Below are 72,089 nucleotides of genomic sequence, written 5' to 3'. Positions count from 1 at the left end.
AATTGTACTCGATACGCGCCCTACCCAGTCTCCGATTTCCAGGGATTCTTACTTGAGTCTTCCACTGATCCGGTGCCTTCGGTAGTACGGGCCCAATACTACCGACCACACCGTATCAGTATTCGTCCCAAATCTTCCTCCCCAAATCCCGAATAATGAGTACTCTACCTCTAGTATGCACTATCTACTTGCACGCTACCAAATATCTCATATAAGCAATCTCCCTAGACTAAGGCATCACAAAACAGGCAATTCTAGTCCTATCATGTATACCTAGTCTTCTAGCATGCATAACAATTCATAATTCAGTGCATAACATAACATCGTAAGGTATTCTGGGGATCTTCACCGTTCGGACGCTGGCTGCTCGTACACACTGTTCCATCCTTGTTTTACCGCCTTACCATTTATAAAATGTTGTGTCCTTATTATTTAAAAAGGTTTTTCCTCAAATCCCCGGTCTGAGTTCAGTTGCACCCAAAAGTACACCCGAATCCCTCAAACCAAGGCTCTGATACCAATTGTAACAGCTCAAATTTTCAAATAAAGTTTTCATTTAAAACAAAACATCATTATTCGACAAAAGAGTTTATTCCAAGTTTATTGCAAAAGTATAAATAATAAATCTCCAAGATCTTCAACAATAGCAGTGTGTACGTGTCACGCCGGCGCCTTCCCACGGTCATCACTAGTACCTGAAAAACATAAACACAACTAGTAAGCATAAATGCTTAGTGAGTTCCCCAGTATACGACTTACCCACATACGCCTTCCGGCCCGGACCTTTCGGTCCACATAACATTGCCTTCCGGCCCGTAACATAATCGCCTTCCGGCCCATAACATATCGCCTTCCGGCCCGTATTAAATTGCCTTCCGGCCCATAGTATTTTGCCTTCCGGCCCATAATAGTATAAAACATAACACATGTAACATAACGCACATAACACATAAGTCATACATCATACCGTTCTTTCCATCACATAAAGTCTCGCCTTCCGGCCCGTATAAGCATACATCACATATAAGCATACATCACATATAAGGCATCTACCTCTCTAGACATAGCATAAATATAACACATACGACCTTCCGGTCTCACAGTCAAACCCTTCCGGGTGAAGTATAGTGAGAAGACTCACCTCGTAGTATGCAAGCTATAAACCCTTCGAGCTACTCGTACTCGATCCGCTAATCCGCAGGTTCCCTATAATACCACATACCTTTATTAATGATCTTATCAAACAAGACAACTGACCCTACTAAGTTACATACAGGTCAACGGTCAATCTTGACCGGACTCGTCGAGTGTAAAGGGCAACTCGGCGAGTATAGACACCCTGACTCCACTCGCTGAGTCTGAAGAATGACTCGGCGAGTCCTAGTAGATCTTCAAGCTACTCGCCGAGTCTGAAGAACAACTCGGCGAGTTCTAGTAAATCTTTAAGCTACTCGCCGAGTCTGAAGAACAACTCGGCGAGTCCTAGTGAATCTTCAAGCTACTCGCCGAGTCTGATCATTGGACTCGGCGAGTCCTCGCCATGCAGTCAATCCGCTGCCTCCTGTATTTCGCATGATTTCGAAGTATATAGATATGGGGCTTCCTGGACTTTCACATATACTATTACAGGGGTTTTTAAACACTTATAACAACACTATAATCTAACAATTCCTTAAATGGGTTTCCTAAACCCTAAATTCGCATACAACGTAAAAGCTACAGATTGTGATCCGAAGATTACCTGGAAACATTTTCCCTGCGTCCCCAACCTCCAGTACTCGACTCCTTGGACTTCCTTCGATCACCACCTTGCCCCTCCTTGTCTAACAATCTCTTCAAGCTTCCTCTAGCCCTCACTCTTGCTCCAGATGCCCACAAACTCCCAAGGTATCTTCAATCGGCCAAAAGACGCGACATGACGGCCATAAGATCATTATATACGATTCAGAATCGAAACGGCTAGGGTTCAGCTGAACAGCGTTGACTCGCCGAGTCCCTATTTGGACTCGCCGAGTCCAGTCGTGTATCTGCGACCAAGACCTTGGCCCTACTCGGCGAGTCATGCACCAACTCGCCGAGTCCCCTCCTAAATGTGCCCCAAAAATAATTTAAAGAAATACCTGAAATTCCGGGCTGTTACACTAAGTGTTCTAAGATGTGACTAACCCCCTACCCCACACTTATTTTATGCAATGCCCTCATTGCATATTATAACAACTAAAAAAAATGCAAATAGAGAGAAAGTTGGAACAAACTCCCCGGGGGTAGCAGTCGCTAGGTTGACACTCTCTTCTTCAACTCCTTCTTCTAGTGACTTTAACCATGGGAACAGCTCATCCATGGCACGGGTGTCATACGTCTCGTGTGGTTGATAGCTCGAAAACTCCAAGGAAAAAGGGTTGTTGCACAATCCTCAGTAGTAATTCATAAAGAATGTATGAATGGTGCAGAAAAAAAATAGGCAGAACAAATCAGAAACTCCTCCTGCAGCAGGCTACTCGGCGAGTAAGCGATCAAACTCGGCGAGTAGAACTCGTTGGCAAAGTAGTTCGTGCAGAAGCAGATGTACTCGCCGATTAGTATTAGTGCACTCGGCGAGTAGAGCGTATAGTTCCAGAATTTTTTTTGAACCGCTGTCTCTCTTTACTCTAGTGTTGACATGTAAATATAAATGTACTCTCCAGTAAACTTCCTAAGCAGTAACACTTCAATAAACTCTCGATTCGTACGGACTCGATCCTAGGAACAAGACTCCATAAGCACTCATAAAGATTCTCATTCCTCTCTTGACCATTCCTAAATAGCATGCTTCCTAGCTTCAATACCTGAAAAGAAAACTAAAAGTAACACTAATATTCCAACCACATAGCCAAATTCAACATGTCCACAATGGTCTTAAAACAAACATCATAATCAAACAAAACAAAAGCAAATAAAATCTTCATTCTTCCTCTTCCATCCCGACTCCTCCAGCTCCACTACCTCCTTCTCCACCCCTTCTTCGCATCCTTTCGTCCCAATCCATAATGTAAGGATAGCCGGGTCCCGGTCGCGGGGCAATATGCATTTGTTGGAAAAGATAGTCGAAGGATTGATTGGTGTAATTAACCCCTCGCCCTATATCATCCAAGTAGCATCGATATTCCACTTGGTTCCATCCCTCGTTATCCTCCACCGGAATAACCGGTGGGTCTTCTCGTACCCGCTCGTTTCTCGGCCTAACCCGCCTTCTCGGCTCCTCGGGGACCGCCGGCTCATCCTCATTCGGGATAGTAAAAGAATCACCAAATTTTTCCACTATCCGAGCCCTCCTATAAAGTGCAGTGTTGAACGGAGGAGGGTGGATAATCGTTAGCATTTGAGCTTGCGGCAATTCCAAGATCCCAAATGATCTCGCAAGCCGAGTAATGAACATGCCCCCATTGATCTTCGAGTTTACTTTCTCCTTAACCGCTCCCTCCGCAAGAAATTTAGCAATGCAATATGGAAGGTTGCAGAAGACATCGGGAGTGATAATACTCCACAAGTAAAAGATATCAAGGGTGGGCACTTTATCCCCATCCTTCCGCATGTTGATCGTGCTTGCAACGAATCGGTGAATGAGTCGATGGATTGGAGAACGGATATGACCTTCTTGAGCAGTAGAAGGTATGTAGACCCGGTTAGCAATTGTACTCCACCATGTCGACGCCACCACCCCCTCGGGAAGTTCTTTGTGGGTATTCTCCAAAAAGGCTTCAAAGTATTCCGTCATCGACATGTCTTGATCGTAGATGCCAACCGCCAAGAGAACTCAACCATGCTGCATTGTCGCAGCTCTCCTCCCAAAGAAAACGAGATCGTGTTTGGATTGTAATACTCACTACCACCTCGGAATGAAATGGTAGCAAAGAATTCCCAACACAACTCCGCGTAGACTGGCTCTTGGATTTTAAACAATTGCAACCAACCATCACAAGTGATGTTGGCATAACCCAAGTTACAATCTTTCACCAAATATGGAGTAAGTTCCTCTTCCAAGCCGATATTGCCCATCCATCCCCAATCCACTGTAGTGGGCAGGTGGATTTCTTTCTGTCGCAGCGCTTCCAACCTGTTTAGGGCTCGAGTTTTGGAGGATTTGGAGGTGATTTGTTGAAAGGCTAACCATGGCATATCACCATGGCCTCCTCCACGTGATGACTGTCCTCTCCTTGCCATGCTATCTGCATAAACATACCAAAAACACAGCAGCAAACAACACCCCATAATTAAAAACAGGAAAAATTTTCATCTTTTTGGAACCTACTCGCCGAGTACACGAACATACTCGCCGAGTAGTATGAACATTCTGACAGATCGAGATCGGATCTGTGTAATCTATGTAATAGTCCAATTTGTTCATAGGGTTTTGTTGTAATTGTGTATCTAACCATAGATCTTGAAGAAATTACTCCAAATAACCTCTAATTCATGAGTAAATCAAAACCCTAAAAATTGGGAAAAACTCCCCAAATCCGAAATCATACCAAATATGGGGAGATATGTGATAAAGATTGGACCTTTCATAAAATTAAAGGGTAAAAATGTTACCTTGTTGCTTGAATGAAGAGAAAGAAGAAGAAAATTGAAGATATCTTGAAGAACCCTTGAGATGCGGCTGAGAGGATATGCTCGGCGGGTGTGGAGATGAAATGATGAATAATAATAATTTTTACAGGTTTTAATTTACTGGGTTTGAACCGGCTACTTGCCGAGTAGAATGGATCTACTCGCCGAGTAGACACGCGTGTTATCGACTTTTGGATATAAGTGAACATTTACTCGCCGAGTATAGCCGATATACTCGCCGAGTAGATGTCTCAGGTTGAAAAAAATTTTAAATTTGCCAATTTTACTATATGAATTCCTTTGTTTAGCCTTTCCACCCCACACTCACAGTATAGCTTGTCCTCAAGCACTTAGAGAAGTAGAATAAATGAAGAAGAATGAAAAAAAAACAATATGCAAAATAGAGAAAAGGAAAGAAAATGCAAACGTGAAACTCGGGTTGCCTCCCGAGAAGCGCTTCTTTTGATGGAGTCATTAGCTGGACTCCACCCCGTCTACGTGTTTGCGATTCCGCACAGTAGCAGCTCCTCCAATCCTTCATTGCGGGGGACTCCTTCTTCATATTTCTTCACTCTATGACCATTGACTTTAAATGGTGTGCCATCTCTTGAGATCAATTCTATAGCCCCGTGAGGAAACACCGTCTTGACCAAAAAGGGACCATCCCACCTTGATTTGAGTTTGCCCGAGAAAAGTTTTAATCGGGAATTGAAAAGTAGTACTTTTTGGCCTTCATGGATGTCTTTGCTTTTGATTCTTTTGTCATGCCATCTCTTGGTCTTTTCTTTATAGAGCCGCGAACTAGAATAAGCCTCATTTCGGAGTTCTTCAAGGGCATTCATTTGCATTAGACGGTTGGTCTTCAATTCTTCCATGTCAAAGTTGCACCTCTTTAACGCCCAATATGCCTTATGCTCGATTTCAACTGGTAAATGGAATTGCTTTCCATAAACTAACCTATATGGTGTAGTACCAATAGGTGTTTTGAAGGCGGTACGAAATGCCCATAACGCGTCATCCAATTTATCCGACCATTCCTTGCGGTTTCTTCCCACCGACTTCTCTAGAATACGCTTCAAGGCTCGATTGGTCACTTCCGTTTGTCCACTCGTTTGCGGGTGGTATGATGTGGAGAACTTATGGGTTACCCCATATTTCTTGAGCACCTTTTCCAATTGATCATTGGCAAAGTGTGTGCCCCGGTCACTAATTAGGGCCTTCAGAACACCAAACCGGGAGAATAGTTTTTTTAAGAATCGTACCACTACCCGGCCGTCATTTGTAGGTAAAGCCTGCGCCTCCGCCCATTTCGAAACATAATCTACCGCCACTAGGATGTACTTGTTTCCTTTGGATGTGGGAAATGGTCCCATAAAGTCAATGCCCCACACGTCGAACACCTCACACACTTGAATGCTATGTTGTGGCATTTCATTACGAGATGAAATGTTTCCCACCCTTTGACAAGCATCGCATTCTTTGACATATTGGACTGCATCTTTGAAGATTGTAGGCCAATAGAACCCAATGTCAAAGATCTTCTTTGCGGTATAGTGTGCTCCATGATGTCCTCCCGTGGGCCCGCTATGGCAATGTTCTAGTATTCTTCGACTCTCCTTCCCGAACACACATCTTCTTATAATTCCATCCGCACAGCTTCGAAAGAGGTATGGATCGTCCCAAAAGTAATATTTGATCTCCGCAAAGAATTTCTTCTTTTGCTGACTACTATAATCCTTCGGGACGTAATTAGTAGCTAAATAGTTAGCTATGTCTGCGAACCATGGCTCCTCTCCCACAGACACCATAATGTATTCATCCGGAAAGTCGTCTCCATCCTTATCTTCTTGCAATTTCAGGTTCTCGAGCCTAGATAAATGATCGGCCGCTACGTTCTCCATTCCTTTCTTATCTCGTATCTCTATGTCGAATTCTTGAAGAAGCAGCACCCATCGTATTAGTCTTGGCTTGGCATCCTGTTTGGAAAACAAATACTTGATAGCCGAGTGGTCAGTAAAAACAGTGGTTTTAGATAAAACCAAGTAAGGGCGAAACTTGTCAAAAGTGTAAACTACGGCTAACAGTTCTTTTTCAGTAGTAGTATAATTCTCTTGGGCAGGATTTAAGGTCTTGCTTGCATAATAGATGGGTTGAAAGTGCTTATCAACCCGTTATCCAAGGACCGCTCCTAGTGCATAGTCACTAGCATCACACATGATCTCGAAGGGTAGGTTCCAATTTGGTGCTATAATGATCGGGGCATTATTTATTTTTCCTTTAGAAAGTCAAATGCCTCTAAACACTCTTTAGTAAAATTAAAGGGTGCATCTTTTAGTAATAATTGTGTTAGAGGTTTCGTGATTTTGGAAAAATCTTTTATAAAACGCCGGTAAAAACCTGCGTGTCCCAAAAAACTTCTAATGCCCTTCACATTAGTTGGTAGGGGTAATTTAGCAATGGTGTCTATCTTTGCCCGATCCACCTCAATTCCCTTTTTAGAGACCTTATGTCCTAAAACTATACCCTCCTTAACCATGAAGTGACACTTTTCCCAATTGAGGACCAAGTCGGTTTTCTCACATCTAGCAAGCATTAAGTCAAGATTTGTGAGGCAGTCATTGAAAGAAGATCCGAATACAGAAAAGTCATCCATAAAGACCTCCATGAATTTTTCCACCATATCATGGAATATGGCGGTCATGCACCTTTGAAATGTCGCAGGTGCATTGCATAGTCCAAATGGCATGCGTCTATAGGCGAAAGTCCCACTGGGGCATGTAAAGGTGGTCTTTTCTTGGTCCATTGGGTCTATGGGTATTTGGAAATACCCTGAAAACCCATCTAAAAAGCAATAGTAGCTATGGCCCGATAGTCTCTCTAACATTTGATCTATGAAAGGAAGGGGAAAATGGTCTTTGCGAGTGGCATTGTTTAGCTTTCGATAATCGATGCACACTCGCCAACCGGTTACCGTTCGCGTTGGAATTAACTCGTTCTTTTCATTGGTAATGACCGTCATTCCTCCCTTCTTGGGCACCACTTGGACCGGACTCACCCATGGACTATCGGAGATGGAGTAGATGATTCCTGCATCCAAAAGCTTGACCACCTCCTTCTTGACGACTTCTTGCATGTTCGGGTTTAATCGTCTCTGATGTTGCACCACCGGCCTTGCTCCTTCTTCTAAATTGATTTTGTGAGAGCAGTAGGATGGGCTTATTCCCTTGACGTCAGAGATGCTCCATGTGATGGCTCTTTTCCTTTTCTTCAACACGCGCACAAGTTCCTCCTTTTCCGTCTTGGATAGGTCCGAGGCTATGATCACCGGCTTCTGATTTCCTTCTTCCAGAAAGGCATACTCCAGATGGTCAGGTAGTGTTTTGAGCTCCAATTTGTTGTGCATAGTGACGGACTCGCCGAGTGCAGGTTTGGTACTCGGCGAGTTGGTGGCGGCATTCACGACTTTTGGCTTTTCTTCAGATGTACTCGGCGAGTAGATCGGGTCTACTCGGCGAGTAGGGCTTTCAGCTTGGTTCTTTATTTCTTCATACTCCGCTTCTTCCAACAGTCTTTCAATCTCTAATAAGTCCTTTTCTGGATCAAATACTTCTTCCAAAGCTGCAAACTTGCTGGAATCTTCAGGTATGTCTTCTTCCAATAATTCGTCAAGCATGTCGATTGAGAAAGCCGTCGTCACTACTCCTTGAGTACTTCATGGCTTGGTCTACCCCGAATGTCACTGAATCGTCCCCAACTCACAATGTGAGCTTAGAATCTCTCATGTCTACAATAGCGCTAGCGGTGTTGAGGAAGGGCCTTCCAAGGATGATTGGCACTTGCGGATCCGTTTCCATGTCGAGAATGATGAAATCAGCCGGGAAGACAAATTTGTCTACTTTCACTAGCAAATCTTCACAAATGCCTCTTGGGAAAGTAACAGTCTTGTTTTCCAAATGAATTGCCATCCGAATTGGCCTTGGCTCCGGGAGGTCTAGCTTCTTAAAGAACGAGTATGGCATAAGGTTCACACTTGCTCCAGAATCAGCTAAGGCATGAATTGCAGCTAAGTTGCCAAATTGGCAAGGCAAAGTTAACCTCCCCGGATCACCCTTCTTCTTTGGTAATTTGTTTAGCATTGCGGCGGAGCAATTCTCATTAAGTACTACCTTCTGCACTTCCTCCATCTTTCTTCTATTAGTGAGGAGTTCCTTAAGGAACTTTGCATACTTGGGCATTTGCATGACGGCTTCAATGAAAGGAATATTGATTTGAAGAGTTTTAATATGATCTAGAAACTTCTGATATTCCTCTTCCTGCTTCTCTTTCTTGGCTCGGGCTGGGTATGACATTGGAGGCTGGTATGGTTTCAAGGGTGGCTGTTCATTTGTTTTAGCAGAGGTACTCGCCGAGTCCATCGGTCCTACTCGGCAAGTAGGACTCTCAGATTGTGAGTGTTGGTTTTCGACTTGCTCTTCCGTTCCTTCCTTCTGTGAGTCCTTGGTTGCTTCAGTTCGAATGGGGGCCATGGGAGTAATAATCTTCGCACTTCTTGTGGTAACAATATTTACTTGTGCGCCTCGTGGGTTGTTCTCGGTTTTGCTAGGAAGCTCACCCGGTGACCTTTGGTTTAGTTGTTGAGCAAGTTGCCCAAGCTGCATTTCTATGTTGTGGATGGATGCTTGCTGGTTCCTGAGCATTGTTCTTGTTTCTTGGATAGCAGCATCGTGGTCACTATGTCTTTTCTCGGAAGCGGCCACAAATTTAGTTAGCATATCTTCCAAGCTTGGCTTCTTCTCTTGCACCGGCTCCTCCTTTTGGTAAAAGCCTCTCCCTTTTTGTCTGTACTTCTCCTCCTTGGCCTTCTTGTACTCTTCGTAAGGCAGCCACTCCTTCTTTTGTTTGCGCCAGTCCTCATCATACCGGTCACGGCTCGAATAACATACTTGTGCCTTTTTGTTTCCGTTCTCATCCAAATCGCAATCTCTAGTGAGGTGAGGTCCATTGCAATTTTCGCAACCCACACGTATGGCATGGATAGTTTGATCCATTTTGTCCATTCTCCTATCCATGGTTTTTAACATGTCCATGACCGCCGATAGATCTTCAGTAGCAGCGTATGCGGCTCCCCTCGTGACATCATTCCTAGGGTTGTGGTATTCTCTAGAGTGTTTAGAGAATTCTTCAATCAATTCTTTAATCACCGGGGGTGGCTTCTTTGTAAGTGGGCCTTGTGAGTCTAGCAACTGCCGGGTCGTGACATTGACTCCATCATAAAAGATGGAAACTTCTTGCTGGCTGTTTAGATCATGGTGTGGGCAATTTCGTAGCAGACTTTTGTACCTCTCCCATGCTTCATATAATGACTCTCCAGCTTGTTGTTCAAAGTTTGCAATGGCCTTCTTGAGTTTGGCTATCTTGGATGGTGGGCAAAAGTGATCAATAAATTCTTCCTTCATTCTGGCCCAAGTAGTGACTGACCCGGGAGGAAGTGATTTGAGCCAGTCTTTAGCAGCACCCTTGAAGGTTACCGGAAGCATCCGAAGTAATTGAGTTTCGCGGGTTACATTTGGAATGTTGAAGTAATCAGCAACATCATTTACTTCATCCAAATGTGTGTAGGCATCTTCATGATCCTTCCCATAGAAAGGTATTTCCTTGAGTGAAGCTAGGATATGACCTTTTAGCTCGAAGGTGGTAGTTGCGGGAATTGCGGGTTGCACAAGTCCTGGGCCATGGTCGTCGCGCATCCTCTTCTTCCATTCTCCCATGGGAATTTCATCAATGTTAGCCATAGTGAATGCTAACTCTTCCTCCGATTCGGTTTCTTGTTCGTACGTTGCCTCCTCTTCTTCCTCGGTTTCGTATCCAATATCTTCTTGAATTTACGGCGCCAAAAACTTGATGTGTGTAAATTCAACTAGTTTTATCCCTACGTTTTATTAATAATTTGAGCACACAAAGGCAGTGAACCTGTCTTTAAGTGGTATAGATTGATAAGTAAGGTATCGAACTCAGGGAACGACAATTAAACTAATAGCTAATTTTAACTAAAACAAATAATAAAAGTAAAGGATTTTTCTCTAGTTTTGCAAGACTAGAAACTTAAACAAACTAAATTAACTAATTAACTAAAGCAACAACTATTCACCAAATTTGATAAAGATGTTTCTATTTAGGTTCAACCAATTCACTCCTATGGTTATTTAAGTTAAGGTGGATTAATAGCTATTGGTTACCAATGATAGTAGTTAGGTTCATATTCATTACTCCTAACCCTTAGACAATTAACTAATTTAAGCGTTGATCAAGTGTTTAAACTAATTAATTCCCTAGATTAATTATTTGGATTAAATAAGATTTGTAATGGTTAATTAAGTTATTAATTCAATTAACCTCTTGTTGATGGTTTCTCAAACAAGCTCACACATTAATCTTCCTATTTTCTTATTAATCTTAGTTTCATACTCATAACTTCCAAGCATACGTTTTAGCATTCACATAGACATATGAGGTTAACAATTAAGTGATGTTCATGCAACCTAATTGCCTCCCAATTAACAGAAAATAGTAGTGATTAATACATAAGGTTCTTTAACAAAACTTGATTTAATAAATCACCAATAGACAATTAAGCAAGAATTAAGAATTAAACCATAGGAGTTCTTCGGTATTCCCCAAACAGAAACAAAAACGAGTTTAGCTCATAGTTGCAGTAGAAACTAACACAAAAACAAAGTTTATGAAAGCAAACATGTTTAATTCCTAAGTCTAAGTGGTAGAATTAACCTAATTGCTTGAATTCTTCCAACTCTTGAAGCTTAGGGTTCCTTAGCGCCTTCTGAACCTTTTAGTCGCAGCTAATCCTTCAAAAATCGCCAGGCATCATGTCCCATAGGATAAAGATTCATCTTTTAAAGATATCCCAAAACAGAGGGTACTCGGCGAGTAGCAGAATCAACTCGCCGAGTAGGTCCATACTTATCCGTCTTGAATTAGCAGTCGTATTTATCTTCTGGCATATCGTCGTGTACTCGCCGAGTAGGGTCGATCTACTCGCCGAGTAGGTCCTTCTTTCACTCTTTAATCTTCACTTGTTTTCCCTTTTCTCCTTTTTGCCTCCAAGCATATCTTTTGGACTGAAAACACAATTCAAAGCATTTTAAGTACCTTTTGTCCACATTATTCTCATAATTAACCAAAAATAACTAAGAATATATGTAAAATAATTAACTAATTATGCACATATCAAAATACCCCACACTTGACTTTTGCTTGCCCCCAAGCAAAACTAAATTTTAAACACATTAAAATCACATTAATAACTCTAATCCAACCCAGCCATTATGCCAAGACCGCAACGCATGCATTTGTGTCTAAAATTTCTAAAAACCCCCCATACTTTAAATACTCACAATCCTCATAAACATTCGCCCACTCACCCCGAACTATGCTCATTTTCTGCAACCCTCCGAATCCATCCTCAGAAAATCTCTTTACCCTCAAGGTATTTTTAATTGAGCAACCCAAGCATACATAATCTAGAATTACAACTTTTCGATACCACTACGGAATTCTTTGAATTCTTCACTTTCTTGATAATTTGATCTTGGATATCTTTGAATTCACCAACTTGTATTGACTTTTGGTATCTTCAACTTTTTGGTTTTCTTGGAATTTTGATCTTCAGATCTTCACTTCATTTGCTCCAAAATTCCTATAACTTTTCTAGCAATTCTTTTTTTTTCTTTTTTTTTTCATGTATTTCTCAATTTTTTTTTTCACTCAAATCCCTACATGCTTAAACAGGGGCGCTCAATCTCAACCTTTATTGGCTAATGATAAAAACATTCCTGGATACATTTCAGGTTTAGGCTGCTAAACATATTGCATCCCTCAGGCTGAGCAAGGTCGTGTTTTTGTCTCATCATTTCACTGAAATAAGGAAGCCACAAATGCACTAGAACGTATATAGGCTCAACTAAACATTTGGGTTCTCATGCAATTATTAACACAATTCTAATATGGAATCCTAATTTTTACCAAAATTTTCTAATTTAAGACCTAAGCATTTTTGGTATGCAACAAATTTAAAAAATTAGCCTAAATTAAGATTCTAAGTGTTCTAAGATGTGACTAACCCCCTACCCCACACTTATTTTATGCAATGCCCTCATTGCATATTATAACAACTAAAAAAAATGCAAATAGAGAGAAAGTTGGAACAAACTCCCCGGGGGTAGCAGTCGCTAGGTTGACACTCTCTTCTTCAACTCCTTCTTCTAGTGACTTTAACCATGGGAACAGCTCATCCATGGCACGGGTGTCATACGTCTCGTGTGGTTGATAGCTCGAAAACTCCAAGGAAAAAGGGTTGTTGCACAATCCTCAGTAGTAATTCATAAAGAATGTATGAATGGCGCAGAAAAAAAAAATAGGCAGAACAAATCAGAAACTCCTCCTGCAGCAGGCTACTCGGCGAGTAGGCGATCAAACTCGGCGAGTAGAACTCGTTGGCAAAGTAGTTCGTGCAGAAGCAGATGTACTCGCCGATTAGTATTAGTGCACTCGGCGAGTAGAGCGTATAGTTCCAGAATTTTTTTTGAACCGCTGTCTCTCTTTACTCTAGTGTTGACATGTAAATATAAATGTACTCTCCAGTAAACTTCCTAAGCAGTAACACTTCAATAAACTCTCGATTCATACGGACTCGATCCTAGGAACAAGACTCCATAAGCACTCATAAAGATTCTCATTCCTCTCTTGACCATTCCTAAATAGCATGCTTCCTAGCTTCAATACCTGAAAAGAAAACTAAAAGTAACACTAATATTCCAACCACATAGCCAAATTCAACATGTCCACAATGGTCTTAAAACAAACATCATAATCAAACAAAACAAAAGCAAATAATATCTTCATTCTTCCTCTTCCATCCCGACTCCTCCAGCTCCACTACCTCCTTCTCCACCCCTTCTTCGCATCCTTTCGTCCCAATCCATAATGTAAGGATAGCCGGGTCCCGGTCGCGGGGCAATATGCATTTGTTGGAAAAGATAGTCGAAGGATTGATTGGTGTAATTAACCCCTCGCCCTATATCATCCAAGTAGCATCGATATTCCACTTGGTTCCATCCCTCGTTATCCTCCACCGGAATAACCGGTGGGTCTTCTCGTACCCGCTCGTTTCTCGGCCTAACCCGCCTTCCCGGCTCCTCGGGGACCGCCAGCTCATCCTCATTCGGGATAGTAAAAGAATCACCAAATTTTTCCACTATCCGAGCCCTCCTATAAAGTGCAGTGTTGAACGGAGGAGGGTGGATAATCGTTAGAATTTGAGCTTGCGGCAATTCCAAGATCCCAAATGATCTCGCAAGCCGAGTAATGAACATGCCCCCATTGATCTTCGAGTTTACTTTCTCCTTAACCGCTCCCTCCGCAAGAAATTTAGCAATGCAATATGGAAGGTTGCAGAAGACATCGGGAGTGATAATACTCCACAAGTAAAAGATATCAAGGGTGGGCACTTTATCCCCATCCTTCCGCATGTTGATCGTGCTTGCAACGAATCGATGAATGAGTCGATGGATTGGAGAACGGATATGACCTTCTTGAGCAGTAGAAGGTATGTAGACCCGGTTAGCAATTGTACTCCACCATGTCGACGCCACCACCCCCTCGGGAAGTTCTTTGTGGGTATTCTCCAAAAAGGCTTCAAAGTATTCCGTCATCGACATGTCTTGATCGTAGATGCCCAACCGCCAAGAGAACTCAACCATGCTGCATTGTCGCAGCTCTCCTCCCAAAGATTATACATAGAAAAGATCAAATTGAATTTCGAATAAGAGATTCTTCCCTAAGACCACATCCAAACAAGGAAAGGAAATAAGGCTAAATCACCCATTCTGAGGCTATCAACTCTTAACCATATATAATTTTTGAACATACACTTAGCAATTTCATATAATCGACAGAGCTAATTATCAGTATAACATGGCTAATTAAATTGGGAACTACTTACTTGGTTCAACTGATCACACGCGTTGCACTCTCCTCTTTTAGGCTAAAAATCTTTTTTAAGTTACTTTTGAAAACATTTTACCACCACCTTAGTTTGAGTCCTGACACACTCGAGGATGTGTCCGAATCTCTCAAACCAAGGCTTTGATACCAATTTGTAACGACCCAACTTTTAGAAGGATTTTTTTTTGTTTTAATTAACGGGAGCAATTACTTATTCCATAGATTTCCAAAACATTTGTTTCCAATTCACAATTATTACATCATTGTTGTCCTTTTTGAAAACATCAGAGAGTCCCAAACATCCAAAGAGAGGTAGAGTACATGCCACGTCATCAGGTCTTGCCCTTGCCCTTAGGCTCCGAAGTACCTGAAACAATCAACAACCTGTAAGCGAAATGCTTAGTCAGTTTCCCAGAGCATACGGCACACACAATCCACATATAACATATCCCGCTAGCAATAAAAGCTACACACATATCAGATACCCTGTAAGCTATAAAGCTACATACATATAACATAAGCCATGCATACATAAACCTGTAACAGTACCATGGACTACCTCACATGGTCTTTACCTAGGACTGCCATGGGTCCCCCATATGGTCTTACATCCAATGTTATGGGCTACCCCACATGGTCTTAACCTAGGACTGTCATGGGCTACCCCAACGAATTCAGGTTCAGCTGATCCATCAAATGTTATGGGTCCCCCATATTCAGGTTCAGCTGATCCATCAAATACTTTAAACTCTTGTGATCGGTATACACAACGAATTTTACCCCATAAAATAATGCCTCCAAATTTTGAGGGCAAACACCACTGCCCCCAATTCCAAATCATGTGTGGGGTAATTTGCCTTGTGAGGCTTCAACTGCCTCGAGGCATATGCGATCACATGCCCCCTCTACATCAGTACTACACCCAACCCTGAAATTGATGCATCACAATATACCACGAAATCATCCAATCCCTAGGGCAGTACTAGGATTGGAGCCTCGCATAATTTCCGTCTCAAGGTCTCAAAAGCCCTCCGTTGGTCCTCACCCCATCGAAACGCCACATTCTTCTTGGTCAAATGGGTCAATGGCACATCAGTCTTGGTAAAATCCTAGATAAATCTCCGATAATAACCCGCTAAGCCCAAGAAGCTACGAATCTCGGAGACATTCCTCGGTACTTCCCATCGCATCACAGCTTCCACCTTCGCAGGGTTAACTAAAATACCCTCTTGATTGATGACATTACCCAAAAATTGTACTTCTTGCAACCAAAATTCGCACTTGGAGAACTTCGCATACAGCTTCTCTGTCCTCAAGGTCTCCAGCACCTCTCTCAAATGCCGCTTGTGTTGTTCCCTGGTCTTAGAGTAGACCAGGATATCATCAATAAAAACAATCACCGACTAATCCAGCATCGGCCTGCACACTCGGTTCATGAGATCCATGAACGCGGCCGGAGCATTGGTTAGTCCAAATGGCATCACAACAAACTCGTAATGCCTATAACGAGTCCTGAAAGCTGTCTTCGGTACATCCTCATCCTGAATACTCATTTGATGATACCCTGACCGAAGATCAATCTTAGAGAACCACGATGCCCCCTAAAGCTGATCAAACAAATCATCAATCCTAGGCAAGGGATAGCGGTTCTTCACCGTCAGCTTATTCAGCTCTCTATAATTGATGCACATCATGTGCGACCCGTCCTTCTTTTTCACGAAAAGGATCGAAGCTCCCCACGGAGAACTACTCGGGCAGATGAACCCTCGGTCTACTAGCTCTTGGATCTGCGCAGACAATTCCTGCATCTCAGGTGACGCCAGCCGATATGGTGCCCTTGATACCGGGGCTACACCCGGTACCAAATCAATTCGAAACTCCACTTGTCTTTCCGGAGGCACTCCGGGTAACTCTTCAGGGAAAACATCTCGAAAGTCCCGCACCACTGGTACGTTATCGATATCCGTCACTACCTCCACCCGCGTATCTAAAACATAGGTCAAAAATCTCATGCAGCCCTGCTGCAAAAACCTCCTCGCCCTGGAAACCAAACAGAGGGTCGGGCCCTGCGAGGCCTTCTCGCCATGGACAACCAGTTCTCCTCCCCACCCTTGGGGTTCGAACTCGGACCAACTGCTGCTCACAATCGATCATGGCCCCATTGGCCCCTAGCCAGTCCATCCCAATAATCACCTTCAACCCTCGCAACGGTATGGGGACCAAATCAACGCGAAACCTTTCGCCATGCACATTCAGGACACAATACTGACACACCCTTGCAGCTCTCACAGTGCAATCATCTGCAATCTCCACCTCGAGTGGGGTATCTAGAGTCCCCGGTGCGTCTCAGAACTTCTTGCTAAGTGCAAGAGACACAAAATATCGGTTATCTCCCGAATTGAACAAGACATGGGCTGACATACCATTGACCAGAAAGGTCCCTATACAAGCATAAAAACTTACATATAAACATTTAGCATAAAAGAGACATAGAATAATGAACACATACCAGCCACGACGTCTGGTGCTGTCCGAGCCCCTTCAGTAGTCAGCTGGAACATGCGGCTCTTCATCGATGGAGCTTCCGCCTTTGGGCGGCCATCAGTAATCCTCATAGTGGCGGGCGCGGGCGCCACCACGGATCCTCCTCCCCCTCCCTACAACCTTGGAAAATCGGCCTTTTTATGGCATGTCTGGTTGCAGTGAAAACATATCAAGCCCTTCTTGGGGCAATCCTTACTTAAGTGGCCCTGCTTGCCACAGGAATAACATCCTAATGTCCCGGCTGTCCGACAAGCCCCACTATGAAATCTCCCACACTTGGCACACCGTCCCCGGCCCTACTGACCCTTACTTGAAGAATCAGAGGTCTTAGGCTTCTTAGCCTGAGCCCCCACTGCTTATGCCTGCTCGGTCTTCCGCTTCGTGCGGGTCTCCAACTCCATCTCCCTCTCATGGGCCTTCTCAACCATTTCATTCACGGTTTTGCACCTTGTGAAGCTCACAAATTCCCGAATGTCCTCCCTCAGCATAGAGTGATATCGGGTCCTCCTCATGTCCTCATCTGTCGCATACTGAAGAATCAGTAAGGCTCGCTCTCGAAAGTTGGCGGTGATCTCCGCCACAATCTCAGTGGTCTGATGTAAATCGTGAAACTCCCTCACCATCCGTTGCACCTAAATAGGCGGTGCAAACTCCCGATCGAAACATTGAACAAACTCAGCCCACGACATACCAGCCACACCGGCTGCTCCTACATGACTAGTAACCTCGCCCCACCAATCTCGGGCCCTGTCCATCAGCATACAGGAAGCAAATCCAACCTTCACCTCCTACGAGCATGAACTCGTGCGCTGAGCATTCTCAATGTCCGCTACCCAACATCTACTCACAATGGGATCCCTAACCCCAGAAAATTCCGGAGCTCCACATGCCTTGAACTCCCTAAACGAGGGGGTTTGAGCTCCACCCTAGCCTGCAGAAATATCAGCCCTGAATGCTCGAAGTCTCTCCTCCATGATCTCCATCATGCCCTCCTTGACCGTCCCGAAGATGACTGGGGTAGCATCAAGGAAGCCCCTCATAACCTCAGTCACAATCAACTCGCGTAGCCTCTCATCAATACCATTAGTAGGGCCGCCTGACCCAACCCTTGATCCCGATCCTGATCCCCCTGCTCCAAATCGCATAACCACCATGCTGAACTGCCATAACACAAAACATAAAGATCAGAATACCCATAATGAGATTACTTCCATACCGTGCTCCTTTGGAATTCCCAGCTAAAATAGGGGCTTAGGTACGGGTCCTATGCTTCCAATAGTATGGGCCCAATACTACCTTCCACTCCTACTCGTACCTTTCCTCGCTGCTTTACCTAGTACTTCCAAATCTATCACATCCGCAAAACCATGACTCACAACCCTCACATGAATCAATCCTTGGACACCCTATGATTTTCCTACTCAAACAATCATACCAATCACTGCATGTTGCTATAAGGCATGCAGATTATACATAGAAAAGATCAAATTGAATTTCGAATAAGAGATTCTACCCTAAGACCACATCCAAACAAGGAAAGGAAATAAGGCTAAATCACCCATTCTGAGGCTATCAACTCCTAACCATATATAATTTTTGAACATACACTTAGCAATTTCATATAATCGACAAAGCTCATTATCAGTATAACATGGCTAATTAAATTGGGAACTACTTACTTGGTTCAACTGATCACACGCGTTGCACTCTCCTCTTTTGGGCTAAAAATCTTTTTTAAGTTACTTTTGAAAACATTTTACCACCACCTTAGTTTGAGTCCTGACACACTCGAGGATGTGTCCGAATCTCTCAAACCAAGGCTTTGATACCAATTTGTAACGACCCAACTTTTAGAAGGATTTATTTTTTGTTTTAATTAACGGGAGCAATTACTTATTCCATAGATTTCCAAAACATTTGTTTCCAATTCACAATTATTACATCATTGTTGTCCTTTTTGAAAACATCAGAGAGTCCCAGACATCCAAAGAGAGGTAGAGTACATGCCACGTCATCAGGTCTTGCCCTTGCCCTTAGGCTCCGAAGTACCTGAAACAATCAACAACCTGTAAGCGAAATGCTTAGTCAGTTTCCCAGAGCATACGGCACACACAATCCACATATAACATATCCCGCTAGCAATAAAAGCTACACACATATCAGATACCCTGTAAGCTATAAAGCTACATACATATAACATAAGCCATGAATACATAAACCTGTAACAGTACCATGGACTACCACACATGGTCTTTACCTAGGACTGCCATGGGTCCCCCATATGGTCTTACATCCAATGTTATGGGCTACCCCACATGGTCTTAACCTAGGACTGTCATGGGCTACCCCACATGGTCTTACATCCAATGCTACGGGCTCCCCCCGGGATCTTCATACAACATGCAATCACATACCATAGCAAAACACAAAATGTCTAACATATTTATCATAATCACATAATGGGTCGGCCTTGGTGCCTTAGACCCATAGGTATGGTGAGGAGACTCACCTGAGATGAATGATAAATTGACACTTTGTGACCAAAATACCCCACGAGCTGCTCCAACTTAACAACCTATAAGCGACATTTAATAACCAGACATTACCCTCAAAGTCCACCTTGGTCAACTTCAGATAAGTTCAAGTCAACAACCCATGTTGACCCTAACTCGCAGAGCGCAACTAGTGACTCACCGAGTTTCCTAGGATATAGTCTACTCGTCGAGTTGTTCCTTCAACTCGTCAAGTATACGGAAAACTTCATCCGGCTCGCCGAGTTGTTCAACCAACTAGTCGAGTTTAAAGCGAAATTCATCAGACTCGCCGGGTTGTTCATCCAACTCGTCGAGTTTATGCTAATCTTCATATGACTCGCCGAGTCACCTCTTGCGACTCGCCGAGTCCTTACAGTTATGAGGTCATATAGACTCATTTGAGCCATGCAAAGCCTCCATATTACAGATCTAGGCTTCTAAGGCATGCCTTTCACGTAAAGTTGCAAACCTTACATGCATGCAAGGCTTTTAAGCTCTAAAATAGCAATTCTAAGCTTGGAATGGAGTCACACACTTGAGGGGAGGCTCATGCTAGGCACAACTGATAACTTTATGCATCTAACGACCAAAGGGAGTCCAGATCTAAAGTTACAACTTCAGATCTTGGCTTAAGCACAAAAGCCCTTTCTTAGAATCCATGCAAAAGAGGGCTTTAGGTGGAAATGAGCCAAGGAATAGCCTAATACCTTCAGGGAGTGCTTCACAAGAGCAGATCTTGAATCCCCCATGAGTTCTTTGCTTCCTCTAGCTTGCTTCCTCAAGTGCTCCCATCACCAAGTCCTTCCTTTAAGCGTAAACTTACCAAAGATCACACACACAAACACATACGAATCAGAGTTTTGGAAGATGAGGAGCTGTAAAGGGAAATTTGGGGGAGGCCAATGACCCCTTTAAATATGGCGCATGGCCCTGAATTTAGGGTTTCATCTGCCAGCATCTACTCGTCGAGTTCCACCCTGGACTCGGCGAGTAGGTCATTAAACTAATCGGGCTAACCCACTACTACTTGACAAGTAGGGAAGCCAACTCGTCGAGTAGGTCCTTAAAAATCCAAACAAGGCAATATTATTATTAGTACCTGAGAATCTGTGTGTTACATTTCACATGTATACATTCATCATTTCATTTTATATACTAAAATTATAATCCCAAATATTTGCATGATATTTGGGATGTTACAAAGATACACGGGACGGTCTGAATAGACTGAAGGCCCGTCTTTTCACGCCAAACCAGAGAGCAGTCTAGATAGGTTGTAGGCCAGGAGAGGTGTTCCAGTCAGGCTGAATGCTCATATTATGTATGTTGTTATCTATATTGGCTGTGTGTGGTACTTTTGGAGAACTCACTAAGTTTTTGCTTATAGTTTAAGTTTTATGTTTCAGGTACTTCCGATGATCAAGGAAAAGAAAAGGCATGATCATGCACATCCTTTTGATTTTATGATATTTGATTTTGGGATTCTCTGATTTGTTATTATTACTTTTAGGAACAATGTTTTGTAAACAATTATGGTTTTTGGTTCGTTTTTAAAAATGAAAATTTTACCTTCATTTTTGGGCTATTACATATAGCTTTACAATCTAACACATTGTAGGTTGTGTTATGTTAGTGTTTAATATCTGTTGAGTTCATTTTTGGTTTTCTCATCCTGTTGCAAACCACATACCTGTGCTTTATTATATCACCCATTTTTCTTAGTATGTTCATACAAACATCAAAACCAACCTCCTATGCAGATCTTTTATAAAACGGAATTCCATCATTGATATATTTGAACCTCATTGACTCAATAGGTTTAAACTCTTCAGGAATATCCGTTTTGATATCATGTAGAACCTCTTACCTGTAACTATATGGTACAAAACTTGTACTCATCATATTACTCGAATTTGCATCATTAGAAGTAGAAGAACATTCACCAGTATAATCAAATATAGAAAACGTTTAACCATATATGATTATAAAAGAAACAACTTAATATAAATCAATGCATCCAATGTAAAATCACATATGATTAACAATGAAGTCCATTGTATAATCATATGTGATTATAACATACAATTGAACATAGATAAACTAAACATGTGTCAATATTTATTCGATACCAAAAAATGGATAATCACATATGATTGAGGCTAGACTTAAATATATTAAATGACAAAACTACTAATAGATTACATATTATTGACAAATAGATTTACTTCTACTACAACAAGAATAAAAAAAATGAATTGCTTATATAATCATATGTGATTAAATGAGTATTTAAAAGAAAATTTACTGAAGCACTGTAGTTATGTTTTTTATGACTTGAATTGTTCAATATATTCATCAAAATCTTCAACACTATCAACAAAAATACTAATATAATCTTTATTTCTAAATAGATTCACATTATCACTTGAAAAGACATTATCAAACAATAAAACTAGTGATTAGCAACAAAAAGACATATATGATTTAAAACACTATAATATAAAAGTTAATGTTCATAACATATGCTAGTCAGGTATGGTAGAATATCTTTATGTGTGTGTGTGTGTATATATATATATATATATATTAAACTTAGTAATCACATATTATTATAATCATATATGACTAAAATGTTCATGATAATAACAGATCTTAATCATATATGATTTAAAACATTGTATTATAAGATGTATCATTAAAATCCTTTGAGTTTTTAACAAATATCAATCACCTATGATTTTAACAATGATTTGTTTCTATAATAGCTAAGCAAAACCTATTCATAAAAGCTTTTAATCAGAACTGATTGAAGTATTACAATTTATAATAGAATATTTTAGCCTTTTTACAAGCATAAATCGTGATTGATAGCATCATACTCAGTAATCTCGATTAATACTTCATATATGTTGTTTCAATTCACGTTCAAAACAAAAATAAGCAAAATAAACAATAGAAATAAAATCAACGTATAATGTTCAAAAAAATTATGAAAAGTGACAATTTTTACTTTTTGGATGAACGATATGCTAAACCTAATTTCTTCGAACTCGAAGTTGTGAATAACCGATTCGATTAGTAAAATAGATGAAGTAATTACAAATGTGAGTGTAAAAAGTGATGATTTTTACTTTTCTGATGAATGATATGCTAACCTAAATCCTTTCGAACACAAAAGTTGAATAACTAATTCGATTACTAAAATAGACGAAGTAATTACAAATGCGAGTGTTTAATGATCAAAAAAAGTTATGCATAGTGAAAATTTTTACCTTTTGATAGAATGACCTGTTAAACCTAACTTCTTCGACGATGATTAAACTAATAGCTAATTTTAACTAAAACAAATAATAAAAGTAAAGGATTTTTCTCTAGTTTTGCAAGACTAGAAACTTAAACAAACTAAATTAACTAATTAACTAAAGCAACAACTATTCACCAAATTTGATAAAGATGTTTCTATTTAGGTTCAACCAATTCACTCCTATGGTTATTTAAGTTAAGGTGGATTAATTGCTATTGGTTACTAATGATAGTAGTTAGGTTCATATTCATTACTCCTAACCCTTAGACAATTAACTAATTTAAGCGTTGATCAAGTGTTTAAACTAATTAACTCCCTAGATTAATTATTTGGATTAAATAAGATTCGTAATGGTTAATTAAGTTATCAATTCAATTAACCTCTTGTTGATGGTTTCTCAAACAAGCTCACACATTAATCTTCCTATTTTCTTATTAATCTTAGTTTCATACTCATTACTTCCAAGCATACGTTTTAGCATTCACATAGACATATGAGGTTAACAATTAAGTGATGTTCATGCAACCTAATTGCCTCTCAATTAACAGAAAATAGTAGTGATTAATACATAAGGTTCTTTAACAAACTTGATTTAATAAATCACCAATAGACAATTAAGCAAGAATTAATAATTAAACCATAGGAGTTCTTTGGTATTCCCCAAACAGAAACAAAAACGAGTTTAGCTCATAGTTGCAGTAGAAACTAACACAAAAACAAAGTTTATGAAAGCAAACATGTTTAATTCCTAAGTCTAAGTGGTAGAATTAACCTAATTGCTTGAATTCTTCCAACTCTTGAAGCTTAGGGTTCCTTAGCGCCTTCTGAACCTTTTAGTCGCAGCTAATCCTTCAAAAATCGCCAGGCATCATGTCCCATAGGATAAAGATTCGTCTTTTAAAGATATCCCAAAACAGAGGGTACTCGGCGAGTAGCAGAATCAACTCGCCGAGTAGGTCCATACTTATCCGTCTTGAATTAGCAGTCGTATTTATCTTCTGGCATATCATCGTGTACTCTCCGAGTAGGGTCGATCTACTCGCCGAGTAGGTCCTTCTTTCACTCTTTAATCTTCACTTGCTTTCCCTTTTCTCCTTTTTGCCTCCAAGCATATCTTTTGGACTGAAAACACAATTCAAAGCATTTTAAGTACCTTTTGTCCACATTATTCTCATAATTAACCAAAATAACTAAGAATATATGTAAAATAATTAACTAATTATGCACATATCAATGATGCAATCAATTCTTGTATAAGAATTAATGCACAAAACACAGTAAATTTTGTAAGCAAAATCGTAGAAATCGATAGTATTTAGAAGCAATTCCATAAAAATCGAATCGAATCAATACTCACTCACTGTATATTCTCAACAAAGTTACGTTAAAAATGAAAAGGAGTCCGATGAAAAATTGTTTATATCAGACAAAGTTATGAAAATGCCCCTGGTAGGACATGCCTTTATTAAATGATAACTATTGGCTGAGATTAGTTCCCATTGTTCCCAAAATAAAAATTGTTATCATTTGAACATACTTATACTTATACTTATATATATATATATATATATATATATATATATATATATATATATATATATATATATATATATATATATGATGAGATTAAACTTTCTTTTAATCTATGAAGATCGATTAGATCTTGAACAAGTAAGTAAACAATGACAATATGAACACGATAAAAGAACAGAACAAGATTGAATCAAACGTGTCGAATGATTAAAACAAAATCCTCAGAAGAGCTCGATTAAGAACATCAACTGTAGAGGACTGGAAGGTTACAAGAACGATTAAAGAAACCTTTTATCGTCTGGAAAAATCGTATTCTCAGATCTCTAAAACCTTGACCTAATATGCATGCAAGCATTAGCTTATATACAAAGCATAAAAGACTCACGGTTGGACAGGCCCAAACCGGAATATAAATAAAAGCATAAACAGATGAGCCCAAAAGACGCAATCTTCAAAGACCAACAATCTCCCCCTTTGCGTCAATTTGGGGCGAGACCTTCACTCTCTTTTCAAAGCAGATGACTTCTTAACCGTTTCAAAAATTTTCGGTATCAAAGCCAGAATATGATGCCTGAAGGTAATATACCAACGAAGCATATCTGTAAAGTTCTTTTTATCTGCTGTTGAGTTCTGTTTGCATCGGTGAATGATATTGATAATGTGCTCCAGACACTCTGTAGAGAACAGATGCTTGTCTACCAAGGCAAACAGAAACTTGTGCTTGTCGCCCCTGGTGAACATAACCGTCAGATTGGAAGAATCGATCTGCCCCAACTTCATTTTGTGAACATCTCCAGTCTTGGAAGTGGGCTTGACAGTTGGTTTCTTGTTCATCACTTTTGCTATTTCCTGATCCATAGTGGCGAGCTCATGGACGTAGGAAGCCAACATTCTTTTAAGATGAGAAAGAATTGGTTCATATTCTCTCTGGTTGGAGAGAAGAATGTTGTATAGCAAGATCCAATCGTGAGGGTTCAGACTGGGAAGATCTACCAGAGAAATAAGATGTTCGGTGTTGGCCATTCCTCTGTTGATTTTGAAATTGACGTTCACAAATCTCCCAGCCTGGGTTGGTTTCAGTACCTTGACTTTAATAATTTTCTGGGCACTCCAAGTCAAGTACTGCGGTTGACCGAATTTCAAATAGAAATCGATGAGCTCTCTGTCAACCTTCGGGTTTGGATGAGGGACATTAGCAGTGACATCAAAGCAGTGAAATGTGAAGGCTTTGCGCGTAATTGGCATGTCGAACTGCGAGTCTCTAGAATTTTCACACTCAAAAGATGCAATTGGTTCCAACCAGTAAATAGAAGGAAACTCAATCGCTTGAGTGATGAGTGTGTCTCTGTCCCAATCTGGGAACAGAGTCTTTTTAGCTTGAATAGCCTCCTCATCCTCCCTGATTTTCCTCTCTCTGGCCTCGGCCTCACGAGCTATCTTCAAAGTTTCATCGAGCTCTCTGTCCCTTTTCTTGCGTTGAAGAGCTTCAGTAATGGTTTCATATGATTCTGATTCGCTCTCAACAAGGACTTGTTTACCAGAACCCGAAGCTACATTACCCTTCGGTTCTGTTTTGGATACACCTTGTTTACCAGAACCCGAAGCTACATTACCCTTCGGTTCTGTTTTGGACACACCTTCCTCTCCCCCTTGTCTCGGAAGAACAAGCTTCTCCGAGACACCCTTCATTTCACTTAAGATTGTAATTGCAGGAAGGAGTTTTGCCTGGAGATGCTGACGAATAGTGAGGGTTAGGAAGGGATCATGGGAGTCAAGAACGCCTGTTAACATATTTTTAACGTCACCAGCGCAACTTTGAAGAACTGCCCGCTGTGTTTGAAGCAAAGATATTTCTTGTTGTGCCTGGGCCAGTTGGATCTTCTGTAAGTCAATAGTCGCCTGGTGTTTGATAAGTTCTTCCTTTAGGGTGCTCTCGGCTGCCAGAGAGGCAAAACGTGAATCCAAAGATTTGAGGAATGAAGTGGATTTAGTTTTGAGGTCAGCACGCAGAGCCTCAAATTTTCTGGTTTCTCCCTGAAGGGTAGCTGAAAAAGAGTCTACTGACGCTTGAAATTTGGAAGTATTAGAGTCAGCATGGGCCTTGAGAGAATCAAGAAAGATCTGAGTTGTATGAACAACCTCAGAAACTTCCTTAGTGGCTTTGGAGCACGAGGTTGCTGAATTCTCTACGGCGTCAGTAGAACGATCCAAGGCTTCAGTGTAAGTCTGGATCGCAGACTCTATAAAGGCCTTCAGCACAGCACCCCCATAGGCTTTACTGTCAGCCAGCAAACTATCAAGTTTGGCGTTAATATCCTGAAGCTGCTGACTAGACGCAGGGGTATCTGCATCAGTGTCGGTAGGAATCCGGTAGGGGCTGTAATAGATGGAATCGAAGTCTTCATCATCACCCCCTAAGGTAGCACCGGAGTTGGAAGATGGAGAAGGGGAGGATTGAAGGTTGATGACAGGGGTTTCAACCACAGAAGCAGCCCCCGTATCAGATACGTTGACCGTTACTGGTGGTTGGGTAGTGGTGATGGTGACGGATTCGGTGATAATGGGCTTGGAGATGGAGGATGAAGGTTGAGAAACGGAGAAGGGAATAGTATGTTCGGTTGTGGTTTGGGAAATTGATGTGGGAACAGAAATTGTGACGTTCTGTTCGGGTGATTGGGTTGGGGTTGGAAATTTTGGGGAAGAAGGAGGAGAAGGTGATTTGGTAATTTGGGGAGATTTAGGTGGGGTGGGTGAGTTAGGAATATGAGGAGAGACTGGTGAGGATGGTTGTTGTGGAGACGAAACGGGTGTAGTTTCGGGTTGAGGAGCAGCATCTTCTGTTACGGATGGTGCATTCGGTTCGGACTCAGAAGAGGGAGATCCTTTGGCTCTTTTAGCCATCTTCTTGATCTTTTTCGATCTGGACTGAGAAGGTGCCTCTGCCTCAGATTTGCGTTTGGAGGACCTTCTCTTTTTCTCCTTTTGGGGTGCGGTTTCTTTCTTCTCCACCTTCTCCTTTTTGCTCACTCTCTTGCCCCGGTTAGCAGGCTGATCCAGAGCCTCAAGAGCAGCACGTTGTTCCTCAGAAAGAACCCTAGGAGGCAAGGGGGTCCTTGAGCTGTAGTCCGCCATGATCTTGCTGTGTCGCGTGACGCACCTATACATGGACTCAGGGATTAGTCCATAGTGCTGAAACTTACTTGGATCTGAGACTATTATTTTCTTGGTGTGGTAAGTGGCAATTGAAGCCGTAAGAACATCCTTCATTACTGGGATGTCGAGAGAAGTAATAGCCCTTCTGGTGATAAGGGTCCAAAACCTGGCACAAGAAATCTCGGAGTGCCGGGCTGTAGTGTTGAGACTCTGAACCACTTGAGCCCAAATAATAGACCCATAGTCTAGATTAATGCCATTGTAAAGACCGTACAGGATTGTTAGAAATCCTTTGCTTGTGGTGTCGGAACCACCACATCTCTCCGCCAAACCCTTAATCAAAAGGGTAAGCAATCCGTTCCACTGAGATGGAAGACAGGATTTCTTGACTTTGGCAATAGATGTTAGAACATCTGTATACCCCATTTCGTACATCATCGTAAAGATCTGGGCGGTGGTAATGAAGTCCGGTGAGATGACAGAGGAGTCGACGGTAAGCCCTAGAAGAGAGCAAAACCGTGTTTTGGATACGGAAGTCTTCTTATCGTGAATAGTAAAGAAGATGCGGTCTTTGTGCCTGTCGTAGCTGGCCGTGGTGTAGACTTGGGAGAGCAGGGACATAGGAACGGCCTCTACTTGCGTAAGTGCTAACACCAGTGGGGAATATTTGAGGCATTCCACCACGTAAAGCATATATGAGTCATAGAGGAATGGAGACATCTCTATGATCATGTTCTGATTTGGTTTGATTGTGAGTAAAGAAGAAGATGTAGATTGATCGTGAGCGGAAGAAGAAGTCGCCATTGTTGAGTTTTGGAAGAAGATGAACAGTGGAAACTTTTTCAGAGAGATAATGCTTGAGAGGTAACTGCCAAAGAACACGATCACGTCTTATTTATACCGTTCACAGGAGAGAGAAAACCGTGATGATGAAGAAACCAAAACGTCTCCTGAAAAAGCGCGATTGGAAGTTATGGTGTATCCCAGGAATACGTCAGCACACGTGGGTGTGAAATGAATCCTTTGCATGCGCCCAAATCTTTTTCGTACCGTTTGAAATTCCTTGTGCCCTTGTTTGGTTACAACTGAAACTTAGAACCATGTGCCAAACAGCAATTAGAATGTTGGAAAAAAAAGTCCGTGCATAAGAGTGTGAAGGACAAAGAAATAAATCTAAAGTGTTTGGAAGTGGGTGTTGTCTAGATAGAAGATAGAAAGCAGAAGATTCCGGGCAAGAATCGCTTCCTTCAAAGCCAAGAGAGACCTGAAGTGTTTGTGTGGTTTCCCGAGAAATACGATCAGTTGTCTTTAGAGAAACAGTGAAAGGCATCTTTTGATGATGGCTAAAGGGTGGCTGAACTCAAACCAAACATTAAGTCTTGACATAAAACTGAGTGCTGGTTGAGTTACCTGTGAGACCGATGTGATCTGTTGAACAGGTAGGTAGGAAGTATTTCGTGATAGGAATGATATAGATAGAAATCTAAAAAAAAATTAAACTGGACCTCTTTGGGAAGAAATGTCTTAGGACGAGACAGTTTCATAAAAGATCACTCATAAAGAAAAGGAGATTTCCAAGTAAAAGCTTGAGATAATTACTCACCGTCAATTCATTTTAGGTGTTGGATTTTGGGTTTCACTCAGAACGTGGTAAACGAATCTAAGATCATAAACACAGATGTTGTGCAACCATAAGCCTCAGTGGTAAAGACCGAGAGCATCAAGGGTTACTTTGGGGAGCGAATGCAAATGAAGAAGTTGAAGAGATGGTTAAGAGACCGAACGTACCTTCTGCTACTGAAATGGGACAAAGCAGAGCAACTCATGTTTCAGATGAGTAAAAGAAGGTAGCTCTAGACCGAGTTTGAGAATAGCCTGATTGGGAAGAAACGATAGGTATTGATCGAATCATTAAGGCATGCTCGAGGTCATAGAGGCTTGAGACAACATACAGCAGCATGCTTCTAGGGACGTTTAACTAGTCTGACAGTAATAAATTATACCTGGATGAACATTACATGAGGAGATGCTTGTATACACTCGAGCAAAAAGTACACATACTAGAAGTATAAAATGTTTTTGTAATTTTGAAATTTATTAAGAGATAAATAAATACTGAAAAACAAAATATTTTTGTAATTTTGGAATTTTCTAAAAAAATAAAAACAGAAAGAGAAAATATTTTTGTTAATTTGGACTTTTCTGAAAAAGAAATAAAAACAGATAAATAAGTTTGTACAAACAAAAGAAGCAGAGATAGACCGAACGAACGGAGTATTTCGATGATGGTTTCATGATCAGGAAGAACCGAGCGGTCTGTTTGAATGAGCGCCTTTATGTTGCAGAGACAGAGAGGGACCGAGCGGTCTGGTTGGTTCGGTTCTTTTATTTTACCAGAGCAGAGAGTGACCGAGCGGTCTGGTTGGTTCGGTTCTTTTATTTTACCAGAGCAGAGAGTGACCGAGCGGTCTAGTTGGTTCGGTTCCTTTATTTTGCCAGAGCAGAGAGTGACCGAGCGATCTGTTAGCTTCGGTTCCGTTAAAGCGCCAGAGCAGAAAGCCACAAAGCGATCTGTTAGCTTCGGTTCCGTTAAAGCGCCAGAGCAGAAAGCAACAGAGCGATCTGTTAGCTTCGGTTCCTGAATCTTAACTAGAGACTTGAGGATTTGGGACCGATTCTGCAATCATCATACCTAAGCCTTGCAATATCTGATTGAATGATGCTTCAGGAAGAGCTTTTGTAAAGACGTCAGCCAGTTGATCAGTGGTTCTTACAAAGTGAACTTCGATGTTTCCATCCTCCACGTGATCTTTGATGAAGTGATACCTCAGTGCTATGTGTTTGGTTTTGGAGTGCTGCACTGGGTTATGACAGATCCTAATTGCACTTTCAGAGTCACAATATAGTGGGATCTTCTTCATATTGAGTCCGTAGTCTCGAAGTTGGCTTTGGATCCAAATCACTTGTGATGTGCAGGATGCAGCTGCAATATATTCCGCTTCGGCAGTAGACAACGACACACATGTCTGTTTCTTGGATTGCCAGCTGACTAACTTCCCGTCAAGAAATTGACATCCACCAGTTGTGCTTTTACGGTCGAGTCCACATCCTCCAAGGTCAGCATCAGAATAGGCTTAAACAAAGAAGCCTGAGTTAGATGGATACCACAGACCTAAGGAGGTGGTTCGCTTGAGATATCGTAAGATGTTCTTCACTGCAAGCATGTGAGGTTCACGTGGGTTTGCCTGAAATCGAGCACAATAACACACAGAAAACATGATATCAGGCCTGCTAGCAGTTAGATACATTAACGATCCAATCATTTGACGATAGAGCGTGATATCAACAGCTGGTTTGTCTAGAGATGGGGTAAGCTTAATGTCGAATGCCATTGGGACTTTAACTTTTGAGTCTCCCATCATACCAAACTTTGCTAGGAGAGTCTTCGTGTAAGCTTCCTGATTAATAAAGATGCCTTCGGGTCCCTGTCTTATGTTTAAACCAAGAAAAAAGTTAATTGGATCCATTGAGCTCATTTCAAACTTAGTCTCCATCAGCTTTCTGAATTCAGCTGTTAAGCTGGGATTCGTGGAGCCAAAGATGATGTCATCGACGTAAATTTGAACTATCATAAGGTGGTTACCTTCCTTTTTACGAAAGAAGGTTGGGTCAACCGAACCTTGTTTGAATTTAGACATCTTTAAAAATTTTGTAAGCGTTTCATACCAGGCTCTCGGAGCTTGTTTAAGACCGTATACAGCTTTATCCAAAATATAGCAATGATTTGGATGCTTTTTGTTCACGAACCCAGGAGGTTGCTCCACGTACACCGTTTCTTCAAGTTCTCCATTGAGAAATGCACACTTGACGTCCATTTGGAAAACCTCAAAGTTCTTGTGGGCAGCATAAGCCAGAAATATTCTAACAGATTCTAGCCGAGCTACTGGAGCGAAAGTCTCTTCATAGTCTATCCCTTCCTCCTGGCAATATCCCTTTACAACCAGACGAGCCTTGTTCCGTATAACATTACCTTCCTTGTCCATTTTGTTCCTAAAAACCCATTTGAGACCAACAACCGAAGCATCTGGAGGAGTTGGAATTAGGCGCCAGATTTTGTTCCTTTCAAATTCGTTCAGCTCGTCTTGCATTGCTTGAACCCAATCAGAGTGATCGAGAGCATTGTTAACTGTCTTTGGTTCAACTTTTGATACGAATGAGTTGAACATGCAAAACTCAACCTTTGAAAATAAGGAAGTCTGTTTTGCCTTCAGTTGTGATCGGGTCAGAACCTTTTTAGATACATCTCCAACTACTTGAGAGACGGGATGATCTCTGGTCCATTTGATAAGAGGAGGGTAATTTGGATCAAAAGTTGGGTCTAGTTCAGCATTAGTTATTTCGTCTAGCTCAGATTGGCTGTCATAACCGAGTGTCACATCATTATGTTCCACCTCAATTGATGCACTTTGAAAGACCTGAGGTTCATGTGATTCTAGTGGTCCTGAGCTTCCTGGTGTTGAGGCCTCTTCGGTTGAAGTTGTGGGATTTTGCTCCCCCTGGACTTGAGTGTTTGGCTCCCCCTCAGCTTGAGCACTTGGCTCCCCCTCGACTTGAGCATTTGGCTCCCCCTCGACTTGAGCATTTGGCTCCCCCTCGACTTGGGCGTTTGAGAAAGGAGAGTCATTAGAGGTTGATGTATCTTCATGCATCCTTCTTGCAACTTCTTCGACAATCTGCTTCATGTGATCAACCTTGTTGTCGGCTGCACCTGCTTCAGAGAGTGAAGCATTCTCCGGTTCGTCGAAGAGGTCCATGAATGTCTCGAATAAGTTAGCGACCGAGACTGTAACTTGGCCATTGAGAGGAAAGATTTCCCCGGTGATATCTTCTTTAGCCTGTAGCTTCTTGACATAGTTGTCGTCAAAGGTCACATAATACGTCTCTTCAATCTTTCTCGAATGCTTGTTCAGGACCCTGTATGCCTTGGATGTGAGCGAGTAACCCAGAAATATTCCCTCGTTGGCCTTGACATCAAACTTGTTGTGGTGTTCTTTAGAGTTGAAGATGAAACACCTTGAGCCGAAGACATGGAAAAATTTCACATTTGGCTTCCTGTTGTTCAGTATCTCATATGGAGTGAGCGCGAACCTTTTGTTGAGATATGACCTGTTCTGTGTAAAACAAGCAGCAGAAATAGCATCAGCCCAAAAATAAAGAGGTAAAGAAGCGAAACTTAGCATAGTTCGGGCAGCTTCACACAAGGATCGGTTTCGTCTTTCGACTATTCCGTTCTGTTGTGGTGTGTAGGGAGCTGAGAAATTATGACTGATTCCCTTTTCTGCAAGAAACTCTTCAAACTCCCTGTTCTTGAATTCGAGACCATTGTCGCTTCTGATGTTACGAACTACCTTCTTGAGCTGTACTTCAATTTGCTTGATAAACACTTTCAGCTTTTGAGTCGCTTCAGATTTGAGCTTTAGAAAGAACACCCATGTAAATCGTGAAAGGTCATCAACAATAACAAGAATATACTTGCTGCCACCGATGCTTTCAATAGATGAAGGACCACATAAATCAATATGAATTAATTCGAGTGGTTCAACAACTTTTGTGTTGATTATAGACGGATGACTTTGACGACTCTGCTTTCCCATTTCGCATGCAGCACACAGATGATCCCTGTCAAACTTGAGCAATGGAAGGCCCCTTACATGACCTCCAGTAACAAGACGGTTGATATCTTTAAAATTAAGATGAGATAATCTTCGGTGCCACAACCAGCTTTCGTCGGATTGAGCTTTTGACAACAAGCATATAGTTGGGTTTCCTTTGATGGGTTTGATGTTTAAGGGAAACATTTCACCCTTTCGCTCCGACTTGAGAATCACTTTATTTGACTTTTTCTCTATGATTTCAGAACCTTCATCATCGAATGAGACTTTGAGTCCTGTACCTCCAACAAGTTGAGATACACTAATGAGGTTGTGTTGGAGTCCTTCCACATAAGCCACCTTCATTATAGAGAAGTCCCCATTGGTTATCATCCCGTATCCCTTTATAGTGCCGAATGAATTGTTTCCAAACTTGACGTTGCCACCATTTGCAAGAGATCTGTATTCCCTAAGCTCCTCTTTCCTCCCTGTCATGTGACGCGAGCAGCCACTATCGATGTACCATTCTTCGTCGAACTGCTCGTCACTAATAACCTGCAAGAATTAGATAGATTTAGGAACCCAAACTTTCTTGGGTCCATGTGAGCTTTGCATGGGAACGGGAACAATAATAGAGACATCAACAAAATAAGTTCGTTTTATAAGAGTTGCTTCATCTTTCCTTTTAATGGTATAAACCTTGATTTTGTTAAGATTAGGTGAGTTAGATTTGGACTCTGGTGTGGATTTATTGACCTTCCGCTTCCACTTTTGCTCAGCAGATGAACGAGATTTTCGAGAATAAGAAGAAGCAGATTTAGAATGAGATTGAGATAAAACAGAGGATGAGGCGGAATTAGAAGAATGAGAAGAGTTAGAGGGAGAGGAAGTCTTGGAAGGAGACTCTAGGTGACCCTTTTGTTTTTGATCATTGGAGGGACCGACCTTAGAGTTTTGTTCTCTTTTGTCTTCAGAACCGAACCTTTGCGTTCGGTTGGAGCTGCCTTTGGAACCGAACCTTTGGTTCTGGTTGAAATCCTTGTCAGAACCGAGCCTCTGGTTTCGGTTAATTTCTTCTTGTGAACCGAACCTTGGCTTTCGGTTTTTGTGACTTTCACTCTTTCCTCCTGGATTGTTTTCACATTTCAGATACTTGTTTTGATGAGTGAAATATGCATTCTGGGAATGCCAGAATTGTTTCCTTTCCGAAAGGTTCTTCCGGTATCTGTTATTTCTTTCCCTCTTCATGTTCCTCATCTGAGAAGGTTGATGATGAACATTTGCTTTCGTATTCATTGTCTCCCTGGCAAGTACCTTTTTAACTGTAGGAGTTTTACTTTGAGCTAAGGAAGCAGAGAGAACTTTTTCTTTTGCCGAATGATCCTTCTTCTGAGGAATATCTTTTGTACCACTGGTGCTCGGCTCATTGAAGTTGTTCGGTTTATTCAAGGGCTCAGGTATGTATCTTCCTTTGCTCTTCCAGGAAGTTCTTTCAGATAATCCAATGGTTTCGTCTGCATTATCAATTGGAGCTTCCCAGAAGTACTCATCACAGCCATCGGCATTGTCTTCGTTTACAATGGCTGCAAGCTCAGCTGTTTGATGTTCAGTTACTCCTGTCACCTTGTAAACTTGATTTGGAGTGGTCCTGACCTTTTGATACACCACAGCTTTCTCGACTAATTTTGGGGACTTTTGATGGGACAACCGAGCGAACTCTACTGAATTTTCAGAAATTAGATTCTTGTGATTTTCAGGTTCGGTTTTAACAAATTCTGAGCAGTCAACCGTGTCCTCTACAGAAATTTCACTCATGTTATCGTCCTCGTTAAGCTCAGATGCCTTTTCAACATCAATTTTGTTTTCTGAGCTTACGTTGGCGTTTAAAGAGTCAAATTTTTGCATGGTTTCGGTTCTCAGTTTAAGTTTGTCATTTTCATCCAAAAGATTTTTAAGCATGTCTTTGTGGTCTTTGGATTTAATGAAGGATTCAATTTTGTCCAGTCCATACATGTAGGTGGGATTGATATCACCAGACGATATCACACTCTCACAATTATAAGCTTCAGCATCGATTTCATCTTCCTTAAACTCTAGGAAGGGCAAAATCATGTGGTGAATCCTTTGGCCTATTTCACAATCTAAGTGAAGCTGAGTAATATTAGAGTACAAACGTTTAGCAATTAAACAAAAAACATTTCGTTGTTTTAACAATTTCAAATTGTCTCTTTGCAAATAAATGTTTTCATCTTTAACTTTGACTAATTCCGACTCCTTTAACTCTATCCACATTCTCCACTCCTCACTCTTCGATGCTGCCCTGCTCAATTGATCAGTTAGGTTAGAATTTGTTACCCGAGTTTGAGTTAAGCTACTATCTAGATGAGATATTCTTGTATTGACATTTTTTAGTTCTTTCTCATGAGAGGATGATGGTACTTTGCATGAAATAAAAACAGATTGTACCTTCTTTATCAGTTCATCAAGCTCATTGAACTGCTGGCTGAGCGGTTTGGCTGTAAAGCACATGTCCTCCTTCGCTTTCTGTCCATCACAGCCTCCATCGGTGTTGTATCCCCTCATTTGAGATACGTCAGAAACCATGAGGCATTTTCCACCACTGCTGTCTTTCTTAGACACGAACGCCTTTCCATGAGTAGGCTGCCTCACTTCCTCGTCTTCTGAGTCGGTGGACCAAACTTCCGTGCTACCGAACTCATCACCTAGAACAGAACCCTGCACAATAAGAGCATTAATAGGCAGGTTAGCAGCAGACTTCTTCTTTCTCAACTCATCCAATCTTTTCTGCAACACAGCTTCCTCGTCGTTCCCATCATCTTTTTCAGCCATTTTCTTGAGGACACAGTCCTTAGCATAATGATTTTTCCCACCACAGTAGAAACAGCTCACTCCAGAGTCGCCGTCAACCTTCGGTTCCTTCTTGTGCTCCTCAGCTCTCGATTCATTAACCACCTTTTCAGAGCTGTAACTCCCCTGCCAGTTTCGGTTTTTGTTGCTGGGGAATCTCTTCTTTATGAACTTTTTGGGATTGGACACCATCAAGGCATAATCTTCTGATGTGAGATCATATTCTTCCAGGCTGAGGTCTTCATCCTCCATAACAGCTTTACTTTTTGATAAGAGGGCCAACGAACCAAGACCGGAAACGACGTTCTTTTCTTGCACCACGATTTTCTCTTGAGACTTGAGAATTCCCACCAGTTTCGCCAGAGAGTATGATTTAAATTTCTCATGGGCTTTAACCGTGGAAACAACTGCTCTCCATTCAGACCTCAGACCATTCAGGAATGTAACCTTCTGTTCGATGAGCTTCCTTTCAATATCATGTTTAATCATCTTGCTGAGAAGATGATTGAAGCGATCGAACGTCTGGGTCACAGATTCTTCAGCCCCTTGTCTGAATTCTCCAAACTCAGATAGAAGTAGAGTTTGAATAGAATGTTCAAGATCTTCGTCTGTAGAATACAGTTCGCGAAGTCTATCCCAAACATCCTTTTCCGTTGTGCATGAACTAACCAATCTAAATGTATCGGACTGAAGGGCGAACCGTATCAATCTTAATGCCTTGATATTGCATTGGAACTTATCCTTTTCATCTTGAGCAATATCTTTCATGTCCTTTAACAGATCATTGTATTCTTTTTGAGTCTTGATGATTCTGGACGTTGCAGAATGAGAAAACGGTCCATTGGTGATGGCTTCCCAAATCAAATACCCATTTTCCTCAGATCCAATAACAGTCTTCGAAATGATGTGCCCATACTTCATAATCGTGGGTGTATAAGATCGGAATCTTTGTCGTTGAACCAATGCTGTTGGAAATATTAATAACGTTTGATTGTGTCACGTCCATTATGATCGAAAAAACCTGTTCAAAGATCAGACTTGTAATAAAGCAGATTAGGGCAAAGTAATAAATATCGAGATACGTCAATAAAGAGATGACGGCTCAATAAATATTAATGATTGCGGAAAAACCCTAATGGAAATCTTTTTCACAGAAAAGATGTGTATCAATTACACAGCCTCCTGCACTGATACCAATTGATGAGATTAAACTTTCTTTTAATCTATGAAGATCGATTAGATCTTGAACAAGTAAGTAAACAATGACAATATGAACACGATAAAAGAACAGAACAAGATTGAATCAAACGTGTCGAATGATTAAAACAAAATCCTCAGAAGAGCTCGATTAAGAACATCAACTGTAGAGGACTGGACAGGCCCAAACCGGAAAAATCGTATTCTCAGATCTCTAAAACCTTGACCTAATACGCATGCAAGCATTAGCTTATATACAAAGCATAAAAGACTCACGGTTGGACAGGCCCAAACCGGAATATAAATAAAAGCATAAACAGATGAGCCCAAAAGACGCAATCTTCAAAGCCCAACAATATATATATATATATATATATATATATATATATATATATATATATATATATATATATATATATATATATATATATATATATATATATTAAGTTTCACATTCATTTAGTCCATTAATTTAAAAAAAAAGGCACCTAAGGAGGTGTTTGGCTTAGCTTCTTAAATCCCAAAAATCCTTTTTGGAAAAGTTACAAAAAGTCAGGATTTCCTAACTTTTCCAAAAAGTTGATTTCCTTATATAAAAACTCCAAAATAGCTTTTTAAAACTAGTTTACCAAACATCTTTTGCTTTTTTTTCTTTTCCAAAAAGGATTTTTGGCTGTGAAAAAGTAAGTCAAACACCCCCTAAGACTCCTTATTAATTATTCATCACTCGTTGGTTCTTGATTGTAAAATTGATTATTGATTATAACGATACCAATTTTCTTTTTTGGAAACAACAAATACGTAGATATAAAGGGCCACAACGATGAACAAGTAGCATAATCGAATGGCAATGGTACAGCTACAATTTACAAAATAAGATGATTAAAAGGCGGAAACACTCCAATCAACCCAACTACCACAACATTGTCAACTCCTATACTTCCTATACTTGTACCAAAGATATGCTATGAGATAACATTATCAACAATCTTTGGAGGGAGATGTGCATAGTTTCTTGAATAATTTATCATTTCTTGCTAACCAAGTGTACCAAAGTAGACAAAAGAAAATCACCTCGAGAATCAATCTTTTCCGAATGCATTGACCCCAAGCAGCCGCAAAATTTAAAAATTCAAAAATTGATGAAAATTGTCTAATTAGTATTCCACACCATTTAAACACCCATACTCGAGCTTCCTGCCCCATCTTACATGTGAACCAAATATTATCGAACACAAAGTTTGAGTAAAAAAAGTTCACCTTCATCATAGTATTTAGCATTTTTAACTTAACATATAATTACATTTTTTTATCAACTTAAAATACTTATTGAGTAGTCTACTTCAATAAAAAATCTTTTTTTATTTAATATAGGGTAAATGACAAAAAAAAAAAAAAAAAAAAAAAAAAAAAAAAAAAACCACTCTTTTTACACAAAAATTCGATTTTGACATCGTGTTTTTTTTGTCAATTTTGACACTGTGTTTTCCAATTTGTTACAATTCTGACTACTTGACCGGTTAACCAGGTTACATGCTAACGTGACATAATGACGTGTCAGTTTTGATGATGTCGCATGCTGAAATTATATGCTGACGTGTCAAAATTGATTTTTTTTTTCTACAAAAAACACTAAGTTTTAACTTTTTTTTCGATTTTGAAACTAAGTTTAATTTTTTATTTTAATTTTGATACTATGTTTCTTTTGTTCCAATCGAACATCATTTATCTAATTTTGTTCAATTTTGTCTATTTTCCATTTGAAACCGTATAAATATATTTTTTTATTTCATTTTAAACCGTATAAAAATATTTTTTTCGTTTAAAAACCATATTTTTATTTATATACAAGGTGTTTTTTTCTTACATTCAAAGCATTAGTTATATCATGAGAATCAAACTAACCATAAGCTTCTAATAAGATGTAAAAATTTGATGGGTTGCAAACATGATATCTGAGTTTTGATCGACTACACGCCTCCAAACCTCCAAACACATTTTAAAGTTGCCTATTTAATAAAAAATACAAATTTTATATAAAAAATACACATTTATATATAAATATATGGTTTGAGTGTAAAAAAATGTATTTATACAAAACTACGGTTTTTAAATGAAAAAAAATATATATTTATACGGTTTCAAATAGAAAATTGTCAACATTAAACAAATTGAAAAAAAAAATGATGTTCGATTTGGAACAAAAAAACATAATGTCAAAGTTCAAAGAAAAAATTAAACTTAGTGTCAAAATCGAAAAAAAAAATGAAAACTTAGTGTTTTTTGTGAGAAAAAAAATCAATTTTGACACGTCAGCATATCATGTCAGCATGTCACGTCATCAAAACTGACACGTCATCATGCCACGTCAGCATGTAACTTGGTTAATCGATCAAGTGGTCAGTATTGTAACAAATTGAAAAACACAGTGTCAAAATTGACAAAAAAAATAACACGGTGTCGACATCGAATTTTTGTGTAAAAATAATGTTTATTGTGCCATTTACCTTTAATATAATATACATTTGTTTACATGAAGCTAATTATTTCTCTTCAGCACTCCAAAAAGTTACATGGGATGGTGGATAGATAGTTATAACTAGTGTCATATCCGTCCGGTGGACGGGTTGATCGATGTAAAAACAATAGATTGATTTTACTTTCTTCTATAACATGCTTCTTTTATTTGGTCTTTTGTTATCATTGTACAATGAAAAATCAACCCAATTATATTACATATGAATGAATTAACAAATAGCAATAGATTAAAAGACAATCAAATTAAAGAATAACAATCGATTAAAACACAACCAAATGAAACACAAATTAACTTTTTTCATTATAACCTAATAATTACAATATACTAAGCATTATTTAAATGTGTTTAAACTTAATGACAATATAATATTTAGACTTTAGTTATACACATTGGGCGGACGACAAATGAGTTTAATTGGTCCAAAAAAGCTTTACATCAACACCGGGGTTAAAAAGTCCATTACATGAAGACCCGGATGTCCAAGTCTATTATGCCAAAACGATGAATTAGCGGAAATAAAAAAAAAAAGATAAACGTGGAGTGAGAGCAGGAACGTTGATTGGATAAAGATCCGTAGTGCTATTGTGCCTCGTTAGGAGTTTCCCACTCTTGTAGTCCTTCATAGATAAACCATAAGGGTCAAATTCAACAGATACAAGATTATCACAAGTAAATTTTTGTACGGAGACGAGGTTTTTAACAATGCCAGGTGTGTAAAGTATGTTTTTCATATGGATAGCCTCATGCTTACATTTCATTATCATAATAACACCGGATTTCATTTATTTACCAAAAGAAACAATAAGTAACTTTCATTTTAGCCAAAGAAACAATAACTAATTTGCAACTTATAAAATGTTTACAAGTGTTTTTTTTAACAGTTCATATATAAATATTAGACAAGAACATCTGAGAGCTGGAACAATTAAAGTAAAGAGGTCAAATACATGTGAAAATAAAGAAACATCATATTGTGGGGTGAACAATATCTAATAGATTGGACTTTCCTTTTGGACTTGGAGTATTCAGATCTAGCCACCAACTTGTTTTCTTCATTCAAAAAATTAGCCAGCCGATGACAAGCTTCAATAAATATAAACCAGAAAATGAAAAATATTTGAGAAATAACAGAAGACAAATCAGCAAAGTAGAATGATAGGGGATTGTGGGAACGGGCAAATTCTTGGTTGTTATAAGGTTGCAACCATAATTATATTTCTTCTATGTGCAATTTACCATTGAAAAACAAATTGAGATCATATGCATTATGCATGGAAAAATGGTATTTTTCTCAAAACAAAGGTTATTTTTACATCGGTTAAGTCGTCTACCAGACGGGTATAATTTTATATTAAGGATATAACTTTAATTTTAAAGAATATTTGTCAATTCAATCTGAACCATAGCATACAAAAAAAATATAGAAAAAGGTGGATGTTATGGAATTTGGACTAAGAGAATAGAAAAATATGTGACTATTTGTTGCACTAAGTTTATATATTACAAATATGAAAATACATACCTCGTAAAGTCAAACCCAATTCTTCATCATACTCATCAAGACCTACAAATCTCGAGTGACCTCATGATGTGGCAGTCATTGGCAAAAATGGATGGAATGAAAAACCACTAACAGGATCTACATCAAATGCATATCATTAGCTTTGTTTGTATTAAGTGTTGTCTGGATAAATAGTGTTTTCAAAAAAATATTTGAGAAAAGTAGTATTTGATGCCGATTGAAAGATGGATACCTATTCACCCGTTTGAAGATCATAGGATTGTTCATTATTTTGATAAAACCAAATTGTCCAATTGGACAAATTGCATTGGACTATTTGGTTCGGATATTCAGATTTTTGGATTAGTTTTCAACAAAACTGAATTACTATTTTGGATTTCGGATTGGTTTTGGTTTATAAAATATGAACCGAATAATCCAAAAAAAAAAACGAATAACAATTTATTATTTATTTATTTTTAATATAAGTATAACTATTTATTAATTTTTTAATTTATTTTTTCAAATAAGATCAAAAAGTTTCATCTAATAAAAAACGTTAATATGTATTTTCTCTTAAAAGTTCTTTATCTATTAAATATTAAACTATAATATACATTCTTAGTAGTTTATAAATTTTAAATCACAATTAAATATTTTTTTTGTTTCTTCTATAAAAATTAGATAATATTATAATTATATGTTATTTTAAAATGTTTTACTTTTTGAAAACCGAATTATAAAAATCGATCCAACCAAATTATAATTGGATTGGATCAGATCGGATTTGAATTTAGTTTGGATTATTCGGATCCATATTTTGGAAACGGAAATCAATTTGGATTTACTTAATTGGATCGGATCGAACCGATCCATCCAAACGAACACCCCTAGAAGATCATACATATATATTACATTTTTTTTCATAATAAAATTATATTATGAAAAATGATATAAAAATTATAAAGAAATTTTATAATAAAAATAAATTTTTTTTAAATAACCTATCCACCAGTAGTCCGGTAACAAGAAATCGACTAAAACTGTATCCATTAATTAGTCATCTCTGATGACCATTCTACCCCTAGTCGTTTTTGGCTAGGTAAATGATGTTAGTGAAAACTCATTGACATGCGTGACATTTACTGACACATAAAACAAAATTGGTTGGTATTTATGGTGATGTCCTTAGAGTACATTACTATTATCTAGGGTTAAAATTGGTACTTTGATGGAATCATGTACGTCCACTTTTTATTTCACTTTTTAATAATCTTATAATTTTATTCCATATATATATATATATATATATATATATATATATATATATATATATATATATATATATATATATATATATAACTAATTATTGTACATCTATCGTATGCTTTGAGAACGATAAAGAAAATATGTTGTTTGATAATATAAATACGTTCAATCTTACATAACTATTGTCATTAACACACATTCTCACTCATTAAATCATCTATAAGGTTATTGTACACTTATTAATATTATTTTCATTTCTGTCAGAATGTTGTAGAATGTTTTATTGGATCGTATTCTGTCAGAATGAAAATGAGTGAAAAACGACGTGTGAGAACAAAAAGAAAATAATAATTAACGAGAATGAATGAAAATGATGATATTTTTGAAAGGTTGAACGTATTCATATTGCTAAACAACTTATTCTTTTATTAATTCCCGTAGCATATGATATATATATATATATATATATATATATATATATATATATATATATATATATATATATAATGAAAAGAAATTTAATTGCATTAAAATGACCACAGATGATTAACATCATACCTTTCGTCCCCCGGTGTAAAGATTGTTTCCATTTTGGCGAATTGAACCGGAGGGCAAAACGATCATTTTTTTAACCATGAATATCGAATATTCGGATGCATTTGTTTCAGCCTATGGTTTCAAGGCTTTCTCAGGTTTGGTCAATGTTTTGCTACCTAATTGTACGTGTGTATAATGAATTACATAAGTACAATGTTATATCTGTGTAGGGTACCTGCACAACATACTTTCATTAAATGCTCAAAATAGCAACATACTTTCAAAATCAAGTATGCAAATAGGCAAAAGTAAAAAAAATCATTAAAAAAAATAGTAAAATCACGCAAGGAGTGTTAATTATTTATAGTTTAAAATGCTTTAAATAGGAACATACTTTCACACACACACACACACACATAAATCCTATAACACATACCATTCTAGCTATGTAGAGTTCTTTGCTATTTTCCCTCAGTTTTCCATATTCGCAGTATACAATATGTTCATCTAAAATTTGTATCAAAATTTTGTTTACAGTAACTACTAAAAGGGCATCTAAAAGTTTTTTCAAGAATTCAATATGCTATGTTAGCCTACACAAAAATTTTCCCTTAGGCTTAAGGTTCATAGGAGAAGCGTGTCTTTCCAGTAGCATAAACGAGTAACATAATATGCAAACCTACCTATCTAGTCATGAAGCACTTGAGAATATCAATAAAATGATAAATTTCTTGGGTAGAAAGATCAAATATGGTTAGACACAAGGTGTAACACACACAAAACCTTTATCATGTGCTACTGGTATGTTGAAAATGCCATAATACCTTTTTCCTAGGTCCTGTAACAGTAGGTGATAGCAAAATTGTTATTGGTATGTTGAAAATGCCATAATACCTCTAACCCATGATCAGAAGGTTGTGCTTTCTCCAATGGTCTTTAGACTTACAAGGCTTCTACAACCATGTTTCTTCCCCAACAAAGTCACCTTGCCAAAAAAATCTTCAAATTGGAAACAGATAAAACATTTTGAGACTCTAGTTTCCAAACAAAATGCACGCTTGGGTTCTTGATATACGAATCACTGCACAAAAGAAAAGATCAAACTTCAAAGAAACTAAGGTGTAGGAGCAAAAAAGGAAGGACATAGGGTTATGATGTGGACAATACAAATTAACATTACCGAAAAGGTGAGCATCCAACGCTTATATTATTAGCAACTAATTTTAATGCCAATGTTATATTAATCCCACTAAATGATGAAAAACTTAATCTAACCAATTATAATTCATCTATATATCCAAATTGTATGTTCAACAATACCATCATTAATGGTTGCAATTAGCTCCAAACTTGATAAGACCATTTGTTTCACCAAAAGAAGACATCATGCCAATTCTAATCCCATGTCACCATGTTTGTGAGTAGACTATTGATGGTAAGCTCATTTGTGTTTTAGTTTCACTGTGTTGATCTTCGTCTTGAGGTTTTGTGGGCAGTATAGTAAAGAGTTAAATTCTCAAGTCTAAATTGAGTAAGATTAAAAAGCGGATTATTTAGTACCTATATAGAGATATCCACACACATTTTAAGTAAAATATATGTTTATTCTTTGTTGAAAGTAGTTGGCGATCATCGATACTTTGAGAAAATCCTTAACGATGCATAGTGATGCCATTGATTTACGAATTAGGATAAAACTTACAGGTAACATGGCATTCTTACTCTCTAAACGAAATCAAGGAAGTCGGAAGAAATGTCATGATGGTAAAAGAATTCAAGGAATACCTTATAAGCATAGACGTCGGCGAGAATGTTGCCCCAACCATCAACAAATGCTTAATCCCACAACCTACCACCAAGATTCTTACAACAAAAATCGTAGAAGCGGAAGAGAAGAGATAAATTAACAGTAACAACATCAGATTAAAAACATGAATTAAAGCATACCTTAGATGGCTTTTCTTCAAAGGGAAAAAAAAATTTCAGTTGATTTGTGGTACATGATTATCATAGGCTTGAAGCAATTAGAATGAAATCGAACTTTTATATAGACGGGACAGTTGAGTGCGATGAAGAAGGAAGATCATGGGGGTGGATTCAACGGTTTCCTGCATAAAACCAATTAGGAAACCGATTAGAGAAGTGGAGTCGATCATGCGGGATGCTTCTAGATATTTGACAAAGAAGGCTTCGTATTTGCCGACCCTCCTCCTTCTTGTCCCCAAGTTGCTTCCATATTTGTCATCGGAAACCGATTGCTAGAACTACACAACAACCGTAAATATTGAGTTTAAACGGATGAGATTTAATGTTTCAAGATTTTGAACGGCTGTGATATGGATTACGGTTTTCCAGTCACCGTTCGTTCAAAGTATAAATAATTTTATGTTGTTAATTTTCATTATATTTGTAACACCCAAAGTTTTGAAGGCCAAGAAAGGAAAGAAAAGCCCTAATTTTAAGGGTAGACTCGGCGAGTCCAAGGAGGGACTCGGCGAGTCCGAGCGGGATCCAAGTCGAGGAGTAAGCGACCGACTCGGCGACTCGGCCAAGGTGACTCGCCGAGTCTGGTCTGAACGGGGAAAACCCTAATCCCGGGAGTTGTACCCTATTTAAAGGGTGTTATATCCCTCCCTCAGCCCCCATATCACCCTAGAGAACCAGTGTGCCCTTGATTTCGTAAGAACTTCCATTATTTGAGAGATAAAGCTTGGAGGAAGGAATTTTGGGGAAAGGAACTTGAAGATCAAGTGGGTTGCTTCAAAAGGAGGAGGTGTAGATCCGAGATCTACTTCATTGGTATTAATCTTGGAGGTAACAAGCTGCTATTTTCCCTTCTTTGCACCTAGATCTATGTGTGTATTTGGGCATTTATGGCATTTGAGTGACCTTTCGAGCTAGGGGTTCAGATCTAAGGTTGTTACCTCAGATCCATGCTTATTTTGATCTAAAACCCCGTAAAGTATCAGCCCTTGAATTTATTTTGAAGCTCCTTGGCCTTAAACCCTAGTTTATGGCATATTTTGCCTAGATCTCATTCTTTACACGTAAAGTTTGCAACTTTACGTGTGGAATAGGCTTGGGAAGGGTAGATCTACAACTTGGAGTCCATGCATGACTCAAAAGTCCTCTGCACGTAAGGAGAACTGAAGGGACTCGACGAGTCCTTTGAGTGGACTCGGCGAGTAGCATGAAGTTGTAGAGAAACTCGACGAGTAGGATGAACAACTCGTCGAGTCGTATGAAGATTGCCTTGTACTCGGCGAGTCTGTTCTTGGACTCGGCGAGTCAGGTCGCGAAACCCCAAACCCTTCAAGTTTAGACTCGAATCAGTGAGTCTGGTGGAGACTCAGTGAGTTGGATAGGTCAGGACTCAGAAATCGGTAGACTCGGTGAGTCATGGACTGACTCGGCGAGTCGAGTCGCGAATAGAGGGAATCAGATCATTTTGAACTCGGCGAGTCGGTAGGGTGACTCGGCGAGTAGGGTTGACCTGGAAGGTTGACTTTGACCAGGACCTTGACCTTGGACCAGGGTTGACTTGGTTGTCTTTCGGGGGTCAGTTAGACTCAGTGTTGCATTGATATTGGTAGTTCGGGGAGCAAGGGGAGCAGGAGTTCCGTGAGTTGTCGGGCAGCAGCTAGTGAGATCATCAGCAAGTTCAGCCAATACAGGTGAGTTTCCCTTTGTGTGAATGGGTCTAAGGCCACAATGCCGGTCCATGTAGTTATGAGTAGAAGACCCGGGGGTTAGCCCTAGGCACAGTATGGTAGTATGATTTTCAGGACTAGGTCCAATAATAGCGGGCGGGTGCCCAAAGAATTGTTTATATGATAGTTTATACTTGTTGTTTGTGTGATACATGTATGTGCCTGGTAGGGAGGTGGGTGTGGGCGAGGACCCATATCTCACCAATAGCAGAGTGTGGATGGGTTTCCACATCTCAATAGTCGCATAACAGGGGCGAGGCCCAAGTTAGGGAAGGAGTGAGGGTGGACTGGGCCCGTATCTCACTACCACTAGGAGTGTGGACGGGGTTCCATGACTCATCAGTAGCAGTTCATGGGCGAGGCCCAGGATAGGCAAGGTCTTAGGACAGAACCAGTTGTATGTGTTTAGTTATGTGTTGTGATATGTTTATGTGATATTAAATGTTAGCGGGCGAGGCCCTGTAACAGGCGGGGCCTAAGTAAAACAGATATGTATCCGAGCGAGGCTCGAAGCCAGGCGGGGCCTGGAGCGGTGGGGTCGTTGTAACAGGCGAGGCCCGAGGTAGGGGCGAGACCCAAGATAGCGGGCGTGGCCCAGTATGTGCAGTATGTGGTAGGGTGGGGAACTCACTAAGCTTCGTACTTACGGTTTTCAGTTTTGGTTTCAGATACTTCCGGTAGCGGAGTGAAGAACTCGAGGTGATCGCATGGCACACACCATAGATTAGACAGCCTGGGAATGTTTACTCTGATAATAAACATGTGTTTTGAAAACTTATACTCATATTATGTTTTGGAAACGATGATTTTAGTTTGAGTAGTGAATCATTAAAAGAAATTTTTGGTATTAAATTTTTGATCGTTACAATATTATTTAGCATCGAACAAGAAATCCTTTCTAACAAAAATCTTATTTTACTGAATTTTTTTTTATTTTATTTTATTTTTTTTTTTTTTGACAAAAGTTGCTCTGAAAAGACTGGCAGTTAAATAATATAATAACCAAATTTACCATGGAAGTAATTGTTGCGAAATTACAAGCGTAGACTTCATAACACGTCGTTTGTAAAATAATAGTTCAGCTACGATTTGGATATCGGAAATTCGTTAGAGTTGCAATTTTTCTATTAATATTAAACGAATAGAAAAATATTAAATATGTTGTTCTTATTCTAACCGGTTTGTTTTATTTGTGGAAAAGAAAGGGGAAAGTTTCAACCTGTTGAGTCAAGGTAAACCATGAATTAAATTTGTCCGTTAAATAGCGAACCTGGCAGCACAGTTGAGCACAGAATCAGAAATTCACTGAGATTTAATTATTAAAATATCCCTCCTTCCATTTTCCGCCTTGAATGGTTGGTAATAAAATGCAGCAGTTTCAAGTTTTGCATTTCCTTATCCTGATTTTGTTAACAACATTCACAAAAGCACAGAATTACATCCAGACGAGATGCGAGCGTAGCTGTGGCCAGGCCAATATTATTCGTTTCCCATTCGGGATTGGAATAAATTGTTCTCTGAACGAATGGTTCAACATTGAATGTAACTCACAGAGGGCTTATCTTCCTGCACTCAACAACGTGGAGGTGTTGAACGCGTATTACACACACCTCATTCTTAATGTCCCCATGATTTCTGATTGCAAGAACTCGCTCCACAACAGTAGTCTTGACTTAAGCAGAAGTCCTTTCCGTTATTCCCGATACAATAACATGCTCGTGTTTCAAGGGTGTGGCCATGCTGACATCATCATGGAGAACGGTACTATTGTTGGTGGTTGTTCAACAACTTGTCGCAAGGATAGTACTGTTAGTGACCTGAACAACTGCTTCGGCGTGGGTTGTTGCCAAACTACAATTGCTCATGATCTCCGGTGGTTTACATTGAATCGAACAAGCTTGGAAAGCCAGGATGGAGACGGAACCTTGTGTGGGTCTGCCTTCTTGATGTATAAGTATCGCCAACCGACTTTTGGTCCCCAATCTATTGGCCAGGACCACTCTTTTGTTCCTGTGTCGCTTTCTTTGAAAGGAAATGATACTTCAGTAGGATGCAACAATATGTGTGGGAATGTCTCGATTCGATATCCTTTCGGGATTGGAAGAAGCTGTTCAGGGAATGAATGGTTCACTATCGATTGTAACTCCTCGACACCATATTTATCGGCCCTCAACAATCTTGAGTTGTTGGATATAAAATCTGAAAGGTTCACTGTTAATGTCCCTATGATTTCGGATTGCGAGAATCCAATCCAGAATAGTAGTCTTGACCTAAACAGAAGTCCGTTTTACTTTTCCAAAAACGGTAACTTATTCGTTGTTGAAGGGTGTGGCAATGGCGTCATCATTAATGAGAATGGAGATATTAGCGGTGGTTGTTCAACTAGTTGTGGCAATGAGAGTGTTAGTGAAAGAAACAACTGTTTTGGCATCGGTTGTTGTGAAACTACAATGACTTATGATCTCAAATCGTTTACCTTGAATCTAACTGAATTGGTAGGATCACATGCTGGAAATGTAAGCTGCAGTAGGTCTGCCTTCTTGGTGGATAAGAATTCATACATGAAAGGAAGGTTTTCCAGTCAATCTACTGTGGAGGACCAGCGTTTTGTTCCAGTATCACTGGAATGGGGCTACATGGACGAAGGTGGAAACACAAAAGAAGACAAAAAATGCATAGATTGCGAATTTAAAGGGGGGCACTGTTACTATAAAGATGGCTTGGACTCGGATGTGACGTGTCTTTATGACAACAAAATATCACTGGGTGTTATTCTAGGTAAGGTATTCTTGATCTTGTTTTATTTTTAGTTTTTTTTCCTTAAAACATTAACCATTTGTTTTAATGTTTTATAATTAACCTCGTTTAGTTTACAACATTTCATCTATTGTTTAACTATTTTTTAATTTTTTAATTTTTATGATTTTTGAGTAATTAATTATGTAGCTCCTTTTAACGTCTAATATAAAATACTAATTACACAAATATTATATAATCTTATAATCGTTTTTTTATAATTAGAAATCATATACGTTTTTATCAGTTTTGTATTTTTGAAAAAATTCAATGGGGGTGGTTCTTGTGCCAACAAATTATAATCTCAGTGTGGGGGTGAAGTAAGGGATGGATAAATGGTGGCGGCTAGTCGGTGTGTAGCAGCAGCGAAGGTGATGTTTCATGTGTGACAGTTAAACGAAAAAATTAAGGTTTGCACGATAATAGAAAAATAAAATTATAATTTTGAAAACTTTTTCACTGCAGTCGGAAAAGTCAGGGATTGCCGGTGCCACCTGTGAGCCCCCTAAATCCACCATTGCCGAATGTAAGACTAGACTAGACGCATAATTTTGTCCAAACCGCTATTATGATTTTAATAATTTACTCATAATTATATTAAAATATTAAATATTATGATTTTTACTAATTACATTTATTCAAATGGATATATAAAACAATAACAAAGAAAATACTTTACACAGATAAAAATATTATTAAAAAGAGAAATTATGTAATATTAGTATCCTAAAATATCATTAAATTTTATCAAATGAAAATTAAATGTTATACATATCAACATTTAATTGGATAGGATGATATGTAAAAATAAAATGTAAAAGAATATTCAATTTCTCTATTAAAAATAGACAAAACCCTCAATATCAAATTCTAAACGATATAAAGATCATTCAGAACATCCATAACTAACTAATATTATAGATTACCTAATATATCAAATCAATAAAAAATATTATCTTTAAAAACTTCAATTAGTAGATAACATTTTTTATAACTAACCATTTATTCCATTTATTTGAAAGATTCTCTTGACCATCCTCTTACGAAGGTGTTTAGCAAAGTTTATGAAAAATCATCAATAATTTTCAATTTATAACTTATAACCTATAAGCTAATAAGATTTCTAAACTTATTGATTGTGACTTATTACATGTATGTATGACACCTGAATAAGCTATTCTTAACCAAACATTATTTTTAACTTACACAGATTTGGAATCGATAATAAGCAAAAAATTAGAATAACTAAGCTTAGCCGAACACCCTTTCTTAGTTTAACCGACCTAGATATATATATATATATATATATATATATATATATATATATATATATATATATATATATATATATATATATATATATATATATAGAGGTGGGTTAGGTTAATGTCGGACGGTCATATTTTCTGAGTCATGGGGGCGCAATCCTAACCATTTATTTTGGAGATAAAAAAAATATTTTTAAAACACAAAATAAATAAAAATTTTGAATTTTTTAAATATTATTTCCGTCATTTATTTTACCTAAAAAATAAAAAAAATTAAAAAAAAATACATTTTTTTCATAATGTACGGAAAAATTCTAATATAGTTTTATACTGTAAATACTCAAATCGAATTTTTAGAATGATAGAATATTATAGTAAAATATTAAATTATAAATATTCAAAAAATTCTAACAAAATATTATAATATTATAACAAATCTAACAATTCAAGTAAAATATTAGAATATTTTAATATATCTACAAATTTTAGTGGAATATTTTTAAAAACTCGATTTGATTATTTACAATGTAATATTTTATTAAAATATTTCACTCATATTTTAAAAAAATTTGTGATTTTTTGGATAAATTAAATAACGAAAATATTACTTAAAAAGAGAGTTTTTGGATTTTTTTCTTTTATTTTTCAATATGTATATATATATATATATATATATATATATATATATATATATATATATATATATATATATAGTTTCATTTGAAACAATGCTAATTTTATAAGACCGTAAAACGGAATCTAAAAATACTTTTAAATTGCAAAATAAAAGGAAAATTCTAAGATTCTTTTTTTAATCATTATATTCGTCATTTTATTTACCTAAAAAATACCATTTTTTAAAAAATACGTGAAATATTCAAATAAAATATCACACCGTAAATATTCTAATGTGCTTTTTCAAATGTTAGAAAATTTTAGTATTCCACTAGATTTGTCAGATTTGTAAAATATTATAATATTCTGCTATAATATGTAAACCAGTAATTCTATTATTTTTTTTTTTTTGGAAAATATAAATGACGAAAATGATATTTAAAAAAATCTAAAATTTTCAATTAGTTTACATTTTAAAAATATTTTTTATCTATAAAATTAGTGGTTAGGATTGCATCTCACGGTTTCACAAAATTAGACCGTTTCACATTAACCTAACACTGTGTGTGTATGTGTGTGTGTGTGTGTGTGTGTATATATATATATATATATATATATATATATATATATATATATATAGGTTCAGGTTCATTTGAGACCATTCTAATTTTGTGAGACCGTGAGACCAAATCTAAAAATAATTTTAAAATGCAACATAAATGGAAAAATCCAAAAATTCTTTTTTTTTTAAATATTATTTTCGGAACTTGAATTAACTAAAAAAAAATATAAAAAAATATTAAAAAAAAATAAAAAAAAAATTAAAAAAAATCCGTTTTTTTTTTTTTTTTGAAAAATATGTGAAATATTCTAAATAGAATATTACACTGACATATTCTAAAAAATAATTTTAAAATGCAAAATAAATGGAAAAATCTAAAAATTCTTTTTTTAAATATTATATTCGGAACTTGAATTAACTAAAAAAAATAAAAAAATTTCTATTTTTTTTTTGAAAAATACGTGAAATATTCTAAATATAATATTACACTGTACATATTCTAAAAATAATTTTAAAATGAAAAATAAATGGAAAAATCAAAAAATTCTTGTTTTAAATATTATTTTCGGAACATGAATTAACTAAAAAAATAAAAATAAATTAAAAAAATCCATCTCACGGTCTCACAAAATATAGGTGGTTTCAAATGAACATATATATATATATATATATATATATATATATATATATATATATATATATATATATATATATATATATATATATATATATATATATATATATATATATATATATATATATATGGTCGAAATTTATAGTTACATAAATAAAAAAAATAGAATTATTATTATTTTAATTTGCATATTAAATAAATTAAATTAATAGTAAACTACAATGGTTCGCCGGAATAGATGCCGGTGGTTTATGAAGGTGATTTATGGTTTTTTTGAGTTTCTTCATTACAGAATACAGAGGATGAATAGAAATGCACGTGAAAACAATCAGGGAAAAGTGAGGTAATTGGATGGCTAAGTGTGTGGGGTTTTAAATAAGCCCATTCTAATTTAAATAATTTTTATATAATAAACAAATAAATTAATTAATTTAATAACACTTATTAAGGGTATAATAGTCTTTTAACTTTTAGAAGGACCAAACACGTAACAAAATTAAAATGTAAAGACCGTCAAAGTTATAAAAAAAAAAAAAAAATTAGATACTAAAATGCAAATTACTCCAAACCACGTGGACTATCAAGTAGTTCAATTTCAAATTAATTAGTAAAAACAATAATATTATAAATAGAGGATATCATTTAGATGATAAAATGGAAATGTTATTAAATGAGGGTAAGTAATAAAATATATGTTCAAGTGATTGTAATATATTGCTAATAATGATGAATTATGTACCGTACAATATTGCATTTTAATTTTCTTATGTTTTGTTTTTATATTATATTTTCCTTTTTTTTCCAGGTGTTAGTATAAGCATAGGGTTGCTGTTGCTAATAGTGATGGGCTATGCATTGTACAAAATAATCAAGAAAACTAAAGCCAAGAGAAGGAAACAAAGGTTTTTTAAACGCAATGGTGGTATTCTTCTTAGACAACAACAAACAACTGATATTAGTTTAGTTGATAAAACCATTCTTTTCACCTCCAACGAATTAGATAAGGCCACCCACAATTTTAATGAGAACAGAATTCTTGGTCGAGGAGGTCAAGGTACAGTATATAAAGGCATGCTAGCTGATGGACGAATCATTGCAATCAAAAAATCAAAGGTGGTTGATGAAAGCCAACTAGAACAGTTCATCAATGAGGTGGTCATTCTTTCTCAAGTAAGTCATAGAAATGTCGTCAAACTACTGGGATGTTGCCTAGAGACCGAGGTGCCATTACTAGTCTCGGAGTTCATATCAAATGGTACATTATATGACCTTATTCATGATGAAACCGGTGAGTTTTTGTTCTCTTTGAACATGAGATTACAAATCGCTACAGAGGTTGCAGGGGCACTTTCGTACTTACATTCAGCAACCTCTATTCCAATATACCATAGGGACATCAAAACTACTAACATACTTTTGGATGAAAAGTATAGAGCCAAAGTTTCGGATTTTGGAACTTCGAGGTTAGTGTCAATAGATCAAACACACTTGACTACCTTAGTCAAAGGGACATTTGGTTACTTGGATCCAGAGTATTTCCAGTCGAGCCAGTTCACCGAGAAAAGTGATGTATATAGTTTTGGAGTTGTTTTGTTAGAACTTTTGACAAGGGAAAAACCAATTTCTTTAACTAGATTTGGTGAAAACAGAAGTTTAGCTTTACACTTCATGTTAGCCATGGAAGAAGGCCGGGCGATGTCTATTTTTGATGCAAGTGTTGTTAAAGAGGGTTCTAGGTCTGAGTTGTTGGCCATAGCTAACTTGGCAATGCAATGCTTGAATTTTAATGGTAGAAATAGGCCAACAATGAAAGAAGTTGCTTCTGAGTTAGAAGGAATCAGATTATCACATGTTCCCTCTACAGATGAACCTAATTTTGGACATGTGAAGCATTATGAGGAAGTAGCACTTATATATGGTGAGTCAACATCAACATCAATAACATTTTATCATAATCCTAGTCAATGAATACTGGTAAATTTTATGTTTGTATAATCACGTCTTAGTTTATGCTTTTATAATTGTGTGTTGATAAATAAGTTGTCTATGATAGTCAACAGTATGGTACAGACTATGTCTCTTTTTTCTTCCTTCGTCTATCTTAAAATTTAAATGTTATAAAGTCTATTTTGTATATGAAAGTCAATCTGTTGTACTGTTAATAAATACAATGTGTGTTTTGTGTATATATATATATATATATATATATATATATATATATATATATATATATATATATATATATCTAGAATGATTACTTAATAAATTAATAGATTTATTTGAAAACAATTTACAATATTTTAAAATTTCTTAAAATTCTCAAAACAACTGTTTTGATAAAATTATAACAAGTAGGGACTTGATATTTGTCACTAAGTAAATGAAATCCAACTAGAAGTGTACACGATATCTTGGGTTGAAAATGAAGATCAAAATGCTGAAATGCAAATGCACCAAAAAAATGTTGAATGTTATATTACAGATTCCGTATATTGGTAACTTTCATCAACAAAAACTACCATCAACATTTCTATTCAGAAACTAGTCGTCAAGGTTAATATATTATGCCTGTTCATACGTTTGAAAAATACAAAATCAAATGTCTTCTTCGTATGATGGAAACCAATCTTTCCGGTCCAACTTACCTTATGATAATAGTTTCGTTCAAAAGTATGATAACCATGTAAAAAAGTTAGCATTAAGAATTCAAACATCAATATATAGTTTTCTCGATTAAGTTATGTAAAAATTACCAAGAAATGGTATGAGTATGCTAAACCGCCATATATGGTTTTTGCTTGAATGAGAATCCGTAAATCACGTATCCAAAAAAAAAAAAAAAAAAAGAGAGAGCTCAATGATTTCTTCCACGTGTTGGGACTATTTAGCCATAATAAACACAAAATTTGAACATCCTTATTTCGAGTGCTGGTTACTTGCTCTCACGTTCTACTACAGTGTCGGGTGTTTCGACTTGGTCCATGTTGGTGTTTTCCCTTTTTTTCTAGTCAACTTCAAATACTCGTAGTTTGTTCATCTGACTTGTTTAACCCGATTCAACTTGAGTTATTTAGTATTCCATGAGCTCTATAAAATGATATATGCTTTGCTCAATTTGAATGCCGGGAAGTCAGTCTTCCAAGCCTTCCAAGTTTGTGTACTAACTAACGTTATTATTTTCTAAAAATAACGATTTTACTCCCGGTTATTCCAACAATATTTCCGGCCATTCAGAAATATTTTAACCTATTATAGACGAATGTAAACTTTTAAAATCCGTCATCCCGTACCTGATTTCGTTTAAACTCAGTTTTAGTTAGCGATATTTTCTTAACAAATTTAACTTTTTATCAGATTCTCCTGTTTGTATCTTCTTCGTACGAACTTCAATTTAAATGATTCTTGTTTCTCTATCTTCTTCATCTTTAATTCATGTTAAGTTCAAGTATCATTTCAATGGATCATATTTCATTATAGTTATTAAGCTCGAAACATTAGAATTTTACAATTTACATTTTCTACTTAGATATATTATAACTGCTCATTTTTACCATATTTTTCTCGCAATTTTGAGTACTAATATCTCGTTACTGCGACATCAGTTTTGGCCAAATCTTTTTGTGTTACTTACTTGGTAATCCCATTTTACATTACCACGTTCCAATCTTACCCGTATTTCACATATGCCATTTTACACGAGTTCAAAATAAATTTGTTAGCCATTTATGAAATGTTCATTTTTCCTTCTTTCCTTACCTTTATACATATTTTTCAATTACAAACATTTGTATATGTATTATTAAATTGTCATAACTCACCTTTACGATCTCAGGATTTTCAGGGTGTTACACTTTTCATGTAACGATCCAACTTTTACAAGGAATTATTTTTTTGCTTTAATTAACCGGACCAATTACATATTCCATAGATTTCCAAAACATTTGTTTCCAATTCACAATTATTACATCATTGTTGTCCTTTTTGAAAACATCAGAGAGTCTCAGACATCCAAAGAGAGGTAGAGTAGACGCCACGTCATCACGCCTTGCCCTTGCCCTTAGGCTCCGAAGTACCTGAAACAATCAACAACCTGTAAGCTAAATGCTTAATGAGTTTCCCAGGGCATACCACACACAGAATCCACATATCATATATCTCGCTAGCTATAAAAGCTACTCACATATCAGATACCGTGTAAGCTATAAAGCTACACACATATCACGTAACCCATGCATACATAAACCTGTAACAGTGCCATGGACTACCTCACATGGTCTTTACCTAGGACTGCCATGGGCTCCTCCATATGGTCTTACATCCAATGTCATGGGCTACCCCACATGGTCTTAACCTAGTACTGCCATGGGATACCCCACATGGTCTTACATCCAATGTCACGGGCTCCCCTCAGGGTCTTCATACAACATGCAATCACATACCATAGCAAAACACAAAACGTCTAACACATTTATCATAATCACATAATGGGCCGGCCTTGGCGCCTTAGACCTATATGTATGGTGAGGAGACTCACCTGACATGAATGTTGAACTAACACTTTGCGACCAAAATACCCCACGAGCTACTCCAACTCAACTGCCTATAAGCGACATTCAATTACCAAACATTACCCTCAAAGTCCGCCCTGGTCAACTTCAGAAAAGCTCAAGTCAACAGCCATGTTAACCCTAACTCGCCGAGTGCAACTAGTGACTTGCCAAGTTTCCCGAGATATAGTCTACTTGTCGAGTTGTTCCTTTAACTCGTCGAGTTTACGGAAAACTTCATCCGGCTCGTCGAGTTGTTCAACCAACTAGTCGAGTTTAAAGCGAAATTCATCGGACTCGCCGAATTGTTCATCCAACTCGTCGAGTTCATGCTAATCTTCATATGACTCGCCGAGTCGTCTCTTGCGACTCGCCGAGTCCTTACAGTTCTGAGGTCATAAAGACTCATTTGAGCCATGCAAAGCCTCCATATTACAGATCTAGGCTTCTAAGGCATTCCTTTCACATAAAGTTTCAAACTTTACGTGCATGCAAGGCTTTTAAGCTCTAAAATAGCAATTCTAAGCTTAGGATGGAGTCACACACTTGAGGGGAGGCTCATGCTAGGCACAACTGATAACTTTATGCATCTAACGACCAAAGGGAGTCCAGATCTGAAGTTACAACTTCAAATCTTGGCTTAAGCACAAAAGCCCTTTCTTAGAATCCATGCAAAAGAGGGCTTTAGGTGGAAATGAGCCAAGGAATAGCCTAATACCTTCAGGGAGTGCTTCACAAGAGTGGATCTTGAATCCCCTACGAGTTCTTTGCTTCCTCTAGCTTGCTTCCTCAAGTTCTCCCTTCACGAAGTCCTTCCTTCAAGCTTAAACTCACCAAAGATCACACACACACACACACACGAATCAAAATTTTGGAAGATAAGGGGCTGTAAAGGGAAAGCTGGGGGAGGCCAATGACCCCATTAAATAGGGTGCATGGCCATGAATTTAGGGTTTCATCTTCCACCATCTACTCGTTGAGCTCCACCCTGGACTCGGTGAGTAGATCATTAAACTAATCAGACTAACCTGTTACTACTCGACGAGTAGGGAAGCCAACTCATCGAGTAGGTCCTTAAAAGTTCAAACCAGGTAATATTATTGTTAGTACCTGAGAATCAGGGTGTTACAAATCTCCCCCACTTGAATTAGGCTTCATCCTCGAAGCCTGTTGCTCCAAACAACTCCGGATAGAAACCTCTCATTTCATCTTCCGATTCCCAGGTCCATTCGGAACCCTTTCGGTGCTGCCATTGCACCTTTACCAACTTCACTTCCTTGTTCCGGAGCTTCTTTGTCATCTTGTCTAAAATCGCCACTGGTCTCTCGATATAATTCAGGCTACCATCCAACTGAATGCCGTGCAAGGATATGACATAGGACTCGTCGGCAACACACTTCCGAAGCTAGGACACATGGAAAGTGTTATGAATCCGACTAAGCTCCTCTGGAAGCTCTAATCGATATGCCACCCTGCCCACCCGGGATATGATCCTGAACGGACCTATGAACCGAGGCTCCAATTTTCCCCTCTTGTGGAACCGGATAATCCCTTTCCAGGGTGACACCTTCAGTAAAACAAAGTCTCCCTCCTGAAATTCGAGATCGGATCGTCGTCGGTCCGCATCGTTCTTCTAACAGCTCTGCGCGACTCGCAACCGGTCGCGTACCTATTGAATCAATCCGGTGGTCTCAAGTACCACCTCCGTGCTTCCCAAAACCCGATGTCCAACTTCATCCATCACAATGGGGTCATGCACCTCCACCCATATAACATCTCAAATGGTGCTCAGTCAATACTAGCATGATAGCTGTTATTGTACGAAAACTTTGTCAGTGGAAGATACGTATCCCAACTTCCTCCAAAATCCAGCACACATGCCCTCAACATATCCTCAAGTGCCTGGATCATCTTCTCACTCTGGCCATCAGTCTGGGGGTGATATGTCGTACTAAAGTGTAGCAGGGTACCCAGTTCATCGTGGAACTTCCCCCAAAACCTGGATGTAAACCGAACATCTCTGTCTAAAACCACCGATACCGGCGCTCCGTGCCTAGCCACCACCTCTCGAACATAAATGTCCGCCAACTTCTCCGCAGATATACTCTCAGAGATCAGAATGAAATGAGCACTCTTCGTCAGTCTATCTACGATTACCCATATGGCATCTACTCCCCTCGCTGTCCGTGGTAGCTTGGTGATGAAATCCATAGTGATCGCTTCCCACTTCCACATGGGAATGGGTAATGGGTGAACCTTGCCATGAGGTCGCTGGTGCTCGACCTTGACCTTCCTGCAGGTTAGACACCGCTCCACATACCCGACGATCTCTCGCTTCATGCAGGGCCACCAATAGCTCAGTCTCAAATCCCTGTACATTTTTTTGCACCCGGATATATAGAAAATTTGGACTTATGCGCCTCCTCTAACAGTCTCTGCCTCACTCCCCCCGACATCGGCATCCATACTTGGCCACACTGCATCAATATTCCACGACTATCGTTGACAAACAAAGGATACTGCCCCCAAATTATTCCCAGTTTCTAATTCTCTTTCTTCACCCCCTCGACGTGAGCCTCTTGAATCATGTCTATCAAGGGTGGACTTACCGTCACCCTCATACAAATACCCCTGGTTGGCGACCCCTTCGCCTTACGACTCAATGCATCGGCCACTACATTGGCCTTCCCCGGATGGTATAGGATCTCGCAGTCATAGTCCTTCAGAACGTCCAACCATCTCCTCTGTCGCATATTCAGGTTCAGCTGGTCCATCAAATACTTTAAACTCTTGTGATCGGTATACACAACAAATTTCACCCCATACAAATAATGCCTCCAAATTTTGAGGGCAAACATCACTGCCCCCAATTCCAAATCATGCGTGGGGTAATTTGCCTCGTGAGGCTTCAACTGCCTCGAGGCATATGCGATCACATGCCCCCTCTACATCAGTACTGCACCCAACCCTGAAATTGATGCATCACAATATACCACAAAACCATCCAATCCCTCGGGCAGTACTAGGATTGGAGCCTCACATAATTTCCGTCTCAAGGTCTCAAAAGGACTCTGTTGGTCCTCACCCCATCGAAAGGCCACATTCTTCTTGGTCAAATGGGTCAATGACACATCAGTCTTGGAAAAATCCTGGATAAATCTCCGGTAATAACCCGCTAAGCCCAAGAAGCTATGAATCTCGGAGACATTCCTCGTTACTTCCCATTGCATCACAGCTTCCACCTTCGCAGGGTCAACCGAAATACCCTCTTGATTGATGACATTACCCAAAAATTGTACTTCTTGCAACCAAAATTCGCACTTGGAGAACTTCGCATACAACTTCTCTATCCTCAAGGTCTCCAGCACCTCACTCAAATGCCGCTTGTGCTGTTCCCTGGTCTTAGAGTAGACCAGGATATCATCAATAAAAACAATCACCGACTGATCCAGCATCGGCCTGCACACTCGGTTCATGATATCCATGAACGCGGCCGGAGCATTGGTTAGTCCAAATGGCATCACCACGAACTCGTAATGCCTATAACGAGTCCTGAAAGCTATATTCGGTACATCCTCATCTTGAATACTTATTTGATGATACCCTGACCGAAGATCAATCTTAGAGAACCACGATGCCCCCTGAAGCTGATCAAATGAATCGTCAATCCTAGGCAAGGGATAGCGGTTCTTCACCTTCATCTTATTCAGCTCTCTATAATTGATGCACATCATGTGCGACCCGTCCTTCTTTTTCACGAAAAGGATCGGAGCTCCCCATGGAGAACTACTCGGGCGGATGAACCCTCGGTCTAGTAGCTCTAGGAGTTGCGCAGACAATTCCTGCATCTCAGGTGATGCCAGCCGATATGGTGCCCTTGATATCGGGGTTACACCCGGTACCAAATCAATTCGAAACTCCACCTGTCTTTCCGAAGGCACTCCGGGTAACTCTTCAGGGAAAATGTCCCGAAAGTCCCACACCACTGGTACGTTATCGATATCTGTCACTGCCTCCACTCGCATATCTGAAACGTAGGCCAAAAATCTCATGCATCCTTGCTGCAAAAACCTCCTCGCCCATGCAACCAAATAGAGGGTCGGGCCCTGCGAGGCCTTCTCGCCATGGAAAACCAGTTCTCCTCGCCCCCCCCCCCTTGGGGTTCGAAATCGTACCAACTGCCGCTCACAATCGATCATGGCCCCATTGGCCCCTAGCCAATCCATCCCAATAAGCACCTTCAACCCTCGTAACGGTATGGGGACCAAATCAACGTGAATCCTTTCGCCATGCACATTCAGGACATAGTCCTGACACACCCTTGCAGCACTCACAGTGCGATCATTTGCAATCTCCACCTCGAGTGGGGTATCCAGAGTCCCCGGTGCGTCTAACAACTTCTTGCTAAGCGCACGAGACACAAAAGATCGGGTAGCTCCCGAATTGAACAAGACATGGGCCGACATGCCATTGACCAGAAAGGTCCCTATAAAAGCATAAAAACTTACATATAAACATTTAGCATAAAAGAGACAGAGAATAATGAACACATACCAGCCACGACATCTGGTGCTACCTGAGGCTCTTCGGTAGTCAGCTGGAACGCGCGGCTCTTCACCACTGGAGCTTCCACCTTAGGGCGGCCATCAGTAATCCTCATAGTGGCGGGCGCGGGTGCCACTGCGGATCCTCCTCCCCCTCCCTGCAATGTTGGAAAATCGGCCTTTTTATGGCATGTATGGTTGAAGTGAAAACATATCAAGCCCTTCTTGGGGCAATCCTTACTTAAGTGGCCCTGGTTGCCACAGGAATAACATCCTGATGTCCCGGCTGTCGACAAGCCCCACTATGAAATCTCCCACACTTGGCACACCGGCCCCGACCCTACTAGCCCTTACTTGAAGAATCAGAGGTCTTAGGCTTCTTAGCCTGAGCCCCCGCTGCTTATGCCTGCTCGGTCTTCCGCTTCGTGCGGGTCTCCAACTCCATCTCCCTCTCACGGGCCTTCTCAACCATTTCATTCACGGTTTTGAATCCTGTGAAGCTCACAAATTCCCGAATGTCCTCCCTCAGCATAGAGTGATATCGGGTCCTCCGCATGTCCTCATCTGTTGCATACTGAGGAATCAGTAAGGCTCGGTCTCGAAACTTGGCGGTGATCTCCGCCACAGTCTCAGTGGTCTGCTATAGATCGCGAAACTCTCTCACCATCCGTTGCACCTCAATAGGCGGTGAAAACTCCCGATCGAAACATTATTCAAACTCAGCCTACGACATACCAGCCACACCGGCTACTCCTACATGACTAGTAACCTCGCCCCACCAATCTCGGGCCCTATCCCTCAGCATACAGGAAGCAAATCCAACCTTCACCTCCTCCAGGCATGAACTCGTGCGCTGAGCATTCTTAATGTCCGCTACCCAACATCTACTCACAATGGGATCCCTCACCCCAGAAAATTCCAGAGCTCCACATGCCTTGAACTCCCTAAACGAGGGGGTTTGAGCTCCACCCTAGCCTGCAGAAATATCAGCCCTAAATGCTCGAAGTCTCTCCTCCATGATCTCCATCATGCCCTCCTTGACCGTCCCGATGATGACTGGGGTAGCATCAAGGAAGCCCCTCATAACCTCAGTCGCAATCAACTCGCGTAGCCTCTCATCAATACCATCAGTAGGGTCGCCTAACCTAGCCCGTGATCCGGATCCTGACCCCCCTGCTCCAAATCGCGTAACCACCATGCTGAACTGCCATAACACAAAACATAAAGATCAGAATACCCATAACGAGATTACTTCCATACCGCGCTCCTTTGGAATTCCCAGGTAAAACATGGGCTTGGGTACGGGTCCTGTGCTTCCAATAGTATGGGCCCAATACTACCTTCCACTCCTACCCGTACCTTTCCTCGCTGCTTTACCTAGTACTTTCAAATCTATCACATCCGCAAAACCATGACTCACAACCCTCGCATGAATCAATCCTTGGACACCCTATGATTCTCCTACTCAAAACAATCATACCAATCACTGCAGGTTGCTATAAAGCATGCAGATTATACACAGAAAATATCAAATTGAATTTGGAATAAGAGATTCTACCCTAAGACCACATCCAAAAAAGGAAAGGAAATAAGGCTAAATCACCCATTCTGATGCTATCAACTCCTAACCATATATAATTTTTGAACATACACTTAGCAATTTCATATAATCGACAGAGCTCATTATCAGTATAACATGGCTAATTAAATTGGGAACTACTTACTTGGCTCAGCTGATCACACGCGTTGCACTCTCCTCTTTTGGCCTTAAAATCCTTTTTAAGTTAGTTTTGAAAACATTTTACCACCACCTCAGTTTGAGTCTTGACACACTCGAGGATGTGTCCGAATCTCTCAAACCAAGGCTTTGATACCAATTTGTAACGACCCAACTTTTACAAGGATTTTTTTTTTAATTAACGGGACCAATTACATATTCCATAGATTTCCAAAACATTTGTTTCCAATTCACAATTATTACATCATTGTTGTCCTTTTTGAAAACATCAGAGAGTCCCAGACATCCAAAGAGAGGTAGAGTACATGCCACGTCATCAGGTCTTGTGCTTGCCCTTAGGCTTCGAAGTACCTGAAACAATCAAGAACCTGTAAGCGAAATGCTTAGTGAGTTTCCCACAGCATACCACACACACAATCCACATATCACATATCCCGCTAGCTATAAAAGCTACACACATATCAGATACCCTGTAAGCTATAAAGCTACATACATATAACATAAGCCATGTATACATAAACCTGTAACAGTACCATGGACTACCTCACATGGTCTTTACCTAGGACTACCATGGGTCCCCCACATGGTCTTACATCCAATGTTATGGGCTACCCCACATGGTATTAACCTAGGACTGCCATGGGCTACCCCACATGGTCTTACATCCAATGCTACGGGCTCCCCCGGGATCTTCATACAACATGCAATCACATACCATAGCAAAACACAAAATGTCTAACATATTTATCATAATCACATAATGGGCCGGCCTTGGTGCCTTAGACCCATAGGTATGGTGAGGAGACTCACCTGACATGAATGATGAACTGACACGTTGTGACCAAAATACCCCACGAGCTGCTCCGACTCAACAGCCTATAGGCGACATTTAATAACCAGACATTACCCTCAAAGTCCGCCTTAGTCAACTTCAGATAAGTTCAAGTAAACAGCCCATGTTGACCCTAACTCGCCGAGTTTCCCAGGATATAGTCTACTCGTCGAGTTGTTCCTTCAACTCGTCGAGTATACAGAAAACTTCATCCGGCTCGCCGAGTTGTTCAACCAACTAGTCGAGTTTAAAGCGAAATTCATCAGACTCGCCGAGTTGTTCATCCAACTCGTCGAGTTTATGCTCATCTTCATATGACTCGCCGAGTCACCTCTTGCGACTCGCCGAGTTGTTATAGTTCTGAGATCATACAGAATCATTTGAGCCATGCAAAGCCTCCATATTACAGATCTAGGCTTCTAAGGCATGCCTTTCACGTAAAGTTGCAAACTTTACGTGCATGCAAGGCTTTTAAGCTCTAAAATAGCAATTCTAAGCTTGGAATGGAGTCACACACTTGAGGGGAGGCTCATGCTAAGTACAACTAATAACTTTATGCATCAAACGACCAAAGGGAGTCCAGATCTAAAGTTACAACTTCAGATCTTGGCTTAAGCACAAAAGCCCTTTCTTAGAATCCATGCAAAAGAGGGCTTTAGGTGGAAATGAGCCAACTAATAGCCTAATACCTTCAGGGAGTGCTTCACAAGAGTGGATCTTGAATCCCCCACGAGTTCTTTGCTTCCTCTAGCTTTCTTCCTCAAGTGCTCCCTTCACCAAGTCCTTCCTTCAAGCTTAAACTCACCAAAGATCACACACACACACACGAATCAGAGTTTTGAAAGATGAGGAGCTGTAAAGGGAAAGCTGGGGGAGGCCAATGACCACTTTAAATATGGCGCATGGCCCTAAATTTAGGGTTTCATCTGCCAGCATCTACTCGTCGAGTTCCACCCTGGACTCAGCGAGTAGGTCATTAAACTAATCGGACTAACCCGCTACTACTTGACAAGTAGGGAAGCCAACTCGTCGAGTAGGTCCTTAAAAATTCAAACAAGGCAATATTATTATTAGTACCTGAGAATTTGTGTGTTACATTTCACATGTATACATTCATCATTTCATTTTATATACTAAATTTATAATCCCAAATATTTTCATGATATTTGGGATGTTACAAAGATACACGGGACGGTCTAAATAGACTGAAGGCCCATCCTTTCAGGCCAAACCAGAGAGCAGTCTAGATAGGTTGTAGGCCAGGAGAGGTGGTCCAGTTCGGCTGAATGCTCATGTTATGTATGTTGTTATCTATATTGACTGTGTGTGGTACTTTTGGAGAACTCACTAAGTTTTTTCTTATAGTTTAAGTTTTATGTTTCAGGTACTTCCGATGATCAGGGAAAAGCAAAGGCATGATCATGCACATCCTACGGATTTTATGATATTTGATTTTGGGATTCTCTGATTTGTTATTATTACTTTTAGGAACAATGTTTTGTAAACAATTATGGTTTTTGGTTCGTTTTTAAAAATGAAAATTTTACCTTCATTTTTGGCCTGTTACATATAGCTTTACAATCTAACACATTGTAGGTTGTGTTATGTTAGTGTTTAATATCTGTTGAGTTCATTTTTGGTTTTCTCATCCTGTTGCAAACCACGTACCTGTGCTTTATTATATCACCCATTTTTCTTAGTATGTTCATACAAACATCAAAACCAACCTCCTATGCAGATCTTTTATAAAACGTAATTCCATCATTGATATATTTGAACCTCATTGACTCAATAGGTTTAAACTCTTCAGGAATATCCATTTTGATGTCATGTAGAACCTCTGACCCGTAACTATATGGTACAAAACTTGTACTCATCATACTACTCGAATTTGCATCATTAGAAGTAGAAGAACATTCACCAGTATAATCAAATATAGAAAACGTTTAACCATATATGATTATAAAAGAAACAACTTAATATAAATCAATGCATCCAATGTAAAATCACATATGATTAACAATGAAGTCCATTGTATAATCATATGTGATTATAACATACAATTGAACATATATAAACTAACCATGTGTCAATATTTATTCAATACCAAAAAATGGATAATCACATATGATTGAGACTAGACTTAAATATATTAAATAACAAAACTACTAATAGATTACATATTATTGACAAATAGATTTACTTCTACTGCAACAAGAATAAAAACAAAATGAATTGCTTATATAATCATATGTGATTAAATGAGTATTTAAAAGAAAATTTAGTGAAACACTGTAGTTATGTTTTTTATGACTTGAATTGTTCAATATATTTATCAACATCTTCAACACTATCAACAAAAATACTAATATAATCTTTATTTCTAAATAGATTCACATTATCACTTGAAAAGACATTACCAAACAATAAAACTAGTGATTAGCAACAAAAAGACATATATGATATAAAACACTATAATATAAAAGTTAAAGTTCATAACATATGCTAGTCAGGTATGGTAGAATATCTTTATGTATATATATTAAACTTAGTAGTCACATATTATTATAATCATATATGACTAAAATGTTCATGATAATAACAGATATTAATCATATATGATTTAAAACATTGTATTATAAGATGTATCATTAAAATCCTTAATATCAATCACCTATGATTTTAACAATGATTTGTTTCTATAATAGCTAAGCAAAACCTGTTCATAAAAGCTTTTAATCAGAACTTTTAATCAGAACTGATTGAAGTATTACAATTTATAATAGAATGTTTTAGCCTTTTTACAAGCATAAATCGCGATTAATAGCATCATACTCAGTAATCTCGATTAATACTTCATATATGTTGTTGCAATTCACGTTCAAAACAAAAATAAGCAAAATAAACAATAGAAATAAAATCGACGTATAATGTTCAAAAAAATTATGAAAAGTGACAATTTTTACCTTTTGGATGAACGATATGCTAAACCTAATTTCTTCGAACTAGAAGTTTTGAATAACCGATTCAATTACTAAAATAGATGAAGTAATTACAAATGTGAGTGTAAAAAGTGATGATTTTTACTTTTCTGATGAATGATATGCTAACCTAAATCCTTTCGAACACAAAAGTTGAATAACTAATTCGATTACTAAAATAGACGAAGTAATTACAAATGCGAGTGTTTAATGATCAAAAAAAGTTATGCATAGTGAAATTTTTTACCTTTTGATAGAATGACCTGTTAAATCTAACTTCTTCGAGGATGATGCAATCGGTTCTTGTATAAGAATTGATGCACAAAACACAGTAAATTTTGTAAGCAAAATTGTAGAGATCGATAGTATTTAGAAGCAATTCCATAAAAATCGAAGCGAATCAACAATCACTCACTGTATATTCTCAACAAAGTTACGTTTAAAATGAAAAGGAGTCAGATGAAAAATTATTTATATCAGACAAAGTTACGAAAATGCCCCTGGTAGGACATGCCTTTGTTAAATGATAATTATTGGCTGAGATTAGTTCTCATTGTCCCCAAAATAAAAATTGTTATCATTTGAACATACTTTTATATATATATATATATATATATATATATATATATATATATATATATATATATATATATATTATATATATTAAGTTTCACATTCATTTAGTCCATTAATTAAAAAAATGGCACCTAAGGGGGTGTTTGGCTTTGCTTCTTATATCCCAAAAGTCATTTTTGGAAAAGTTACAAAAAGTTAGGATTTCCTAACTTTTCCAAAAAGTTGATTTCCTTGTATAAAAACTCCAAAATAGCTTTTTAAAACTAGTTTACCAAACATCTTTTGCTTTTTTTTCTTTTCCAAAAAGGATTTTTGGCTGTGAAAAGCTAAGCCAAACACCCCCTAAGACTCCTTATTAATTATTCATCACTCGTTGGTTCTTGATTAAAAAATTGATTATTGATTATAACGATACCAATTTTCTTTTTTGGAAACAACAAATATGTAGATATAAAGGGCTACAACGATGAATAAGTAGCATAATCGAATGGCAATGGTACAGCTACAATTTACAAAATAAGTTGATTAAAAGGGGGAAACACTCCAATCAACCCAACTACCACAACATTGTCAACTCCTATACTTGTACCAAAGATATGCTATGAGATAACATTATCAACAATCTTGGAGGGAGATGTGCATAGTTTCTTAAATAATTTATCATTTCTTGCTAACCAAGTGTACCAAAGTAGACAAAAGAAAATCACCTCGAGAATCAATCTTTTCCGAATGCAGTGACCCCAAGCAGCCGCAAAATTTAAAAATTCAAAAATTGATGAAAAATGTCTAATTAGTGTTCCACACCATTTAAACACCCATACTCGAGCTTCCTGCGCTATCTTACATGTGAACCAAATATTATCGAACACAAAGTTTGAGTAAAAAAGTTCACCTTCATCATAGTATTTAGCATTTTAACTTAATATATAATTACATTTTTTTATCAACTTAAAATACTTATTGAGTAGTCTACTTCAATAAAAAAAATCTTTTTTTATTTAATATAGGGTAAATGACACAAAAAACACTCTTTTTACACAGAAATTCGATTTTGACATCGTGTTTTTTTTTGTTAATTTTGACATTGTGTTTTCCAATTTTTTACAATTCTGACCACTTACATGCTAATGTGGCATAATGACGTATTAGTTTTGATGATGTGGCATGCTGAAGTTATATGCTGACGTGTCAAAATTGATTTTTTTTTCCATAAAAAACACTAAGTTTTAACTTTTTTTTCGATTTTGACACTATGTTTCTTTTGTTCCAATCGAACATCATTTATCAAATTTTGTTCAATTTTGTCTATTTTCCATTTGAAACCATATAAATATATTTTTTTATTACATTTTAAACCGTATAAACATATTTTTTTCGTTTAAAAACCACATTTTTATTTAAATACAAGGTGTTTTTTCTTACATTTAAAGCATTAGTTATATCATGAGAATCAAACTAACCATAAGCTTCTAATAAGATGTAAAAATTTGATGGGTTGCAAACTTGATATCTGAGTTTTGATCGACTACACGCCTCCAAACCTCCAAACACATTTTAAAGTTGCATATTTAATATAAAATACAATTTTTATATAAAAAATACATATTTATATATAAAGATATGGTTTGAGTGTAAAAAAATATATTTATACAAAACTACAGTTTTTAAATGAAAAAAAAAAACATATTTATAAGGTTTCAAATAGAAAATTATCAACATTAAACAAATTGAAAAAAATGATGTTCGATTTGGAACAAAAAAACATAATGTCAAAGTTCAAAGAAAAAATTAAACTTAGTATCAAAATCGGAAAAAAAAATGAAAACTTAGTGTTTTTTGTGAGAAAAAAATTCAATTTTGACACGTCAGCATATCATGTCAGCATGTCACGTCATCAAAACTAACCCGTCATCATGCCACGTCAGCATGTAACCTGGTTAATCGGTCAAGTGGTCAGAATTGTAACAAATCAAAAAAAACACAGTGTCAAAATTGACAAAAAAAAATAACACGGTGTCAAAATCGAATTTCTGTGTAAAAATAGTGTTTTTTGTGCCATTTACCCTTTAATATAATATACATTTATTTACATGAAGCTAATTATTTCTCTTTAACACTCCAAAAAGTTACATGGGATGGTGGATAGATAGTTATAACTAGTGTCATACCCGTCCGGTGGACGGGTTGATCGATATAAAAACAATAGATTGATTTTACTTTCTTCTATAACATTCTCCTTTTATTTGGTCTTTTGTTAGCATTGTACAATGAAAAATCAACCCTGTTATATTACATATGAATGAATTAACAAATAGCAATAGATTAAAAGACAATCAAATTAAAGAATAACAATCGATTAAAACACAACCAAATGAAACACAAATTAACTTTTTTCATTATAACCTAATAATTACAATATACTAAGCATTATTTAAATGTGTTTAAACTTAATGACGTTATAACATTTAGACTATAGTTATACACATTGGGCGGATGACAAATGAGTTTAATTGGTCCAAAAAAGCTTTACATCAACACCGGGGTTAAAAAGCTCCGAAAATGGGAGATGCAATTGTACTCTTGACAATTCTTTTCTGGGAACCGAATTTCAATCCAAGAGTGAAAGGTCGTATTTATTTTTGGTCCCCAAAAATTTTCTTTTGCAATTTTGGTCCTTTAAAAATATTTTTTAACATCTTTAGTCCCTATTCCAGGTAAAATAACAATATTCCACTTTTATATTTATTTTATAAAAATATTTAAGTTAATTTTAGAATATTATCATAGGATTTGGAACCACCATCCCAACGTAACCCGCCCCCATCCTATTTCCCACCAACGCCCCACCCATTCACTCATTCTACCCTTAAAATACATAGAATAAAACCTAAATCCTAAACAAAATTCAAAATACCAAATCATAATAAGTCAATGCATCAGTAACCACAATAGTGGGGAGAGTTTGTGTGGTCGAGTGGCAAAAAGGTTGGGGTAGCATGCACACCCGAAGACCCGAAATGGTCATACGTAGGGTGTTTGAGGTAGAGTGCAGAAGTTAGAGTGTGGAAGTTAAGTAGTTTGGTGGGTAAGATATTATGGAGGTAGGTAGCTGTATGGAGTGCATCAACCTAAAATGTAGGTGGGAGGGAAGCATGAGTGAGGATTAGGAGAATGAGTTCGTTGATGTGACAAATCATGCGTTCGACTTTCCCGTTTTGTTGGGAGGTGTGTAGACAAGAGAAGCGGATGTGTACGTCGGTGGTTTTGGCGAATTAATGGAAGTGGTGGTTGTCAAATTCTCCTTATTTTTCACATTGAAAGGTTTTAATATTTTTTTTGGAATTGAGATTGTATGAATTTGTGGAAGTCTTTGAATTTGTCATAAGTTTCAGATTTAAATTTTAAGGGAAATGCCCATGTATAGCTTGTGTGGTCATCAGTAGTTAGAACATAGTATTTGTAACCACTTTTGCTTGGCAAAGGAGAGGTCCGTAAGTCAGCATGGACAAGGTCAAAGGGTGTAAGGGTGGTAGAAGTAGAGTCGGTGAATGGGAGACGTTTGTGTTTAGCGAGTTGACATGAAGAACATACAAAAGAAGGATCAAGTTTATTGCAAGAGATAAGTTTATTAGAACTAAGAAAGTCCACTACATGAAGACTCGGATGTCCAAGTCTATTATGCCAAAACGATGAATTAGCAGAAATAAAAAAGAAGATAAACTTGGAGTGAGAGCACGAACGTTGATTGGATAAAGATCCCCAGTGCTATTGTGCCTCGTCAGGAGTTTCCCACTCTTGTAGTCCTTCATAGATAAACCCTAAGGGTCAAATTCAACACATACAAGATTATCACAAGTAAATTTTTGTACAGAGACGAGGTTTTTAACAATGCCAGGTGTGTAAAGTATGTTTTTCAGATGGATAGCCTCATGCTTACATTTCATTATCATAATAACACCGGATTTCATTTATTTACCAAAAGAATAATAAGTAACTTTTATTTTACCCAAAGAAACAATAACTAATTTGCAACTTATAAAATGTTT

The 72,089-nt window shown here is 38.2% G+C and overlaps 1 protein-coding gene, 1 long non-coding RNA gene and 1 other non-coding gene across 3 annotated transcripts; 2 read left to right on the top strand and 1 right to left on the bottom strand.

Annotated features, from left to right (window-relative positions):
* Window positions 1-9,891: 9,891 nt before the first annotated feature.
* Window positions 9,892-9,998, top strand: LOC145033136 (small nucleolar RNA R71). Its single transcript, XR_013677376.1, has one exon. It is a non-coding gene; the product is annotated as a small nucleolar RNA R71 (small nucleolar RNA).
* Window positions 9,999-40,867: 30,869 nt separating this feature from the next.
* Window positions 40,868-44,427, bottom strand: LOC145031505 (uncharacterized). Its single transcript, XR_013676952.1, has 4 exons — window positions 44,135-44,427; window positions 43,262-43,475; window positions 41,456-41,572; window positions 40,868-41,016 (listed from the first exon to the last, which is right to left on the bottom strand). It is a non-coding gene; the product is annotated as an uncharacterized LOC145031505 (long non-coding RNA).
* Window positions 44,428-48,158: 3,731 nt separating this feature from the next.
* On the top strand, window positions 48,159-54,952 carry LOC145031503 (wall-associated receptor kinase-like 8). Its single transcript, XM_078980078.1, has 2 exons — window positions 48,159-49,728; window positions 53,631-54,952. Exons 1-2 carry the CDS (start codon window positions 48,303-48,305, stop codon window positions 54,791-54,793), a joined length of 2,589 nt encoding a protein of 862 aa, XP_078836204.1. The 5' UTR covers window positions 48,159-48,302; the 3' UTR covers window positions 54,794-54,952.
* Window positions 54,953-72,089: the final 17,137 nt, after the last annotated feature.

This window comes from Lactuca saligna, chromosome 2 (genome assembly GCF_052625555.1).
Source record: "Lactuca saligna cultivar CGN05327 chromosome 2, ASM5262555v1, whole genome shotgun sequence".
NCBI lineage: Eukaryota > Viridiplantae > Streptophyta > Magnoliopsida > Asterales > Asteraceae > Lactuca > Lactuca saligna.
The sequence above is the reverse complement of the archived record's forward strand: the minus strand, read 5'-3'. Positions and strand labels throughout refer to the sequence as shown.

What these genes read in the sequence shown, in the direction of transcription:
- LOC145031503 (XM_078980078.1), top strand. Translation starts at nt 48,303, where the DNA reads ATGGTTGGTAATAAAATGCAGCAGTTTCAAGTTTTGCATTTCCTTATC. An exon ending in ATCACTGGGTGTTATTCTAG is followed by an intron (nt 49,729 to 53,630) that starts GTAAGGTATTCT and finishes TTTTTTTTCCAG; the next exon opens with GTGTTAGTATAAGCATAGGG.